Genomic DNA, 72,089 nt, shown 5'->3' with positions numbered 1-72,089 from the left:
TGTGTGGTGCAGACATTGGTCAAATCCTTCCCTTGTCAAGTGTATTTACGTTCATTGATGACTCGTTTTAGGTTCCTCCAAGTGTAGTATAAGACTTGCTCACGTGCCTTCTTAAATCTTCACGTATAGTTTATGATATTCTCCTTGTAGAATACAGTAATGTAGATAGGACTGGATTCACTTTGTTGTGTATTCTTCTCCAGTACAGTATGTCGCTACTTTCTTCAACAGCCTCCTGTGTGTAAAGTCTTACTGAAGTCCATATACCCAGTATCGTATTCACTGGTAAAAAACACATGTGCTGAGAATAGAATTTTAGTCTGGAAAAAAGTGCTGTGCTTTATTTGAGCACTAACAGACTCTCAAGACCTATTTTCCTCGCAGAAGAATACTGTTATATACACAGCACTTTCTACATCACTGATTCCTCACTGCTACCCAGTTAGCTGGTAAATAAAACACATGTGGAACTCTTCCGTTTCTTTATTATGAAGACATTTCGCCAGCCAGCGGCTTTTTTTTTTTTAATTCCGAGCAGAAATTATGCACTGGAGATAGTGGTAGATGAATAAATTCCTGAGCCCTGATAGATCTTCAGTTCCTTAACCTTGATCAAGAGAGGAAGGTGATCGCCACGTCTACTCTCACAGTAAAAACCAGACAGTTTTCTTTGGCTGTGGATTAAAGTTTATAAACACAACAAGTGCAAAATGAATAAGTAAATAGATGCACACGAGAGAAAATAAACAACAATGTCAGGGGTCCCTTTTAAGTGTGAGGCCAGGGCCACATGGCCCTCCTGTCCCCCCCCCACTCCCTGTGAGTGGCCCTGAGTCTAACCTGAATCTATTGTTGAAATAACATAAGAAAAGAGTTAAATAATGGATTCAAAAGAGATAGGAATGCAGTTAAAACCCGAGTGGCTCTGTCACTCACTGATAACACGAGCAGAGATAAGCATGTTTACGGAGTAACTTGCAATGTAAACAGACTGACTGATGCTATAAACGCCAGGCTTAGGATTGGTTACAAGTACTTCTGGCAGTTTGGCAGAAACACAGATGATGATCAAACTAAATGCAAAGTATGTGGCCAAGCCTTAAGGTCACACACACACACCTCCAAGGAGAGGTATGATAAAGCTCATGGAGCAGGGAGAGTGACCCAGTAGCGGCCAGTGAAGAAGCAGGGCCAGGAGCTGTGACATGACCCCTGCAAACCACAACTAGGTGAGTACACACACACACACACACACTGTGGAGTAACCAAAGCTACTTCACAGCCACATAAGAAAAAGACGAGTGTAAAGGAATACGTGATAAGACTGAGGAAGAGGGAAGTAACGCTGACGGAGAATGAGAGAGAGAAGTATGTAAAGTATTTGGTGTAAGATTAAGAGAAGTCCGCACACAAGAAAGTGGAGAACTACAGGAAGGTACTGTAGTCAGAACAGATAAGAACATAAGAAAGAAGTAGCACTGTAGCAGGACTACGAATGTCGGCCTACCTTTCTTGTGGCCCACATGAGTGTGAACCGCTACACCTGAACCAGGTGTCGTGAACCACTATACCTGAACCAGGTGTTGTGAACCACTATACCTGAACCAGGTGTTGTGAACCACTATACCTGAACCAGGTGTTGTGAACCACTACATCTGAAAAAGGTGTTGTGAACCACTACACCTGAACCAGGTGTTGTGAACCACTATACCTGAACCAGGTGTCATGAACCACTACATCTGAAAAAGGTGTTGTGAACCACTACACCTGAACCAGGTGTTGTGAACCACTATACCTGAACCAGGTGTCATGAACCACTACATCTGAACCAGGTGTTGTGAACCACTACACCTGAACCAGGTGTTGTGAACCACTACACCTGAACCAGGTGTTGTGAACCACTATACCTGAACCAGGTGTCATGAACCACTACATCTGAACCAGGTGTCGTGATCCACTACACCTGAACCAGGTGTCGTGAACCACTACACCTGAACCAGGTGTCGTGAGCCACTATACCTGAACCAGGTGTCATGAACCACTACATCTGAACCAGGTGTCGTGAACCACTATACCTGAACCAGGTGTCATGAACCACTACATCTGAACCAGGTGTCGTGAACCACTACATCTGAACCAGGTGTCGTGAACCACTACATCTGAACCAGGTGTCGTGAACCACTACACCTGAACCAGGTGTCGTGAACCACTACATCTGAACCAGGTGTCGTGAACCACTACACCTGAACCAGGTGTCGTGAACCACTACACCTGAACCAGGTGTCGTGAACCACTATACCTGAACCAGGTGTCATGAACCACTACACCTGAACCAGGTGTCGTGAACCACTACATCTGAACCAGGTGTCGTGAACCACTACACCTGAACCAGGTGTCGTGAACCACTACATCCGAACCAGGTGTCGTGAACCACTACACCTGAACCAGGTGTCGTGAACCACTACATCTGAACCAGGTGTCGTGAACCACTACACCTGAACCAGGTGTCGTGAACCACTACATCTGAACCAGGTGTCGTGAACCACTACATCTGAACCAGGTGTCGTGAACCATTACATCTGAACCAGGTGTCGTGAACCACTACACCTGAACCAGGTATCGTGAACTACTACACCTGAACCAGGTGTCGGGAACCACTATACCTGAACCAGGTGTCATGAACCACTATATCTGAACCAGGTGTCGTGAACCACTACACCTGAACCAGGTGTCCTGAACCACTATACCTGAACCAGGTGTCATGAACCACTACACCTGAACCAGGTGTCGTGAACCACTACGTCTGAACCAGGTGTCCTGAACCACTACACCTGAACCAGGTGTCGTGAACCACTACACCTGAACCAGGTGTCGTGAACCACTATACCTGAACCAGGTGTCATGAACCACTACATCTGAACCAGGTGTCGTGAACCACTACATCTGAACCAGGTGTCGTGAACCACTACACCTGAACCAGGTGTCGTGAACCACTACACCTGAACCAGGTGTCGTGAACCACTACACCTGAACCAGGTGTCGTGAACCACTACACCTGAACCAGGTGTCGTGAACCACTATACCTGAACCAGGTGTCGTGAACCACTACACCTGAACCACGATACATTTAGTCAACTATAGTGAGGTAAGTAATACTCCCTTCAGGATTCTCCTGGGACTCCCTCTCTACCTCCATCGGGACTCTCCTGGGACCCTCCCTCCTATGGGACTTAACTGGGACTCCCTCCCTAATGGTTATAATCATAGCCATATATTTTAAAGTGGTGGACTGATAATCCAGTGGAAGGCCTCGGTCATATGACCAAAAGCTCCAGCTGCTGGTCACATGACTAAGACCCGCGTTAGGAAACACTTGCCCTGTTTCCTGACAAACCTTACCTACCTACCTACCTGGAGGGTATTTCGGGGGTCAACGACCCCGCGGCCCGGTCCTTAACCTAACCTCACTTCTTCCCTCCTTCAGTATTAGTAATAAAATGATTGTGTTCTCCAGGGTGCGTATATAAGACAATTTAATTGATAGTAACTCGAATACCGTGTTTTGTTCACACACACACACACACACACACACACACACACACACACACACACACACACACACACACACACACACACACACACACACACACACGACCCGACGTGCCCCGAAACGAGGTGCTAATAACCCGACTGGGCACGCATTACTTCTTCATTAGCGACGTCGGTCCCACTAATGATAAAGCCCAGAGTGGGGACCGACTCCCGTCTCTCTCTCTCTCAGGACCAGACGATTACAAGAGTCACAGACCACCTAGGCCTGCCCAGCCTACCAGCCCACCTACGGAGGAGGAGGGGGAGGGGAAGACAACACGACAGGAGGGGTATATTTACGACCACAACCACCCCTGGTTCAGTTACCACCAAACCTGCCATATTGAATCTTGAAGAGAATTACTCCCAGGGGATTGATCTATATTCTCGTATAATTGGAACTGCTCTCCCCTTCCTCGGATCAAACTAGATTACCTCTCGTTCCCCCCTTAAGAGATATTTGACCCCTACGTAGGAGATTGCGTACATACAGCTTCATTAAGTATTGACTTGATAAAGCTCTACACAGAGCGAAAAATTACCTGATAAAACCTTAGAGTGAAACTCGATTCAAACATCGAAACACAATTTCGTGAAGCTTCACACAGAACAAAACCTGTGCAACCTGTGTGTCTGTCTTCACGCCCAAGCTGTTTGTGTGTGTGTCAGTGTAAGTTTATTCAGGTATACACAAATACAGTTACATAGATTATCATACATAGCAGCTTATGTGTAGAGAACCTGGGATAACCCAAAAAAGTCAGTCAGTGACTAATTCCCATTGGGGTCCTTTAGTGAGCCCAAGGAGTAGGGTGGAGGGTCGATCCTCCGTGTGGGAATCCTGGCTTGGTCTCATAAGTAAGTGTATTTAGGTACAGGTGCACATAGGTACAGTTATTATGCGTAGTAACTAAGATGTGTGTAAATTACCTAAGATAACCCCAAAAAGGTCAGACGCAGTGACTTATTTCTACTGGTGTCTGCCACTAGTCAGCTCGTAGTGGCAGTGATGCTGTCAGTGGGATGTCAGCTTTTTTAGTGATTATCCAAGGATATTTTTCTGTAGGATGTCTTCTATTCTATTTTCAGTTTTCCTTGTAATATGTGGGTGGTGAGGGTGGGCGGGTGGGTGGGCTGATCGAGGCGACAGCTACGGTTATTGTGGTCGCCTGTGGTTTCGAACCTCTGAACCTGTGTGAAGGAGGAATGTGTAGCAGGTACAAGCCTGTGGGTAGCAGGTGGTGGTAGTAGTGGTGGTAGTAGTGGTGGTAGGGTTCACAACGGAGAGACTTGAGGAGTTGAACTTGATGGTAATAAAGAACTGAAGATTCTTAAAGGAATTGATAATAGGGTGGACGGGGGGAAGGGCGCCCAGGATGTTTAGGGGAAGGGAAACGGGTACACGTAAATTATTACACTTTTAATCCAAACTCCTGCTACAGTTCCCTTTTATGGGAAAAGTAGGGTAAATCTTTTTTTTTCAGATAGAATATATGCATATTTTAGCTAAAAATTTAGGTTCGTCAGGAAATGTTTGAAACCGAACTGAATCGTCGAAATATTTAATTAAAAGTTACAGTGATGTTAGGAAGGATTTGTTGGGTCTCAGAGTTGTCAGGGAGCGGAATGATCCGTACATAGATTTACGAATATGTATGACAGGGCTCACGAAACTGGAAGGGAATCCATTGGCGGCCATTTTAAGAGGCAGATGAGATGAGATTCGACCTTTGCAAGCATAAATAGGTGAGTACACAGTATTTACCTACAAGAAGTCTTTGATAAACTGATAAATGGAGAGATAATGGCGACGTAACAGAGATGGGAAACCAGGAGAGATGAAGAATATAGACTGTGTGGTCAGATATTGAAGCTGTCAGACAGAAGGATGCTGGAGCTGCAATAATATGCTACTCTGGCAATCATCCAGCCTCTGGTGATGTTTTGCTCAGTGTTTGCCAATGTTAACAGTAAGCGAAACGTTGTCACTTGCTTCAAGTACGTAGATAAGGAAATACTTAAAAAAAAAAAATTTGCACAATACGTTAAAAAAAAAAGTAGCGTTAATTAAAACAACAAACACGTGTGTATAAGACCAAAAAAAAAAAACAGTCCAGTCTGAAAAATGGATCATCGAGTTTGAAAAAAATTGCAAAGAATGATAAAAAATGCGAACAATGTCGTTGTTTGCTGGTTTTAAAAGATGAGATATATACAAATGGGATATAAAGAGGATACGAGAGTTGAGAAAATGATAGATTTTTTCTTAGCGCCGTCAACGAGGTGAACAAGAAGACGAGGTTGTAAATTATAGCAGAGGCTCCACCCAAAGGATTTTTTGGAGAGTAGAATAGCGGAGTGAAGAAATATATACATATGAAAGTGGTAGGTAGGTGCTATAACCATCAGAAATTTATATGGTAAATTAGAGAGTGAGGAGGGTACATGACTATTATATTTCTGCTGCTGGAACTATAAACACTGAAGATGCCACATCAGTACCTATTTTTAGCTGCTGCAGCTACAGATAGGTAAAAGAGAAATAGATAATTAACCAGCCAGGCTGACCGTTGGGCCGTACACAGGGGTTGAGAGGGAGAGAGTGAGAGAGGGAGAGAGAGGGAGAGATAGAGGTCCAAGCGTGACTAATCAAGAAGTCAGGCAAGACAAGATGGACAGCGTAAGTCTGGACGCCATGCCCAAGATACCCTTCCCTCTCCACCCCTCACGCTGCCATCCATCAACCCCCTCCCCTTCAACGCCCCCTTCCTCTCCTTCTCATTAACCCCCCTTTCAGCAGGGGTCGGCTGGCTGGCGCTAAGCGCAGGTGACTAGCGAGTGTTTTTTGTTTTAGCGAAATTGGGCACATCCGCAATGTGTCACTGCTCTGTTTTGCGTGATAGTGTCAAGGTGGGAACACCAGCCAGTGTATGACAGGTCTAGTGTGTTGTGGTGGTAGTAGTGATGGTGGTGAGAGCATAGTGCTAGTGATGGTGGTGGTGGTGGTGGTAGTATGGTGCTAAAGGTGGTGATGCTAGTGGTAGGAATATGGTGCTAGTGGTGGTGATGCTGGTGGTAGGAGTATGGTGCTAGTGGTGGTGATGCTGGTGGTAGGAGTATGGTGCTAGTGGTGATGCTGGTGGTAGGAATATGGTGCTAGTGGTGGTAGGAGTATGGTGCTAGTGGTGGTGATGCTGGTGGTAGGAGTATGGTGCTAGTAGTGGAGATGCTAGTGGTAGGAGTATGGTGCTAGTGGTGGTGATGCTGGTGGTAGGATTATGGTGCTAGTGGTGGTGATGCTGGTGGTAGGAGTATGGTGCTAGTGGTGGTGATGCTGGTGGTAGGAGTATGGTGCTAGTGGTGGTGATGCTGGTGGTAGGAGTATGGTGCTAGTAGTGGAGATGCTGGTGGTAGGAGCATGGTGCTAGTGGTGGTGATGCTGGTGGTAGGAGTATGGTGCTAGTGGTGGTGATGCTGGTGGTAGGAGTATGGTGCTAGTAGTGGAGATGCTAGTGGTAGGAGTATGGTGCTAGTAGTGGTGATGCTGGTGGTAGGAGCATGGTGCTAGTGGTGGTGATGCTGGTGGTAGGAGTATGGTGCTAATAGTGATGCTGGTGGTTGGATTATGGTGCTAGTGGTGGTGATGCTGGTGGTAAAAGTATGGTGCTAGTGGTGGTGATGCTGGTGGTAGCAGTATGGTGCTAGTGGTGATGCTGGTGGTAGGAGTATGGTGCTAGTGGTGGTGATGCTGGTGGTAGGAGTATGGTGCTAGACGTGGAGATGCTAGTGGTAGGAGTAAGGTGCTAGTAGTGGTGATGCTGGTGGTAGGAGCATGGTGCTCGTGGTATGAGTATGGTGCTAGTGGTGATGCTGGTGGTTGGAGTATGGTGCTAGTGGTGGTGATGCTGGTGGTAGGAGTATGGTGCTAGTAGTGATGCTGGTGGTAGGAGCATGGTGCTAGTGGTGGTGATGCTGGTGGTAGGAGTATGGTGCTAGTGGTGATGCTGGTGGTAGGAGTATGGTGCTAGTGGTGGTGATGCTGGTGGTAGGAGTATGGTGCTAGTGGTGGTGATGCTGGTAGTAGGAGTATGGTGCTAGTAGTGGAGATGCTAGTGGTAGGAGTATGGTGCTAGTGGTGGTGATGCTGGTGGTAGGAGTATGGTGCTAGTAGTGGTGATGCTGGTGGTAAGAGTATGATGCTAGTGGTACAGACAGGTATATTCACCATCACTCACACACATTTCAAATTGTTAGAGCCAAGTCTTCAGATTATTATCTATAGGTAGCAGGTTGGTAGACAACAACCACCCAGGGAGGTACTACCGTCCTGTGGTAGCAGGTTGGTAGACAACAACCACCCAGGGAGGTACTACCGTCCTGTGGTAGTAGGTTGGTAGACAGCAACCACCCAGGGAGGTACTACCGTCCTGTGGTAGTAGGTTGGTAGACAGCAACCACCCAGGGAGGTACTACCGTCCTGTGGTAGTAGGTTGGTAGACAGCAACCACCCAGGAAGGTACTACCGTCCTGTGGTAGCAGGTTGGTAGACAGCAACCACCCAGGGAGGTACTACCGTCCTGTGGTAGTAGGTTGGTAGACAGCAACCACCCAGGGAGGTACTACCGTCCTGTGGTAGTAGGTTGGTAGACAGCAACCACCCAGGGAGGTACTACCGTCCTGTGGTAGTAGGTTGGTAGACAGCAACCACCCAGGGAGGTACTACCGTCCTGTGGTAGCAGGTTGGTAGACAGCAACCACCCAGGGAGGTACTACCGTCCTGTGGTAGTAGGTTGGTAGACAGCAACCGCCCAGGGAGGTACTACTGTCCTGTGGTAGTAGGCTGGTAGACATCAACCACCCAGGAAGGTACTACCGTCCTGTGGTAGTAGGTTGGTAGACATCAACCACCCAGGGAGGTACTACCGTCCTGTTATAGTAGGTTGGTAGACAGCAACCGCCCAGGGAGGTACTACTGTCTTGTGGTAGTAGGCTGGTAGACATCAACCACCCAGGAAGGTACTACCCTCCTGTGGTAGTAGGTTGGTAGACATCAACCACCCAAGGAGGTACTACCGTCCTGTTATAGTAGGTTGGTAGACAGCAACCGCCCAGGGAGGTACTACTGTCCTGTGGTAGTAGGCTGGTAGACATCAACCACCCAGGAAGGTACTACCGTCCTGTGGTAGTAGGTTGGTAGACATCAACTACCCAGGGAGGTACTACCGTCCTGTGGTAGCAGGTTAGTAGACAGCAACCGCCCAGGGAGGTACTACTGTCCTGTGGTAGTAGGCTGGTAGACATCAACCACCCAGGAAGGTACTACCGTCCTGTGGTAGCAGGTTGGTAGACAGCAACCACCCAGGGAGGTACTACCGTCCTGTGGTAGTAGGTTGGTAGACAGCAACCACCCAGGAAGGTACTACCGTCCTGTGGTAGTAGGTTGGTAGACAGCAACCACCCAGGGAGGTACTACCGTCCTGTGGTAGTAGGTTGGTAGACAGCAACCACCCAGGGAGGTACTACCGTCCTGTGGTAGTAGGTTAGTAGACAGCAACCGCCCAGGGAGATACTACTGTCCTGTGGTAGTAGGCTGGTAGACATCAACCGCCCAGGAAGGTACTACCCTCCTGTGGTAGTAGGTTGGTAGACATCAACCACCCAGGGAGGTACTACCGTCCTGTTATAGTAGGTTGGTAGACAGCAACCGCCCAGGGAGGTACTACTGTCCTGTGGTAATAGGCTGGTAGACATCAACCACCCAGTGAGGTACTACCGTCCTGTGGTAGTAGGTTGGTACACAGCAACCACCCAGTGAGGTACTACCGTCCTGTGGTAGCAGGTTGGTAGACAGCAACCACCCAGGGAGGTACTACCGTCCTGTGGTAGGTTAGTAGACAGCAACCACCCAGGGAGGTACTACCGTCCTGTGGTAGTAGGTTGGTTGACAGCAACCACCCAGGGAGGTACTACCGTCCTGTGGTAGTAGGTTGGTAGACAGCAACCACCCAGGGAGGTACTACCGTCCTGTGGTAGTAGGTTGGTAGACAGCAACCGCCCAGGGAGGTACTACTGTCCTGTGGTAGCAGGTTGGTAGACAGCAACCACCCAGGGAGGTACTACCGTCCTGTGGTAGCAGGTTGGTAGACAGCAACCACCCAGGGAGGTACTACCGTCCTGTGGTAGGAGGTTAGTAGACAGCAACCGCCCAGGGAGGTACTACTGTCTTGTGGTAGTAGGCTGGTAGACATCAACCACCAAGGAAGGTACTACCCTCCTGTGGTAGTAGGTTGGTAGACATCAACCACCCAAGGAGGTACTACCGTCCTGTTATAGTAGGTTGGTAGACAGCAACCGCCCAGGGAGGTACTACTGTCCTGTGGTAGTAGGCTGGTAGACATCAACCACCCAGGAAGGTACTACCCTCCTGTGGTAGTAGGTTGGTAGACATCAACTACCCAGGGAGGTACTACCGTCCTGTGGTAGCAGGTTAGTAGACAGCAACCGCCCAGGGAGGTACTACTGTCCTGTTGTAGTAGGCTGGTAGACATCAACCACCCAGGAAGGTACTACCGTCCTGTGGTAGCAGGTTGGTAGACAGCAACCACCCAGGGAGGTACTACCGTCCTGTGGTAGTAGGTTGGTAGACAGCAACCACCCAGGAAGGTACTACCGTCCTGTGGTAGTAGGTTGGTAGACAGCAACCACCCAGGGAGGTACTACCGTCCTGTGGTAGTAGGTTGGTAGACAGCAACCACCCAGGGAGGTACTACCGTCCTGTGGTAGTAGGTTAGTAGACAGCAACCGCCCAGGGAGATACTACTGTCCTGTGGTAGTAGGCTGGTAGACATCAACCGCCCAGGAAGGTACTACCCTCCTGTGGTAGTAGGTTGGTAGACATCAACCACCCAGGGAGGTACTACCGTCCTGTTATAGTAGGTTGGTAGACAGCAACCGCCCAGGGAGGTACTACTGTCCTGTGGTAATAGGCTGGTAGACATCAACCACCCAGTGAGGTACTACCGTCCTGTGGTAGTAGGTTGGTACACAGCAACCACCCAGTGAGGTACTACCGTCCTGTGGTAGCAGGTTGGTAGACAGCAACCACCCAGGGAGGTACTACCGTCCTGTGGTAGGTTAGTAGACAGCAACCACCCAGGGAGGTACTACCGTCCTGTGGTAGTAGGTTGGTTGACAGCAACCACCCAGGGAGGTACTACCGTCCTGTGGTAGTAGGTTGGTAGACAACAACCACCCAGGGAGGTACTACCGTCCTGTGGTAGTAGGTTGGTAGACAGCAACCACCCAGGGAGGTACTACCGTCCTTTGGTAGCAGGTTGGTAGACAGCAACCACCCAGGGAGGTACTACCGTCCTGTGGTAGTAGGTTGGTAGACAGCAACCACCCAGGGAGGTACTACCGTCCTGTGGTAGTAGGTTGGTAGACAGCAACCACCCAGGAAGGTACTACCGTCCTGTGGTAGCAGGTTGGTAGACAGCAACCACCCAGGGAGGTACTACCGTCCTGTGGTAGTAGGTTGGTAGACAGCAACCACCCAGGGAGGTACTACCGTCCTGTGGTAGTAGGTTGGTAGACAGCAACCACCCAGGGAGGTACTACCGTCCTGTGGTAGCAGGTTGGTAGACAGCAACCACCCAGGGAGGTACTACCGTCCTGTGGTAGTAGGTTGGTAGACAGCAACCACCCAGGGAGGTACTACCGTCCTGTGGTAGCAGGTTGGTAGACAGCAACCACCCAGGGAGGTACTACCGTCCTGTGGTAGTAGGTTGGTAGACAGCAACCGCCCAGGGAGGTACTACTGTCCTGTGGTAGTAGGCTGGTAGACATCAACCACCCAGGAAGGTACTACCGTCCTGTGGTAGTAGGTTGGTGACATCAACCACCCAGGGAGGTACTACCGTCCTGTTATAGTAGGTTGGTAGACAGCAACCGCCCAGGGAGGTACTACTGTCTTGTGGTAGTAGGCTGGTAGACATCAACCACCAAGGAAGGTACTACCCTCCTGTGGTAGTAGGTTGGTAGACATCAACCACCCAAGGAGGTACTACCGTCCTGTTATAGTAGGTTGGTAGACAGCAACCGCCCAGGGAGGTACTACTGTCCTGTGGTAGTAGGCTGGTAGACATCAACCACCCAGGAAGGTACTACCCTCCTGTGGTAGTAGGTTGGTAGACATCAACTACCCAGGGAGGTACTACCGTCCTGTGGTAGCAGGTTAGTAGACAGCAACCGCCCAGGGAGGTACTACTGTCCTGTTGTAGTAGGCTGGTAGACATCAACCACCCAGGAAGGTACTACCGTCCTGTGGTAGCAGGTTGGTAGACAGCAACCACCCAGGGAGGTACTACCGTCCTGTGGTAGTAGGTTGGTAGACAGCAACCACCCAGGAAGGTACTACCGTCCTGTGGTAGTAGGTTGGTAGACAGCAACCACCCAGGGAGGTACTACCGTCCTGTGGTAGTAGGTTGGTAGACAGCAACCACCCAGGGAGGTACTACCGTCCTGTGGTAGTAGGTTAGTAGACAGCAACCGCCCAGGGAGATACTACTGTCCTGTGGTAGTAGGCTGGTAGACATCAACTGCCCAGGAAGGTACTACCCTCCTGTGGTAGTAGGTTGGTAGACATCAACCACCCAGGGAGGTACTACCGTCCTGTTATAGTAGGTTGGTAGACAGCAACCGCCCAGGGAGGTACTACTGTCCTGTGGTAATAGGCTGGTAGACATCAACCACCCAGTGAGGTACTACCGTCCTGTGGTAGTAGGTTGGTACACAGCAACCACCCAGTGAGCTACTACCGTCCTGTGGTAGCAGGTTGGTAGACAGCAACCACCCAGGGAGGTACTACCGTCCTGTGGTAGGTTAGTAGACAGCAACCACCCAGGGAGGTACTACCGTCCTGTGGTAGTAGGTTGGTTGACAGCAACCACCCAGGGAGGTACTACCGTCCTGTGGTAGTAGGTTGGTAGACAGCAACCACCCAGGGAGGTACTACCGTCCTGTGATAGTAGGTTGGTAGACAGCAACCGCCCAGGGAGGTACTACTGTCCTGTGGTAGCAGGTTGGTAGACAGCAACCACCCAGGGAGGTACTACCGTCCTGTGGTAGCAGGTTGGTAGACAGCAACCACCCAGGGAGGTACTACCGTCCTGTGGTAGGAGGTTAGTAGACAGCAACCGCCCAGGGAGGTACTACTGTCTTGTGGTAGTAGGCTGGTAGACATCAACCACCAAGGAAGGTACTACCCTCCTGTGGTAGTAGGTTGGTAGACATCAACCACCCAAGGAGGTACTAAAGTCCTGTTATAGTAGGTTGGTAGACAGCAACCGCCCAGGGAGGTACTACTGTCCTGTGGTAGTAGGCTGGTAGACATCAACCACCCAGGAAGGTACTACCCTCCTGTGGTAGTAGGTTGGTAGACATCAACTACCCAGGGAGGTACTACCGTCCTGTGGTAGCAGGTTAGTAGACAGCAACCGCCCAGGGAGGTACTACTGTCCTGTTGTAGTAGGCTGGTAGACATCAACCACCCAGGAAGGTACTACCGTCCTGTGGTAGCAGGTTGGTAGACAGCAACCACCCAGGGAGGTACTACCGTCCTGTGGTAGTAGGTTGGTAGACAGCAACCACCCAGGAAGGTACTACCGTCCTGTGGTAGTAGGTTGGTAGACAGCAACCACCCAGGGAGGTACTACCGTCCTGTGGTAGTAGGTTGGTAGACAGCAACCACCCAGGGAGGTACTACCGTCCTGTGGTAGTAGGTTAGTAGACAGCAACCGCCCAGGGAGATACTACTGTCCTGTGGTAGTAGGCTGGTAAACATCAACCGCCCAGGAAGGTACTACCCTCCTGTGGTAGTAGGTTGGTAGACATCAACCACCCAGGGAGGTACTACCGTCCTGTTATAGTAGGTTGGTAGACAGCAACCGCCCAGGGAGGTACTACTGTCCTGTGGTAATAGGCTGGTAGACATCAACCACCCAGTGAGGTACTACCGTCCTGTGGTAGTAGGTTGGTACACAGCAACCACCCAGTGAGGTACTACCGTCCTGTGGTAGCAGGTTGGTAGACAGCAACCACCCAGGGAGGTACTACCGTCCTGTGGTAGGTTAGTAGACAGCAACCACCCAGGGAGGTACTACCGTCCTGTGGTAGTAGGTTGGTTGACAGCAACCACCCAGGGAGGTACTACCGTCCTGTGGTAGTAGGTTGGTAGACAACAACCACCCAGGGAGGTACTACCGTCCTGTGGTAGTAGGTTGGTAGACAGCAACCACCCAGGGAGGTACTACCGTCCTTTGGTAGCAGGTTGGTAGACAGCAACCACCCAGGGAGGTACTACCGTCCTGTGGTAGTAGGTTGGTAGACAGCAACCACCCAGGGAGGTACTACCGTCCTGTGGTAGTAGGTTGGTAGACAGCAACCGCCCAGGGAGGTACTACTGTCCTGTGGTAGCAGGTTGGTAGACAGCAACCACCCAGGGAGGTACTACCGTCCTGTGGTAGGAGGTTAGTAGACAGCAACCGCCCAGGGAGGTACTACCGTCCTGTGGTAGGTTAGTAGACAGCAACCACCCAGGGAGGTACTACCGTCCTGTGGTAGTAGGTTGGTTGACAGCAACCACCCAGGGAGGTACTACCGTCCTGTGGTAGTAGGTTGGTAGACAACAACCACCCAGGGAGGTACTACCGTCCTGTGGTAGTAGGTTGGTAGACAGCAACCACCCAGGGAGGTACTACCGTCCTGTGGTAGCAGGTTGGTAGACAGCAACCACCCAGGGAGGTACTACCGTCCTGTGGTAGTAGGTTGGTAGACAGCAACCACCCAGGGAGGTACTACCGTCCTGTGGTAGTAGGTTGGTAGACAGCAACCGCCCAGGGAGGTACTACTGTCCTGTGGTAGCAGGTTGGTAGACAGCAACCACCCAGGGAGGTACTACCGTCCTGTGGTAGCAGGTTGGTAGACAGCAACCACCCAGGGAGGTACTACCGTCCTGTGGTAGTAGGTTAGTAGACAGCAACCGCCCAGGGAGGTACTACTGTCCTGTGGTAGTAGGCTGGTAGACATCAACCACCCAGGGAGGTACTACCGTCCTGTGGTAGCAGGTTGGTAGACAGCAACCACCCAGGGAGGTACTACCGTCCTGTGGTAGTAGGTTGGTAGACAGCAACCACCCAGGGAGGTACTACCGTCCTGTGGTAGTAGGTTGGTAGACAGCAACCACCCAGGGAGGTACTACCGTCCTGTGGTAGCAGGTTGGTAGACAGCAACCACCCAGGGAGGTACTACCGTCCTGTGGTAGTAGGTTGGTAGACAGCAACCGCCCAGGGAGGTACTACTGTCCTGTGGTAGTAGGCTGGTAGACATCAACCACCCAGGGAGGTACTACCGTCCTGTGGTAGTAGGTTGGTAGACATCAACCACCCAGGGAGGTACTACCGTCCTGTGGTAGTAGGTTGGTAGACAACAACCGCCAAGGGAGGTACTACCGTTTTGTAGTAGTAGGTTGGTAGACATCAACCACCCAGGGAGGTACTACCCTCCTGTGGTAGTAGGTTGGTAGACATCAACCACCCAGGGAGGTACTACCGTCCTGTTATAGTAGGTTGGTATACAGCAACCACCCAGGAAGGTACTACTGTCCTGTGGTAGTAGGTTGGTAGACATCAAATACCCAGGGAGGTACTACCGTCCTGTGGTAGTAGGTTGGTAGACATCAACTACCCAGGGAGGTACTACTGTCCTTTGGTAGTAGGCTGGTAGACATCAACCACCCAGGAAGGTACTACCGTCCTGTGGTAGCAGGTTGGTAGACAGCAACCACCCAGGGAGGTACTACCGTCCTGTGGTAGTAGGTTGGTAGACAGCAACCACCCAGGAAGGTACTACTGTCCTGTGGTAGTAGGTTGGTAGACAGCAACCACCCAGGGAGGTACTACCGTCCTGTGGTAGTAGGTTGGTAGACAGCAACCACCCAGGGAGGTACTACCGTCCTGTGGTAGTAGGTTAGTAGACAGCAACCGCCCAGGGAGGTACTACTGTCCTGTGGTAGTAGGCTGGTAGACATCAACCGCCCAGGAAGGTACTACCCTCCTGTGGTAGTAGGTTGGTAGACATCAACCACCCTGGGAGGTACTACCGTCCTGTTATAGTAGGTTGGTAGACAGCAACCGCCCAGGGAGGTACTACTGTCCTGTGGTAATAGGCTGGTAGACATCAACCACCCAAGAAGGTACTACCCTCCTGTGGTAGTAGGTTGGTAGACATCAACCACCCAGGGAGTTACTACCGTCCTGTGGTAGTAGGTTAGTAGACATCAACCACCCAGGAAGGTACTACCGTCCTGTGGTAGCAGGTTGGTACACAGCAACCACCCAGTGAGGTACTACCGTCCTGTGGTAGCAGGTTGGTAGACAGCAACCACCCAGGGAGGTACTACCGTCCTGTGGTAGGTTAGTAGACAGCAGCCACCCAGGGAGGTACTACCGTCCTGTGGTAGTAGGCTGGTAGACATCAACCACCCAGGAAGGTACTACCGTCCTGTGGTAGTAGGTTGGAAGACAGCAACCACCCAGGGAGGTACTACCGTCCTGTGGTAGCAGGTTGGTAGACAGCAACCACCCAGGGAGGTAGTACCGTCCTGTGGTAGTAGGTTGGAAGACAGCAACCACCCAGGGAGGTACTACCGTCCTGTGGTAGTAGGTTGGAAGACAGCAACCACCCAGGGAGGTACTACCGTCCTGTGGTAGCAGGTTGGTAGACAGCAACCACCCAGGGAGGTAGTACCGTCCTGTGGTAGTAGGTTGGAAGACAGCAACCACCCAGGGAGGTACTACCGTCCTGTGGTAGTAGGTTGGAAGACAGCAACCACCCAGGGAGGTACTACCGTCCTGTGGTAGTAGGTTGGTAGACATCAACCACCCAGGGAGGTACTACCGTCCTGCCAAGTGAGTGTATAACGGAAACCTGTGATTGTAGGATTACTGGTGTCTTTTTTCTGTCTCATAAACATGCAAGATTTCAGGTATGTCTTGCTACTTCTACTTACACTTACGTCACATTACACATGCATGTACAAGCGTATATATATATATTTCGTTGTATATTCACCGTGACTTGTGTATTCAGTTCATTCTGAGCGGAAAGAAGTGTTTGAGTGCTGTATGACTCCTATGGAAGTTCTACACTCGTATGTGTTATACATAAGCAATATATATTGATACCGAGAACTGGGATTGCTATGCTGGAACCACTGGCAACATGCGCCGCTGGAACCACTGGCAACCTGCAGCGCTGGAACCACTGGCAACCTGCAGCGCTGGAACCACTGGCAACATGCAGCACTGGAACCACTGACAACCTGCAGCGCTGGAACCACTGGCAACATACAGCGCTGGAACCACTGGCAACCTGCAGCGCTGGAACCACTGACAACATGCAGCGCTGGAACCACTAGCAACCTTCAGCGCTGGAACCACTGGCAACATGCAGCGCTGGAACCACTGGCAACCTGCAGCGCTGAAACCACTGACAACATGCAGCGCTGGAACTACTGACAACATGCAGCGCTGGAACCACCGACAACATGCAGCGCTGGAACCACTGGCAACATGCAGCGCTGGAACCACTGGCAACATGCAGCACTGGAACCACTGACAACATGCAGCGCTGGAACCACTGGCAACATGCACCACTGGAACCACTGGCAACCTGCAGCGCTGGAACCACTGGCAACCTGCAGCGCGCGAGAAGAACACAAATTTATATATCACAGCCACGAATTCAGTCACTGAAGTCCGTGGTTCAGTTCCCGGTTCGGCTGGAAACATTGGGTGCGTATTTCCTTAAGATACCTGCTGACCCTGTTCACCTAGTAGCAAGTGGAGACCTGCGTGTTAGCCGACTGGTGTGGGTCTCATCCTGGGGGACAGAGTTAACCTAATTTCTCTGAAATTCTCTGCATAACAAGGGACTTTGTATATGTCACTGATGTCAGCTATGTCAGTTTAAGTTTTAACATGTGCCTTTAGAAATAAAGATTATTATTATTATTATAAGATTAAAAGTGTGACCGGGAGAAGCTGTAGCATTAGATACATCCTTAGTGGTGACAGCTGCTGGATAATTTACGTTCTCCTGACAACATTTCCCTTAATTTACAGCGTCGCCCTGTGACACACCACCATGTTCTCTCCTCGACGTCCCGTTGGTCGGCCAGATAGTTCACCCGTCGCTTCCGTAAAGATGAGAGAAATACGACTATTATATTACCGGGAAGACGACGGTTTTGAGTTTTGTACTTGGCAAATATTATGGGAAGTGTACAGATATGGTCAAACCGGAACGGATTTTGAGTCATGAGGGGGTTAGCGAAGAATGTTATTGATATATATAGGCGAGTGGAAGTGGCAGTGTATGCGCATATTAGGACAAAGTGTGGCTAGAGGATAATTTTATGTGTGATACAGAGGGAGAAATCAAACTGCCATGAATGCTACATGGTATGAGGTGTAGTGCAGCCATGAGTGCAAGATGGCGCTCGATCACCGTGTAAATGAGACACACACACAATGCGGGTTTTGACATTTCTCTGTTAAGACGTCTCGTCAGCTAGTTACTTTATCAAGTGATAATGTCCCTGGTGGGCGAAACGTCTTCGCAATAAAATGTTGAACAGACACTGTGTAGAATATTTATACACGCCTGGCCCCTTTTGTGTTCTTGTCTTGTAAGGCACTCACTTTAAGGCACTCACTCAACTCTCCCTCTGATGTCCTTAATGCAAGAAACAAAAATTTTAGCGTTGAGAAACAGTGATAGTCCTACACATTTTGCCTTCTGCAAATTTCCTATTCAGCTAAAATGCTATATATGAATTTTAGCTAAAAATTGATGTCAGAAAATAGGTCAAAGTGCTCTGACACGTCGAAATATACAATGAAATCACTCGTGGCGGAGGGGCGCTACGAGTACACTAAGAAACGACACGGTAAGTGTCAGGGGCCCAAGACTGTTCAACTGCCTCTCAGCATAAATAAGGGGGGATTACAAATAGACCCCTGGCTGTCTTCAAGAAGGCACTTGACAGGCACCTAAAGTCAGTTCCTGACCAGCAGGGCTGTGGTTCGTACGTCTGTTTGCGCGGCCAACAGTAACAGCCTGGTTGATCAGGTTCTGATCCAATACGAGGCCTGGTCACAGAGCGGGCCGCGGGGGCGTTGATCCCCGAAACCCTCTCCATGTGTGTGTATATATATATATATATATATATATATATATATATATAATATATATGTGTGTGTGTGTGTGTGTGTGTGTGTATATACACACGTTAGGTTCAGAATGATTTTTGCAAAATTACTGCGTACACAAATTTTCGCTTGCCTTATTCGGCAAGAAGAGCGTTGCTGTTTAAGCCAAATTCGCAAGTTTTACCTATTCGGCACGACATTTACAAGCTAAGAGCTACTACCTATCTCCGCTCATTTCAAATCTCTCTCTCTCTCTCTCTCTCTCTCTCTCTCTCTCTCTCTCTCTCTCTCTCTCTCTCTCTCTCTCTCTCTCTCTCTCTCTCTCGTGCCACCAACGAGGGGAATCTTAGCTAAATATACGTCCATTTATTGGTCGTAAAGTGGACTTACTTCCCCGCAACAGGTGAACGGGGAGGGAGTGGGTTAAGGGGGAGGAGAGAGGGGGAAGAGTGGGGAAAGGGTGTGGAGGGGAAGAAGAGTGGGGAAGGCAGGGGGAAGCGATTTTGGATGATCTGGGATGGTAACAAATTGGGAATGAATTGGGGAATATTCTCTCTCTCTCTCTCTCTCTCTCTCTCTCTCTCTCTTTATCTCTCTCTCTCTCTCTCTCTCTCTCTCTCTCTCTCTTTCTCTCTTTCTCTCTCTCTCTCTCTCTCTCTTTCTCTCTTCCTTTCTCGTGACAACACCTGCTCCTACATACACATGTGTCTGTGTTGTGGAGAGACGCACTTGTCCTTACTCAACACTTGTAACAGCAACATCTGTATAAGTGTTTGTTCACATATATATAAAACCCACCTGTGCACAGGATAGATATGGGGTGCACGGTCATTATGTACACTCTCTGTGCACTGCATGAGTCTAGGGTGCACAGCAGTGCGTCTGTAGCCCACCACAAAGGAATTTCCACAGTAGTAGTAATAGTAGTAGTAGTAATAGTTACAACAGTAGGAGCAACACTGCACAGTACACAACGCCACATAACACAGCAAATAACACTACATATCACACACACCACGTAACTCAGTAACACCGTATAGCACACAGTCACGCTTTATAATACAGTAACACCTCACAACATACAATAACAACACACAACACACGGTTATATTACACAACACATAAAAACTATTATCCAGAGGGCTGAGAAGGGGCTGTTGAGAAGGTTCGGACATGTAGAGAGAATGGTACGATACCGTACGAAATAGAATGACTTCGAGAGTGTATAAATCTGTAGTGGAGGGAAGGCGAGGTTGGGGTCGGACTAGGAAAGGTTGGAGGGAAGGGGTAAAGGAGTTTTTTTGTGCTAGGGGCTTGGACTTTCAGCAAGCATGCGTGAGCGTGTTAGGAGCAAATGGAGACACTTTTTAGGACTTGACGTGCTGTTGGAGTGTGAGCAAGATAACATGAAGGGAATCAGGGAAACCGGCAGGCCAGACTTGGGTCCTGGAGATGGGAAGTACAGTGTCTGCACTCTGAAGGAGGGGTGTTAATGTTGCAGTTTTATAACTGTAGTGTAAGGGTGCCTCTGACAAGACAGTGATGGAATGAATGATGAAAGTTTTTTTTTCTGGGCCACCCTATCTTGTTGAGAAACGGCCGATGTGTTAACAATAAAACACGATAACACCACAACACACAATAATTCCACATAAACAATAACACCACATAACACACACCCTGCGACTCTTGTCAGTGCTACAACAGCTGTTGTTCTGTAAGGCTATTCCTGCAAGCGTGCCCCGTGAGTGAATGTGATTTTGCCAAATTCTTCCCTTCAGTTCATGATTACTACTGAAATTCATGATGGATGTTACACATAGGAAGTGTGCAAGTATTGTAGCTCTTAGAAAACATGTGATTTGAGTATCAGATTGTCGAAAATTTGAGGCTAGCAAAGCCAACTGTTGGACGGATTCTGGAGAGCTGACGACACAGGTGATTGTGGATTGCTGTACTCACCTAGCTGTGGTTGCAGGGGTCGATTCACAGCTCCTGGCCCCGCCTCTTCACTGGTCGATAATTGGTCATTCTTCCTGCTCCATGAGCTTTATCATACCTCTTCTTAAAGCTGTGTATGGATCCTGCCTCTATTACATCACTTCCCAGACTATTCCACTTCCTGACTACTCTGTGACTGAAGAAATATTTCATAACATCCCTGTGATTCATCTGAGTCTTCAGCTTCCAACTGTGACCCCTTGTTTCTGTGTCCCATGTCTGGAACATCCTGTCTTTGTCCACCTTGTCGATTCACCTCAGTATTTTATATGTCGTTATCATATCTCCCCTATCTTTCCTATCTTCCAGTGTCTTCAGGTCGATTTCCCATAACCTCTCTGTGCAGGACATACCCTTTAGCTCCGGGACTAATATTGTTGCAAACCTTTGCACTTTCTCTAGTTTCCTTACATGCCTGGCTAGGTGTGGATTCCAAACTGGTGCCGCATACTCCAATATGGGCCTAACGCAGTGTACCGGGTCCTGAACGATTCCTTATTAGGATATCGGAATGCTGTTCTGAGGTTTGCTAGGCGCCCATATGCTGCAGCAGTTATTTGGTTGATGTGCATCTCAGGAGATGTGCCTGGTGTTATACTCACACCAAGATCCTTTTCCTTGAGTTAGGTTTGTAGTCTCTGGCCCCCTAGACTGTACTCCATCTTTGATCTTCTTTGCCCTTCCCCAATCTTCATGACTTTGCACTTGGTGGGGTTGAACTCCAGGAGTCAATTGCTGGACCATGTCTGCAACCTGTCCAGATCCCTGTGTACTTCTGCTTGGTCTTCGTCCGATTGAATTCTCATCAACTTCACATCTGCAAACAAGGATACTTCGGAGTCTGTTCACCAAGAGGAGGGTGTCAGCGTGCCTCGTTGTGCTCCCGGTTTTCTGGTGTTTTCACGGTCGCTCTTACGTGCTAGAACTTTAATTTGTGTCATCAATCCTATACGATATATCCCTCTAGCGCCTGGAACCAATCTTGGGCGGAAAACATTATATACTGAGTCAAAAAAGGAGAATTAGTGTGCACTACCTAGCAGAGTTTACTGCCAGAGGGGAATCATAGGCCTGTGTCCCGTTTGAAAAAAATAATAATAATTGAACTTTGTGTCAGAGGAAAGAAAGTCTCCCTGATAACATTGAGTATACATAGTGTATAGTGTATACTACAGTGGCTCCCTAGTATATTGATGATAAAGGCTAAAGTGTCATTTGAAAACAGGTGAATTTGTAAATGAAGTGATAAGCCTATAGAGGCAGGTGCCAGAAGTCGCCAGAAACTTACCACAGGTCAGCTGTTTTTAATAATCTTCCTGGCCTGCTAGTGTACTCGCATATAATCTAGTGATACCAGTGAATAGCAGAATACAGTGTTGTAGTAGCAACTAACCAGTATTATAATGGTACTTAGTGGAGTGGAGTGACTTTCATTAGTTTCTTTTCTTGAAATACGAGACGTTACTGTGAATTTCATATAACCTGTAGTTACCAACGGTCGCAATATACACAACGAGAAGCAATTATTACTACAGAAAAAGCGCCCTTCCTCCAAAATTTGCACCAGTCAACTATAGTGATAATATAGCATTTATTGTGGTGGAGACGGAAAAAAAAATAGAAAAGCTAGATACAGCGATTGATAAACAAGGAGGTGACCGTTCGTCATTGTAGGAGTGCCAGCAGTCACCGGCTCTTCAACACGCAAGTTATACTTTTGTATCAATCAAATCACATATTACTCGGGTAGATAATTTCCAGTAGATCCTTCTTGTGTTAGCTCAAATCACCGACCAGTATGGTTTAAATAAGTGACCCACTGATCAGATCAGATAGACTGGTCCGAACCCTTGACTGGTCCGAACCCTTGACTGGTCCGAACCCTTGACTGGTCCGAACCCTGGACTGGTTTCAAACGGTTTCGTTGTGCACCACCTAGCAGGTTATTAATAGAATATTCAAGAGGTTGCTAGTAGAATTGCAGTAAATCAACCATTCAAATCATTATGAAGCTGTGTGTAGTCTGTGGTCAGTCAAACAAACGGGCTTCCACATGCATAAATTGTCATTTCTGTGGAAATTGGTGTCACGCCCCTTGTGCAGATATCCAAGAACTAGCTACAAGCAGTATTAAAACAGGGAAGTGTTTTTGGGTATGCCCAAATGAGATAAATCTGTGGACTAAAATCACAAGGGTATTAAAAGAGGTCAACATCAAAGCTGCTTTCATAGAAAACCTGGAAGCTTTCTACAACAGATGGGAACATAAAAAGTCCGGGCTGAATGGTACTGCCCTTGATACTGGCCATGTAGTCAGAAACTGTAAGGCTGGAGATGATATCCTGGTAGTCAGTAAATGGGGGGCTGATAGTGCTGTCCTGGGAGACAGTAATGGGGAAGCTGGAGGTGCTGTCCTGGGAGACAGTAATGGTGAAGCTGGAGGTGCTGTCCTGGGAGACAGTAATGGTGAAGCTGGAGATGCTGTCCTGGGAGACAGTAATGGGGAAGCTGGAGATGCTGTCCTGGGAGACAGTAATGGTGAAGCTGGAGATTTTGTCCAGGTAGTCGGGAATTATACGCAGGAAGGAATACATATAAATGACCTCATAGGGGACAGGAGCCATAGTAGGGAAACAAGTGTAGTCAAAGATAAGATAAAACCAATATTGCAAACTAGAAATACCGCAGGAAATAGCAAACAAGAGGACTCCACTAGCAATAGTGAGGATATATTACCAAAAACAACTGGTGGGAGCTCCATTGTTGGTGCTAGGGAGGATAGAAGTAAGACAGGGAAACATGCACCAACAGGGAATACAGTCACGGAAACCCAAGGCAAACGGAAACCAAGCCTGTTCACATACTATGCACTCGGTATCTGCTGGCATGGGAAATCTGGAAAAACAGATGGGACGTGCAACTATGACCACCCTAGGAAATGCCATGCCCATATGACAACAGGAAAATGCAAACTCCCTTCCTGTAAGCTTTTTCACCCTGAACTGTGTACCTCTTCAGTACAGGAAAGACTGTGCTATAACTTAAATTGCCAGGCATACCATCTAAAGGGGACAAAAAGATACAAAACATCCAGGCCATGGGAAAACCTGGGTAGCCACAGCCACTCAAGAGGGAGAGGTTTTTTAGTGCCAGGAAGAAAAAAAAACTGGCAGGAAATGGCAGAAATCGTACACCAAATCCAGTCATTCCTGGAGTGGAACCACAGTCGATGGCCTCCACTCCAAACCAACAGATACAGATACTAATGCCGGAAAAAAAATCCCCCCCCAGTACCAACAATACCACCAGTCCGATAACATTCTTCTTTGCAAATATACAGGGTCTAAAGCCAGCAACAAACAACAAAATACCTTTCATCCGTGGACTGCTTGCAGAGGCAAAGGCAATGTTCGCGGCTTTCACTGAGACCCACATAAAGGACAACGAAATATGGATCCCAGGTTACAACCTATACAGATGTGACAGAGTGAACAGGCAAAAGGGGGGGGGGTTGGCCTGTACATTGCAGAGTCACTTGTTTGCACAGAACTGCTAAATGCCTCAAATGATGTAGTGGAAGTTTTAGCAGTAAAGGTCGAGAACCAAAACCTAGTCATTGTGATAGTCTACAAGCCTCCGGATGCAACATCCCAGCAATTCCAGGAACAGCTGTTAAAAATTGACCACTGTCTGGAAAACCTTCCAGCTCCTGCACCCAACATCTTGCTCCTGGGGGATTTCAACTTAAGGCACCTAAAATGGAGGAATATAGCAAATAATATTGTTGCAGTAATAACACCAGGAGGCAGCTCTGATGAAAACTCACACTCACGCGAGCTTTTAAATCTCTGCACAAAATTCAATTTAAACCAGCAAATAATAGAGCCTACTAGACTGGAGAATACACTAGACCTCATCTTCACTAACAATGATGATCTGATAAGAAATATCACCATATCAAAAACAATATACTCAGATCACAACATAATTGAGGTTCAGTCATGTATGCGCGGAGCCCCAGACCGACATAATGAGTTTAGTCACGAGGGAGCATTCACCAAATTCAACTTCAATAACAAAAACATAAAGTGGGACCAAGTAAACCAAGTCCTAACCGATATAAGCTGGGAAGATATACTAAGCAACACAGACCCCAACTTATGCCTAGAACAGATTAACTCGGTGGCACTCGATGTATGCACAAGGCTTATTCCTCTAAGAAAAAGGAGGAGTAGATGTAAAACAGAAAGAGACAGGCGCTCCCTTTACAGGCGACGGAAAAGAATAACAGAGCGGCTAAAAGAGGTCAATATATCTGAAATGCGTAGGGAGACACTGGTCAGAGAAATAGCAAGCATCGAACTTAAGCTAAAAGAATCCTTTAGGAGTCAGGAATCGCGGGAAGAACTAAAAGCCATAAATGAAATCGAAAGAAACCCAAAGTATTTCTTCTCCTATGCCAAATCAAAATCGAGAACAACGTCCAGTATTGGGCCCCTACTTAAACAAGATGGGTCCTACACAGATGACAGCAAGGAAATGAGTGAGCTACTCAAGTCCCAATATGACTCAGTTTTTAGCAAGCCGCTAACCAGACTGAGAGTCGAAGATCAAAATGAATTTTTTATGAGAGAGCCACAAAATTTGATTAACACAAGCCTATCCGATGTTATCCTGACGCCAAATGACTTCGAACAGGCGATAAATGACATGCCCAGGCACTCTGCCCCAGGGCCAGACTCGTGGAACTCTGTGTTCATCAAGAACTGCAAGAAGCCCCTATCACGAGCCTTTTCCATCCTATGGAGAGGGAGCATGGACACGGGGGTCGTCCCTCAGTTACTAAAAACAACAGACATAGCCCCACTCCACAAAGGGGGCAGTAAAGCAACAGCAAAGAACTACAGACCAATAGCACTAACATCCCATATCATAAAAATCTTTGAAAGGGTCCTAAGAAGCAAGATCACCACCCATCTAGAAACCCATCAGTTACACAACCCAGGGCAACATGGGTTTAGAACAGGTCGCTCCTGTCTGTCTCAACTATTGGATCACTACGACAAGGTCCTAAATGCACTAGAAGACAAAAAGAATGCAGATGTAATATATACAGATTTTGCAAAAGCCTTCGACAAGTGTGACCATGGCGTAATAGCGCACAAAATGCGTGCTAAAGGAATAACAGGAAAAGTCGGTCGATGGATCTATAATTTCCTCACTAACAGAACACAAAGAGTAGTCGTCAACAGAGTAAAGTCCGAGGCAGCTACGGTGAAAAGCTCTGTTCCACAAGGCACAGTACTAGCTCCCATCTTGTTCCTCATCCTCATATCCGACATAGACAAGGATGTCAGCCACAGCACCGTGTCTTCCTTTGCAGATGACACCCGAATCTGCATGACAGTGTCTTCCATTGCAGACACTGCAAGGCTCCAGGCGGACATCAACCAAATCTTTCAGTGGGCTGCGGAAAACAATATGAAGTTCAACGATGAGAAATTTCAATTACTCAGATATGGTAAACATGAGGAAATTAAATCTTCATCAGAGTACAAAACAAATTCTGGCCACAAAATAGAGCGAAACACCAACGTCAAAGACCTGGGAGTGATTATGTCGGAGGATCTCACCTTCAAGGACCATAACATTGTATCAATCGCATCTGCTAGAAAAATGACAGGATGGATAATGAGAACCTTCAAAACTAGGGAGGCCAAGCCCATGATGACACTCTTCAGGTCACTTGTTCTATCTAGGCTGGAATATTGCTGCACTCTAACAGCACCTTTCAAGGCAGGTGAAATTGCCGACCTAGAAAATGTACAGAGAACTTTCACGGCGCGCATAACGGAGATAAAACACCTCAATTACTGGGAGCGCTTGAGGTTTCTAAACCTGTATTCCCTGGAACGCAGGCGGGAGAGATACATGATTATATACACCTGGAAAATCCTAGAGGGACTAGTACCGAACTTGCACACGAAAATCACTCACTACGAAAGCAAAAGACTTGGCAGACGATGCACCCTCCCCCCAATGAAAAGCAGGGGTGTCACTAGCACGTAAAGAGACCATACAATAAGTGTCAGGGGCCCGAGACTGTTCAACTGCCTCCCAGCACACATAAGGGGGATTACCAACAGACCCCTGTCAGTCTTCAAGCTGGCACTGGACAAGTACCTAAAGACAGTTCCTGATCAGCCGGGCTGTGGCTCGTACGTTGGTTTGCGTGCAGCCAGCAGCAACAGCCTGGTTGATCAGGGGCTGATCCACCAGGAGGCCTGGTCACAGACCGGGCCGCGGGGGCGTCGACCCTCGAAACTCTCTCCAGGTAAACTCCAGGTAAACATATACCAGAAACAGCACCAGTCCTAGGACTGATCCCTGTGGCACCCCGCTCGTTACAGGCGCCCACTCTGACACCTCACCACGTATCATGACTCGCTGTTGTCTTCCTGACAGGTATTCCCTGATCCATTGTAGTGCCTTCTCTGTTATCCCTGCTTGGTTCTCCAGCTTTTGCACAAATCTCTTGTGCTAAACTGTGTCAAACACCTTCTTACAGCCCAAGACAATGCAATCTACCAACCCCTCTCTCTCTCTCCTGTCTCTTGTACTCGCCTGATTCACCTAATTGTGGTTGCAGGGGTCGAGACTCAGCTCCTGGCCCCGCCTCCTCTTGTGATGAAGATGTGGAAGAAAACGCAAGACGGTGATATGGTTATCGTAAATATTGTGAAGGATCCCAAGAAAATCAGCAAAGATCTACAGAGAGATTTGACTTCAGTTTGCGTAAATGATGATTCTTCAACTGCTCGACAAAGTTTCCTTGAAGCTGCCAGAACTACCAGCCAGTAAAGAAGAGATTAACTGCTGTTGTGAAGAAAACACGGCTGCGATGGGCACTCGATCATAAGGGATAGGTGACAGATAAATGAATAAATGGAGTAAAATTATATTTTTAGATGAGCTGTATACCTGAATAAACTTACTTACTTACTTACCCGGTCAAAATATTATTAGGCTGGTAGTCCCTGGTCCAGCCAAACCAAAACAAGTCTTGCGGCTGCACCTCCTTCCTCGCCTCATTTCTGTCTGTTTTCATGTCATATTAAAATTTTTTTATCTGTTTACGGTTAGTACATGTCTCTGTTTAGCATATCTACCCAACTGGATAATTATTACCTTAAATATTTTAGTTTAGGGGGAATTGTGGGTGTGATTTTGTTCACGTCGATTTTCCAGAAGCAACTTCGACTCGTGGTTCTTATTTTGTTTTTATTGTAATTCTGTGAAGGGAGGTTTCTTGATGCTGGTGAGAAGCTCTTGATTTCAAAAAAGGTTTCTTTTAGGTATATAGGGATATGATTAGGGGAAAAGATAGGCCTATGTAAAACTGTCTTAGGTCATCTTAGGCTCAATGGAAATAAATCACTGACTTTTTTGGGGGTTATTCTAGGTAATTTACATATGTGTTACTATGTATGATAATTTATGTAATTGTATTTATGTTTACCTGTGCCTAAATTGCTTACTAGCTTATTGTCAGTGATAATCCAATGGAAATAAGTCACACTTTAAAATTTTAGGTTATCTTGGTGGGTAATTTACACATATATTACTATGTATGATAATTTATGTAACTATTTATGTGTACCTGTGCCTGAATAAACTTACTTTCATTTCTTTATGCGGTACAAATAATGTACTTGATTTCTTATACAGTTAACTACAATTATATGTACAGTAAGAAAGATAATGAACAAATGGTACGGTTACAAAAGTATGATTTATTATTTCTAACTAATACAATTTGTGATGCTTATTTCCTCTCTGTTTTTACACAGGAAGATTGTGGAAATCGGTAATTATATAGGTCAGGAGGAATGTAAGTTAAGGTCTTCAATAGATCACTATAAGTGGTCATCTTGCCAGATAATTGGAAAATGGCACACACTATCTATTTAGAAAATGGGAGATAGATACTTAGCTTCAATTTTAGTTTATTGAGGAACAGGTACACATAAGTACAGTTTTCATACATTAGTGTAAATTACCAAGGATAACCCAAAAAAAGTCAGTGACTTATTTCCAGTGGGTAAACTTATGGAATCAGTAATTACAGAGGGAATTCTAAGCCACCTTCAAAGATATAAATTGATCATTGGCATAGTTTTTTCAAAGGAACATTCTTGCCTTTAAAATTTACTCACTTTTTTCCAAAGATTTTTGAGGTGGTGGATAATAATATTGAATGTGATATTGTGTATAGGTACTTCAGTAAGGCTTTTGATAGAGTTTTCCACAGGTAACTGCTGAAGAAAGTGGTGGCATATGAATTAGGAGGGAAAATTATCTCTTGGATCGAGGCATGGTTGACCAGTAGACAGTTAAAAATTTGCATGCACAACTGAATGTCACCCATCTCTGTACAAACATTGTATCATGCTGAAATAAATTATTATTATATTATTATTATTATTACAGCCTCTCCTCACTTAACGACGGGGTTCCATTCCTAAGACCATGTCGGTAAATGAATTGTCACTAAGTGAGGAGCATACTATAATGGTAGTGAATTTGTGTCAAATATCTTTGATATTGTTTTAATGTCGCCTTTGCACCATTTATAACATTTCTGGTACATATGCGTATTTTTAAATGTTTATACAGCTGTGTACTGTGTATTGTAATGAACAGAATAGAGGAAATCAGCTCTAATATACATTATTTAGGTATGCATACTGGTCAAAGAGCCCGTCATTAGTCCGAAGCATTGGTAAGTGAGTACATTGCTAAGTAAGGAGAGGCTGTATTATTACAGTGAATATTGAGGGAGACCTGTATTATTATTATTATTATTATTATTATTAGCTCAACAAACTGGCTGTATCCCACTGAGGCAGGGTGGCTCAAAAGGAAAAACTAAAGTTTCTTCTCTTAAATTTAGGAATGTATACAGAAGAAGGGGTTACTAGCCCCTTGCTCTTGGCATGTTAGTTACCTCTTACGACACTTATGACTTACAGAGGAAGAATTCTGGTCCACTTCCCCATGGAGAATTATTATTATTATTATTTAAGTGGAGACTTGTTATGAGTGGTGTTCCACTGGAGTCAGTATTGGGCCCCGTGTTGTTCACAGTCTACATAAATGACATAGATGGGGGAATAAATAGCAACTTAAACAAGTTTGCTGATGATGTTGAAGTAGGTCATGAAATAAATTCTGTTGAGGAGCGTAGAGTGTTACAGGATGATCTGGATTGGAGAGTGGCAGATGCAGTTTAATGTAGACAAGTGTAAGGATTAATCATGCAAAAACAAAACAGAAAATAACCATGGGACTTATAATAAACTAAATAATGTAGATCTCATTCAATCAGTATTTGAAAAACATTTTTTTTTTAGTTAGCAGTAATCTAAAACCAAGATATCAGTGTATAAGCATTTACTTTATTGACTTCACATCAAGAAGTATAAATAATAGGAATCCTCAGGTTATACATCAACTTTATGTACCCTTGGTAAGGCCTCATTTAGATTATGCTGCTCAGTTCTCATCTCTGTATTACAGAATAGACATGAATACACTGAAACACATGCAGCAAAGAATGATCCCCATATGAGTAATCTTTCCTCTGAATTTTTGCTCTGGAAAAGCATAGATTTAAGGAAGAGATGATTGAGGTGTACAGATGGAAAACAGGAATAAACATAAGGGATATATATAATGCACTGAAAATATCTAACCAAGACTGGACTTGCAGCAATAGATTCACCTTAGAAAAGCTACAGGAAAGTGTTTGTTGGTATCATTAAAGAGAAAATTTTGAGTAGCTTTTACTAAAAATAAATTGGCAGGTCCATGAATGGGTGTGAGCTGCATCTGCTTAGTATGGGTCAATATAACTAATACGTACAGTGTTCTGCCATTCTTATGTTTTTATAAGAATAGTGGAGCACTGCAGTAGTCTACTGCCCATTTTGTTCAGGCCCTACTCACAACCACTCATAACATAAGAGATGCAAAATTAAATACATGTATGCTGTTCAGATAGTAGCTAGATTAAGTCAGATCAAGCTGGGTTAGATGTTTCTCAGCATTTAGAGTATACCTCTGCATTCTTAGAAATTCACCTGCAGTACATACTGCTTCAGTCTGTATTTGTTAGATCATTTATTATCTTGATGCTTCTGTGTTACTATTAATATTCTCAGGTAGAAATTTCACTTAAATTTCAATGATTAACTCAACTCTTGAACTTCATTTAATATTTATCACTTTATTTTTTTGGATGTATAATATTATACTGTAAACTGAGACAAATTGATAAAGTTGTAGGCATACTGGTAATATTAGTCCTAACTTTAGACTGCCAAAAAATGCTATGTTTAACTAGGGGCTTTACCTAGTAAGATATATACTGTTTACATACTATTATAACACTAATGTATCTTCTTGAGAAATAAGGTTATTTGGTCATACCCAAAACTCCAACATTCCAGGATGTTCCTTTCCTTTTGAAATTAAATTTTCAAGGAGGAATTGAATAAATTTATACATGTATTGATATTATTTTTTAGGAAACAAGATGGGGGACTATTATGATGCATCGTACGAAATCCAGTGTCCATCGTGCAGATGCACAAAATATCGTAATCCACAGATGAAATTAATGGTCAATGTATGTGGCCACCCACTGTGTGATTCATGTGTTCAGATGTACTTTATAAAAGGTAAGAAACTGATTTTGGTCTATTATAATTTCTGTTTTTTTGGGGTATTTTTCTGTATTGTGCAGTATTTTTTTTTTTTACACAGTCTTTACAGGCTTCTTATTTATTCTATATTTTTTGCTTAATCACTGGTACATTTAATTGTAAGCAAGCAAGGGAAAAAAATACAAATGCAGTTAGGTAAAGGTAAAGAAAATAGAATGAGAATGGAACATGGTGATGACCCTGCAGGGAAGGGAAGAGTGATTGCAGGAGTCAGTGAAAGTTGATGGGAGAGAGAAACAGAAACAGGTCAAGGGAAAAAGTGATGGGAGAGAGAAAGGGAAAGAAAGCCAGAGAATCGGTAAGGGGAAAAGGTAATGAGATAATCAGGTTCTGGTGAAGTCATGACTGTTAACAGTGTTGTCTGTGAGTGGAGAAAAGGTCAGTGACGAATTTACACCAAAAAAAAAAATATTATAAGTCAGTACAATGTAAGCATCTGTAGTGGGATTTTGATAGTACAGTGGTACCTTGACTTACAAGTTTAATTTGTCCTGTGACCGAGCTCGTAACTCAATTTGCTCTTATATCAAATCAATTTTCCTCATTGAAATTATGTAATTGAAATGCCATTAATCCATTCCAGTGGAATTCCTGGCTCTCAGGAGGCAGGAGAAAATACTTCAGTATAACGGTAATATCAACTCTCTGGCTTATTTATCTATCACAATTGATCTACTATGACATAATAAACAATATAAATAACATAGGAACATGATATATACATGTACTCTAGAATGAATAAAATACGTATGTCATTATGTGACGAATGGTGGCAGCCACTACCAAGGTTAAAATAATTATCGCTCTTACCATATCTTCTCATTCTTGCCCTTTTGAGGTCTTATTATAAGAGAAAACTGTGTGTTTGTGAGGCTAACTGCACTAGATCACTAGTTTCATAAGGAGAACACTGAAACAAAAGTGATTTTCTCATGTTTTTCCATGATTTCATGCTTTAATTCAATGGACATCATCCTCCTCCTCCTCTTCTCAGCACTGTCCTTTGCACTTAATTTCGTAGGACCCATGGTTAGAAAAAAAGAAATTTGGCAAAATAACTGCACAAAAAGCACAAAACACTGGGATGCTGGGCAGATGCTGTGGTGTTTGCTGCGCCAACTAGTGACAGAGTATCTGAAGCTCACTTGTAACTCGGATTTTGGCTCACAACTCAAAGCAAAAAATCAACCGAGCGACAGCTCATAACTCAGAAAACTCATAAGTTGGGGTACTCGTAAGTCAATGTACCGCTGTATTTTTTCTTCCTTTAGGCTCCCTATTTCAGTTTAAAATAATTATAAGCCATCTACTGCAGAATTTTTGTTGGCCCTGTAGTAGTGATTACATTCCAGGAGAATGGTATTCTTAAAATATTTTTCATGTAAAATTATGGCCACATTTGTATGGTTGAATTATTTTTTAGTAATATTTTGTTAATGAGTTTTAAGGTTTTTGTATTCTGTATTAATTGGAGTATTTTAATTACAAAATGTTTGTTAAGAATAAGTTACATGTATTATCTTATGGTATTATCTCCAGGACTTGACTTCTGGAAGTGAGAAGTACAGTGCCTATACCCTGAAGGAGGGATGGGGATATTGCAGTCTGCAGGGGCATCTGAACTGTAGTATCTGCATGCCTCTGACAAGACAGCGATGGTGAAAGTGTTTCTTCTTTTTCAGGTCTCCTAGCCTCAGTGGGAGACAGCCATTGTGCTAAAAAAAAAGAAACACACATGTAGGCCTGAGAGGTTTTAATCAATATTTTCTTGATTGCAGAATCTGGTCAGTGTCCTGAATGTGATATGGTACTTAAACGGTCGAAATTTCGAGTCCAGTTATTTGAAGATCCATTAGTAGAGAAAGAGATTGATATACGCAGAAAGGTATGTGTGTGGAGCAGTACTATAATTAAAGAAGGCAAAATGTAGGTTATAGAGACACACAACTCGTATAATTTATTCAGCAACATATTCCCACTTCCAGTTACATTATGTTTGTTTTCTAGATCGTGTGCTACATTAGTGAGATGTTTATTAGCAGCTCATAAGTATTACATTTTGTGTTTTGACAGGAATGTCACAAAAATATAACTTTAAGAAAATGTAACTCTAGAACAGACTGTTTGGCTGGATGCCTCTGTTTTGGAGTCCATAAAACCTAACTCATTCCAGAGAGTTTTAGGTATTTGAAAGATGAGCTTAAAAATCACATCCTGGTAGATCTTGGAATTAAAATCAATTCAAGTTGGCTGTCTTGTGATATTTAATTTTCTTTTGTAGTTAAAGCCAGTTATTGTATGTTATAAGCCTTTCGGAGAAACTTCTCTTTCATTCACTATACCAATATTTTCACTGGGTGCAGTAAATAGCTCTGGGTGTTTAATACATTCAATTAAGATGGTCTTCTTCATGCAGTGTTGCTACATGCTTGTACATGTTACCTGCAGGTTGATGCTAGTACAGTTTACTAGTGTTTAGCTTGTACTCATAAATTTGCTAAGAGAGCCGCTTGGTATCTTTGCTCTTCAGTGTATTTTGTAGTTGCAAATCGTAACATATTATTTTATGTACAGTTGTAGGGACACTCTCAGTATTAATGGGTGATTTTTCCTGGAGTACCCAGCTTTAGTTTTTTGTTACATAGTTAGGATCTTGTTAAAATAGTTGTGACCACACTAAAATAGTTGTTCCCACATTAAAATGGCTGTTCCCACACTAAAATAGTTGTGGCCACATTACAAGAGCATGACCCCTAATACAGTAGTAAGACCAGAGGCCCCACAGCGTAATAGTGAGGCCAGAAGCAACTGTAGCTTCTTTATTAACATTTCAGGTCATTAAGATATATAACATGAATGAAGAGGACTTCCCCACAGTAGAAGAGTGGAACAAGTACCTGGAAGAGATAGAAGAAATAGTTTACAACATCACTAATGACATCAACCGTCCGGAGATGGAGAAGAAAATGGAAAACTATGAGAAGATGCATAAGAATGACATTAGGAAGAACTATATTAAAAAGTAAGATGCACAAGAATAATATTAGAACTTTATTAAAAAGTAAAATGCACAAGAATGATATTGTGAAGTAAGATCATAAATGGATTGATAAGCCTACTAGAAGGCTATATCTCATTTTTTTTCATGGGGAAATGCTATATGGCACTTGGGGAATAGGAGGCAATCAAATTTGATCCTTAATGTTGGTGAAAGCTCTTGATCACTGGATCAAGAGCCTTCACCAGCATCAAGAAGCCTTCCTTGGAGGAAGTAAGATGAATTTGTTGTGTGTGTGTTGTTACATACTCCTTGATGTTAATAATAATTATAATAGTGGGAGATGACCGACTTGTTGAAAAAAAAAAAAAAAAAAAAATTCTTAGAAGCTACATCTGTATTACAAAGCTTTCTTCTACAGAAAAACCCATAGATATACAATGCTTTTTCAGGCAAACTTAAGAGTACAGTGGAACCTCGTTTTTCGGCCGTAATCCGTTCCAGAAGGTCGGCCTAAATTCAAAGCAATATTTCCCGTAAGAATTAATGTAAAAACAATTAATCCTTTCCAGGCACCCAAAAATATTCCTAAAAAATACATTTTTTAAAGATTAATTATAGTTTTACATACACAAAACAATGAGAACTAAATAAAATAAATTAAGAACATTTAAATCACTATTACATGCCTTTATTGAAGACTCTTGTTGGCTTATGGGAGAAAGGGAGGGAGGATTATTGTTTGGAAGGGGAATTCCTCTCCATGAGGACTTTAGGTATCAAATCCCTCTCTCGAGCTACTTCCCTTCTTTATCTTTTAATGCCACTAGGACCAGCTTGACTGTCACTGGACCCCTGTTGCACAAAATAACTCTCCAGAGTGCTCTGTTTCTGGCATCTCTTTAAGATTTCCCTAAAATGGGACAAGGTTTTATCACTGAACGTGTTGCAGACATGGCTTGTTTTAGGTTGGTCAGGGTGATATTTCTCGACAAAAGTTTGCACTTCATTCCACTGCACAAATGTTCTTAATCACTGAAGAAGGCACATCCTTCCCTCTCACTTCCTCCTCCTCCTCTGAAGCAAGTTCCTCAGCTGTGGTCTGTTGCTGTTCCAGTTGAAGGTGGTACAGCTCTTCAGTGGTTAACTCTTCCCTGTAGTCCTCCACCAACTTTTCCACATCCAACCCTATGGACTTCCCTAGTGCCACAGTAGATTCTACAACAGGCAGAGGGTCGACAGGGTCAGTGTCAGCCTCAAACCCTTCAAAATCCTTCTTGAGGACACAGTCTGGCCACAGTTGTCTCCAAGAAGAGTTCAAAGTCCTGGAAGTCACTTCCTGCCAAGCCTTACCTATAAGGCTTGTTCAATGGAGGATATTGAAGTGATTCCTCCAGAATTCTCTTAGGGTCAGTTCAGTGTCCAAGGTCACTTCAAAGCACTTTTGAAACACTGCTTTTGTGTAGAGTTTTTGAAGTTAAAAATGACCTGCTGGTCCATGGGCTGGATGAGAGGAGTGGTCTTAGGAGGCAAGAACGTCTCTGTTATAAAATGGAAATCCCTAGACAATTGGTCTTCCAAGTTTGGAGGGTGAGCAGGAGCAATGCTGGTGAGGGGCTCTTGATCTAGGGAATTGGATCTGTGCTCCAGTTCCCTGAATTAAGCCTGAATACCTTCCACATCCTCCCCACAGGTGCTACATAATCCTACGGGTTTAGTGCTCCCCCTTGATTATAATAATAATAATGAGCAGGAGCATTGTCCTTTACCAGGAGGCACTTGAGTGGCAATTTATTTTCCAAGAGGTATTTTTTCAAACTCAGGCCAAACATTTCATGGACTCAGTCAATGAAAAGTTGCCTCGTGACCCATGCCTTATGATTAGCTTTCCACATCACACACAATTTACTCTTGATGACATTGTTTTTCTTGAAAACACTGGGATTTTTAGAGTGATACACCAGTTAAGGCTTCACTTTGAAATCCCCACTAACGTTAGCACAGAACAAGAGAGTTAGCCTCTCTTTCATAGGCTTGTGTCCTGGCAGTGCCTTTTCCTCCTCCATGATGTAGGTCCTCTTTGACATTTTCTTCCAAGAGAGGCCTGTTTCGTCACAATTGAACACTTGCTGGGGTTGGAATTCCTCAGTCTCTACTTACCCCTTGCATTCCTGCACAAATTTTTCAGCTGCATTTTAACTTGCAGCCTCACCATGCCTTACAACATCGTGTATGCCACTACACTTCTTAAATCTCTCAAACCAGCCTCTGTTGGCCTTAAATTCACTAACATCATCACTGGTACCAGGCACTTTCTTTACGAGATCCGCATGCCTTTTCACAAATGATCATCTCTGAAACACCATCTCCCGCTAACTGTTTTTCCCTGATCCACAACAAGAACTTCTCCACATCTTCATTTGTTTGTGATCTCTTTTTTGTTAACATGTTTACCCCTTTCGCCACATCAGCTTCCTTGATTTGTTCTTTCTTTGCCAGGATAGAAGTGATTGTTGATTAGTTTTTGCCATACATCCTGGCAAGTTTCAGCACCCGCAGACCACTCTTATATTTTTCTATTACTTCCTTCTTAAATTCCATCGTGTTTCTCACTTTCTTTACCAAAGGAAGTCTACTAGGAACTTTCTTGGAGCCCATGGTGACTTAGTTCACAGTCGCACTTAATAAAAACCACCGAAAATAATGGATTTTAACTAAATGTTTGGATGAATATACGGAGTGTATGCTCACTCACTGACAGACAAAAGGAGACTGACTCGCCTATGTGCGGTATCCTGGTGGGAGGTGAGCTGATGCATCTAATATGAACAATATACGAGGCAACGGCCGAAATATGGAGGAAAATTTCCGCCAAAAACATGGCCTAAATATGAATCAGCCAATAAACGCAGCTACCGAAAAACAAGGTTCTACTGTAAATCTAATAGAACGTAATTTTTTTAACACACTGGCAATCTCCCACTGAGACAGGGTGACTTTAAAAAGGAGAAACACTTCTTTTTACATTTGGTAATTTATACAGGAGAAAGGGTTACTAGTCCCTTCTTCCTGGGATTTTAATTGCCTCTGCAACACACTTGGTTTATGGAGGAAGGATTCTTTTTCCACTTCCCCACGAATATGAAAAGAAATAAGAACAAGAACTATTATGAAAACTCAGATGAGTGTGTATACATGCATGTGTAGTGTGACCTCAGTGTAAGAAGAAGTAGCACAATGTACCTGTTATCCTGCATATGGAATAAAATATTTTATTTTTTAACGCGAGTCATTTGAAATAGAAGAAATGAAAATTTTCTTCTTTTTATATTTGGTAATTTATATGGGAAGAGGAGTTACTAGCCCTTGCTCCCAGCATTTTAGTCACTTCTTCCGACATGCATGCCTTATGGAGGAAGAATTCTTCCCAGTTTCCCCTTGGAGTAAAAAAACCACAAATATGAATATGAAAGATAATATTTTTTTTTTTTTTAACACACTGGCCGATTCCCACCAAGGCAGGGTGGCCTGAAAAGAAAAACTTTCATCATCATTCATTCCATCACTGTCTTGCCAGAGGGGTGCTTTACACTACGGTTATGAAACTGCAACATTAACACCCCTCCTTCAGAGTGCAGACACTGTACTTCCTATCTCCAGGACTCAAGTTCGACCTTCCAGTTTCCCTGAATCCCTTCATAAATGTTACTTTGCTCACACTCCAACAGCACATCAATTATTAAAAACAATTTGTCTCTATTCACTCCTATCAAATACGCTCACGCATGCTTGCTGGAAGTTCAAGCCCCTCGCACACAAAACCACCTTTACCCCCTCCCTCCAACCCTTCCTAGGCCGACCCCTACCCCGCCTTCCCTCCACTACAGATTTATACACTCTCGAAGTCATTCTGTTTTGTTCCATTCTCTGCATATGTCCGAACCACCTCAACAACCCTTCCTCAGCCCTCTGGATAATAGTTTTGGTAATCCCACACCTTCTCCTAATTTCCAAACTACAAATTCTCTGCATTATATTCACACCACACATTGCCCTCAGACATGACATCTCCACTGCCTCCAGCCTCCTCCTCATTGCAACATTCATCACCCATGCTTCACACCCATACAGGAGTGTTGGTACAACTATACTCTCATACATTTATTTATTTATTTATTAATTTGAACATGATACAGAGAAGTACAAAGGAATACAGTTATTAAAGTGCAACATGCCAAAGCCCCTTGTATGCGGAGCATTATGGGCAGGCTTAAAATTAACTTAAGATTAACTAAGCAATGATATATTCAGTGGTAAAAACATTATTGTAAACAGATAACAATTTAGCACAAATGAGTATTACAAAGACAGGTCATATGGTCATTTACTGTGTTGCTGTGCATTCAGTAGAATGGAGTATTCTGTTAGGTAATGTAATTAAAAAATAACAAAGTTTGATTGGGTCACAGGTTAGACATATATGAGATACAATAATGAGAAACAATTTATGAGATACAATTATTCAGTATTTATTTAGTTGTGGGTGAGTAAGTGATTTTTGAGAAGAGACTTGAATTTATAAACAGACAGTGTTTCTTTTATATTCACAGGTAATGAATTCCAGATTTTAGGGCCTTTTATGTGCATTGAGTTTTTGCATAGCGTGAGATGGACACGAGGAACATCAAAGAGCGATCTGTGCCTTGTGTTATGGTCATGTGTTCTGTTGAGGTTGGTAAGGAGACATTTGAGGGGATGGTTTATATCAGAGTTAAGTGTTCTATGTATGTAGTAGGTGCAGTAATAAGTATGGATGTTTTGTATGGTGAGTAGGTTTAGAGTTTTGAATATTGGTGGAGTGTGCTGCCTGTAGTGGGAATTTGTTATCATTCTGACTGCAGCCTTTTGTTGGGTAATTAGTGGTCTGAGATGGTTTATTGTTGTTGAGCGCCATGCACAAATTCCATAGGTGAGATAGGGGTAAATAAGTGAGTGATATTGGGCCAGGAGGGCTGACTGTGGAGCATAGTACCGTATCTTCGATAGTATGCCTACGTTCTTGGAATTTTTTTTGGAAATTTGTTGTATATGTGTTTTAAATTTGAGTCTATTATCAAGGTGGATTCCTAAGAATTTTCCCTCTGTGAGTTTTGTGATAGGTGATCCGTTTATCATTATGTTAAGAGGGACATCTGTAGCTCTGTTACCAAACTGAATGAAGTAGGTTTTGTCAATGTTTAGAGTGAGTTTGTTAGTCCTCATCCAGGTAGATATTTTCTGTAATTCGGTATTTACAGTATTGGCTAGCGTGACTGGGCTCGGGTGAGAGAAGATGTATGTAGTGTCATCTGCAAATAGTGTGGGTTTGAGTAGTTGCGATGCATTTGGTAGGTCATTTATGTGTATTAGAAAGAGAAGAGGGCGTAGGACACTTCCCTCTGGGACACCAACTGTATTTGGCTGTGCGGAAGAGTTTGCCCCATTTGTGTACGCATATTGGCTTCTGTTGCTGAGGTATGACTTTAGGTAGTGCCCTCTTATACCATAGTGCGACAATTTTGTGTGGAGCAAGTCATGGTCAACTGTATCAAAAGCTTTACATAAGTCAATGAAGTTCCCCAGCGGGACTTCTTTTTTCTCTATTGCAGTGTATATATGTTCTAGCATGTGTATAATAGCATCATTAGTATTTTTATTAGGCCTGAACCCAAATTGACAGGGGTTGAGTATGTTGTGGGAGATGAGGTAGGAATAGATTCGCTTATGAATTAATTTTTTGAAAATTTGAGAGAGAGGGTGTAAGTTGGATATTGACCTATAGTTATTCAAGTCTGTCTGGTCTCCTTCTTTATGGATCGGGGTGACCCTTGCTATTTTGAGAACTGTAGGAAAGGTAGAGGATTCTATGGATTTGTTAAAGAGTGTTGCAGTGATTGGTGATAGCACTTTTGATGCTTTTTTGTATATAAAGGGTGGTAAGGTATTTAAATCTCCTGTCTTGTTTTTTAGTGTGTTGATAATAAAGGAGACTTCAGTAGGGTTAGTCGGAGCTAGGAACAGTGTATTCGGGTAGTTGCCAGTGAGGTAGTCATTGGGTGGAGTATCTGAGCTTGGGATTTTATTGGCAAGGTTTTTTCCTATAGTGGAGAAGAAATCATTGAGTCTGTTTGCTGTTTCAGTTGGTGGGAGTTGGGGTTCATCTGGTTTTGTTAATTCAATTTTGCTATTTTGTGATATCTTTTTTGTTCCTAGAATTTCTGATAGGGTTTTCCAGGTCTTTATTATATCACCTCGTAAGTTGGATAATCTGTTCTCATAATACAATTTTTTAGCCCTTCTTATCAGGCTGGTTAGGATTGACGAGTAACGTTTTGTTTGGTCTCTGGTTATGTGACCCATTCTGTACTGTTTTTCGTATAGGTGCTTTGTATTTATGGATTTGAGGATGCTGGGTGTTAGCCAGGGACTGTTCAGTCTCTTAGCTGTCATCTGTTTAGTTTTTTTAGGGCAGTGCTTGTTATAGAGGTATTGGGTCTTTTTTAGAAAATTATTAATACATTCATCAATATCTGTATAGATTTCTAGCTCAGTGTGCCAGTCAATGTTTGTCACTGCTGCTGTGAAGTTATTAATGGCTGCCTCATTGTGAAGTCTGAAAGTGACTTTAGTAGTGTCTTGGGGTAATTTGCCAATATTTGTTATAAGGAAGGTAGGGTAGTGGTCTGTGGTATTATCTGTGATTATGCCTGATTTTAAAGGGGATATGGTGTTGGTCCAGATGTGGTCTAGTAGGGAAACATTAGTCTCTGTAACTCTTGTAGGTTTTGTTATTGTTGGTAGCAACATGCAGTTACTTATAGTGTTTGTGAATTCAGTAACGTGTGGGTCCTGGTCTTGCAGGAGATTTATATTGAAGTCACCTGAGAGTAGTAAGTGATCTTTGTTCATGCGTGCATCAGTTATCATACTTCCTAGGTTTTCACTAAAACGGCTAATGTTTGACTGTGGTACTCTGTAGATGTTTATCACTGTGAGAGGTTTTTGTAGGTATTTGGATTTGAATTTAGCTATTATATATTCCCCATGCTCATCCCTTGTGCAAGTATTAGTGATACATTCTAGTTGGTCTGAGTAGTATATAGCTGTGCCACCCCCTTGTTGGTCTGGCCTACAGTTGTGTATGGCTGTGTAACCAGGAATGGCATCGACATCTGTAGTATCAGGCTTTAGCCAGGTTTCGGTGAGAGTAATGATGGATATACTGGCATGCAGGGAATTTAGTAATGCTATGTCATCGTAATGTTTGCTTAATGATCTGATATTGTAGTTAAAGACAGTTATGTTGTTGTTGGCTCTGAGAAGTGCCTTTGATTGTTCTTCTGTGTAGTAATTACAGTTACTGTTTGATTCATTTAAGTCATTCAATAAGAGGTTGGTATCAGGATCAGTGCTTGTTATCATAAGATTTATAGTGAATCTATAGTTAGAATTACATATAAGACAAAGTAAATATTCTAAAGCTATAAAATAGCACCTGAATTATTTTAACAAATGTAAAAAATTGAGGTAAGGTAGTTCTTTAAAGCTAAAATAAAGGAGACAATATAAAAGGGACTAAAAAAATTTGTGGTGAACAAATAAAGTGGTAATCAAATAAATGAGCTAGGGAATATAATGGCAAATTAGTGAACTTATTATACTTTAGCACCTGAGAATAGGACCTTAATTATTTTAAAAATTGTGAATATATAAACTAAGGTTGTTATATAAAGTTAAAATAAAGGAGAAAATATGTAAGGGACTAAATTAAATAATGGTAAACAAAATTAAATTGACAGATAGTCACTATGATATAATATTGATTTGGGAGTAAGATCTGATTTGTTATATATAATAAGTTGAGCAATTTATTGTACTATAAAAAGTAAAAAGTGAGATTAACAAGTTAAGAAAGCCTAGAGAACAAATGGATTTGTCAGTTAAAAATAGGAGAGGAGAGTTATTAAATGGAGAGTTAGAGGTATTGGGAAGATGGAGGGAATATTTCGAGGAATTGTTAAATGTTGATGAAGATAGGGAAGCTGTGATTTCGTGTATAGGGCAAGGAGGAATAACATCTTGTAGGAGTGAGGAAGAGCCAGTTGTGAGTGTGGGGGAAGTTCGTGAGGCAGTAGGTAAAATGAAAGGGGGTAAGGCAGCCGGGATTGATGGGATAAAGATAGAAATGTTAAAAGCAGGTGGGGATATAGTTTTGGAGTGGTTGGTGCAATTATTTAATAAATGTATGGAAGAGGGTAAGGTACCTAGGGATTGGCAGAGAGCATGCATAGTTCCTTTGTATAAAGGCAAAGGGGACAAAAGAGAGTGCAAAAATTATAGGGGGATAAGTCTGTTGAGTGTACCTGGTAAAGTGTATGGTAGAGTTATAATTGAAAGAATTAAGAGTAAGACGGAGAATAGGATAGCAGATGAACAAGGAGGCTTTAGGAAAGGTAGGGGGTGTGTGGACCAGGTGTTTACAGTGAAACATATAAGTGAACAGTATTTAGATAAGGCTAAAGAGGTCTTTGTGGCATTTATGGATTTGGAAAAGGCGTATGACAGGGTGGATAGGGGGGCAATGTGGCAGATGTTGCAAGTGTATGGTGTAGGAGGTAGGTTACTGAAAGCAGTGAAGAGTTTTTACGAGGATAGTGAGGCTCAAGTTAGAGTATGTAGGAAAGAGGGAAATTTTTTCCCAGTAAAAGTAGGCCTTAGACAAGGATGTGTGATGTCACCGTGGTTGTTTAATATATTTATAGATGGGGTTGTAAGAGAAGTAAATGCGAGGGTCTTGGCAAGAGGCGTGGAGTTAAAAGATAAAGAATCACACACAAAGTGGGAGTTGTCACAGCTGCTCTTTGCTGATGACACTGTGCTCTTGGGAGATTCTGAAGAGAAGCTGCAGAGATTGGTGGATGAATTTGGTAGGGTGTGCAAAAGAAGAAAATTAAAGGTGAATACAGGAAAGAGTAAGGTTATGAGGATAACAAAAAGATTAGGTGATGAAAGATTGAATATCAGATTGGAGGGAGAGAGTATGGAGGAGGTGAACGTATTCAGATATTTGGGAGTGGACGTGTCAGCGGATGGGTCTATGAAAGATGAGGTGAATCATAGAATTGATGAGGGAAAAAGAGTGAGTGGTGCACTTAGGAGTCTGTGGAGACAAAGAACTTTGTCCTTGGAGGCAAAGAGGGGAATGTATGAGAGTATAGTTTTACCAACGCTCTTATATGGGTGTGAAGCGTGGGTGATGAATGTTGCAGCGAGGAGAAGGCTGGAGGCAGTGGAGATGTCATGTCTGAGGGCAATGTGTGGTGTGAATATAATGCAGAGAATTCGTAGTTTGGAAGTTAGGAGGAGGTGCGGGATTACCAAAACTGTTGTCCAGAGGGCTGAGGAAGGGTTGTTGAGGTGGTTCGGACATGTAGAGAGAATGGAGCGAAACAGAATGACTTCAAGAGTGTATCAGTCTGTAGTGGAAGGAAGGCGGGGTAGGGGTCGGCCTAGGAAGGGTTGGAGGGAGGGGGTAAAGGAGGTTTTGTGTGCGAGGGGCTTGGACTTCCAGCAGGCATGCGTGAGCGTGTTTGATAGGAGTGAATGGAGACAAATGGTTTTTAATACTTGACGTGCTGTTGGAGTGTGAGCAAAGTAACATTTATGAAGGGATTCAGGGAAACCGGCAGGCCGGACTTGAGTCCTGGAGATGGGAAGTACAGTGCCTGCACTCTGAAGGAGGGGTGTTAATGTTGCAGTTTAAAAACTGTAGTGTAAAGCACCCTTCTGGCAAGACAGTGATGGAGTGAATGATGGTGAAAGTTTTTCTTTTTCGGGCCACCCTGCCTTGGTGGGAATCGGCCAGTGTGATAATAAAATAATAAATAAAAAGTAAAAATAATATGAGGTAGTTGGTAGTAGCAGCAAAAGATAGTTTTGGGCCTTGAACAATAATGTAATTGAAATATACACTAATTGCACACACAGTATAGTCACTAAGATATGAAAATAATCTGAGAGTAGGATTTGCCTTATAGCATAAAGTCTGAGCAATTAATATCACTATAAGATTATTATTTGAGGTAGTTGATACTAGCTAGTGAGGGGTGGTACAAGGAATTGCACAGTAGTGTAGTAGGAACATACACTAGTTTGTTATTTGCAGTTTGGGAGAAAAGGGAAAATTAGGTATGATTATAAGAGAATTTTAGCAGTGCTTAAGTAGGAAAGAAAAAGGTAATATAGATATTATTAAAGAGTAAGTATCCTATTAACAAATAATTTGTGAATTGGGAATCAGGGAAGATAACACAAATTGGGTCACACAAAGAGCTGTGTGGGACACCTGGGATAATGAGGTAGTAAATACTATCTAGGAGGTGATAGTACAGGGATTAGTTCAATAATGACATGATAACATACACTAACGTTGTAAGGATTTGGTCACTAATATCAGTCAGACTCTGTAATGTTTGCATCATGAAGGAAGTTTGCTAGTTCATTTTCATTTGTAATGTAGTACATGCGGCCTGCATTTGTTTTTCTTACTAGAATTTGTCCATCACGTACAAAGCACTGGTGAATTTATCATTATTCTCACGTTTTAGTTTTCTCACTCTGTACAGGAAGTTCTGTCATTTTCTTGTGAGACACTCATTTATGTATTATCTTTGCTTTCATGGACAAAGTTCTTTGTCTCCACAGACTCCTAATTACACCACTCACCCTTTTCCCCTCATTAATTCTATGATTCACCTCATCCTTCATAGACCCATCTGCTAACACGTCCACTCCTAAATATCGGAATACATTCACCTCCTCCACACTCTCTCCCTCCAATCTGATGTCTAATCTTTCGTCTCCTAATCTTTTTGTTATCCTCATCACCTTACTCTTTCCTATACGTATTCACTTTTAATTTTCTTCTTTTACATACCCTACCAAATTCATCCACCATCCTCTGCAACTTCTCTTCGGAATCTCCCAAAAGCACAGTGTCATCAGCAAAGAGCAACTGTGACAACTCCCACTTTGTGTTTGATTCCTTATATTTTAACTTCACAACTCCTGCCAAGACCCTCACATTCACTTCTCTTACAACCCATTTGTATTTCCAGGAGCAGAGCTGTGTTTGTGATGTCCAGTTTCCAATGTTTTTAGTTTAGTTTATCATTTTGTGAAGTTTGAAGGCACTGTTGAACAAATGCCTGTGGAAAGGGTGGTGGTCATTTGTTTGATCTGGGTAAAGGGAGAGCAGTTCTAATTCTTTTGATCAAGAGCATCAAGACACCTCACCCCTTTTGTGAAGGATGTGGCACTAGACTGGTGCCATGTGTAGTGCCACTCAGCCTGTTTATTCTGACCCACGGTATGTAGAATGCCGAGTGTCTTGATGCTGGCAAAGGGCTCTTGAGCCATGGCATTGAAGTTACCATTTCTTTCTTAGTTTCAAACCCATGTGGGTTTAATGCATCTCCAAGGATATAATGGTATTGATCTGAGTAGTACAGTGGAACCTTGGTACTCAAACAACTCCATACTCAAACGCTTTGTTCAGTAAAAAAATCACTTGGTAGCCAACCTTTTGCTCGACACTCGACCAAACAAACACGACTTGCCAGAACAGGTGCGTCAGTCTCCCCGCAGCTGTCGCTCAGTCCAAAACTCCACTGAACTTCACTGTAAACTATTTCATGTTTCTTAGCATTTTTGGGTGTTTTTTATATTTGTATAAATAAATCACCATGGGGCCTAAGAAGATTAGTGATAACAGCCAACCAAAAAGAAAATTGGTTAGTGTGTGTTTGCCCTGATGTAAACACTGCCTCTGCCTCTCCATATAATATGCCTTTTGTTATTAATTTCTGCATCTTTATTGTGCTTCTAGGTTGTCTATTGTGTTTCTGATATGAAGTTGGAATAAATGTGGTGGATAAACAACCTTTATTACTAATATTATCATAATTACACATTGTATTTGCACCACCACTAGTATCCAGTTATCAAGATGACTCTTCATATACTGAATCCTCCTCCTGCTGTCCCCCTCCCTCTCACCTATAGCTCCTCCCACTTCAGACCCCTCTTATATTACACTTGCTTTCCATTTTGAATTTTTATTCACACACAAAAATAGAAGATTTAGTGTTATGCAGACTACTGCATTATTGAAAAAATGGTATAAATAATAGCACATTGTGAAAGCATATTAGACCCACCAGTGATGCATGATGTGATTTGTTTACTCTTGAACATCAGCAAAAATCAAACAATTCTGCTACTTTGACCTCAATTTCAAGGTACTTTTAGTCTGTAAACCATTCAAAACCATCTCTATTTTTGTAATATATCTTTCATTCTGTCAAATAAGACCAAGAAAACGAGAATACAATTATAAATACCATACAAAAATACACTGCAGATTCGCTGTAAGTGTATTTTTTGGGGTCTGAAACAGATTAATCTAATTCACATTATTCCCTATGGGAAAAGTTCGTTCAATACTTGACCAGATCAGCACTTGAACAACCTTCTGGAACGAATTAAGTTCGAGTACCGAGGTTCCACTCTATATGCTTTGGGTTTGAATATTTAATTGGTGTAAGCTGTCTCTATTTATGTAATGGGGTTGAATGTGTGAATCCCTGAATGCTGTAGTAATAATGTACATATTTTGCTGATACATGTGTGTAGTGCTCTGCTATACAGTATTGTATTCCTGGTATTTTTAAAGGATTAGAAATGCAGTATTGTATTTCTAATCCTTTACTGTATAGTACTGTATTTCTGGTACTTTACTATACAGTACTGTATATCTAGTGCTTTGCTGTAGAGTACATTGGACCCCCGCCTTACGAACACATCGTGTTACGTTAAATCCGCCATATGAAGCACTTGAACGTAAAAATTTTGCCTCTCCTCACGATAAAAAACTCGCCTTACGTGATTCGTCCGAGACGCGTCCCACGTGTGGCCTCAGCGCCAGTGTTTACAAGCCAGCCAGTGCAGTCTCATCTACGCATACATTTGGTACATTTCACCTTATCCCAGTGTTTTTAGTGCTTGTAACTGCAAAATAAGTCACCATGAACCCCAAGAAAGCTTCTAGTGCCATCCCTGTGGTAAAAAGGGCGAGAATTAGTATGGAATTGAAAAAAGAGATTAAGGAAATGTGTGCAAAGTGGGTTGAACTGCAAACTTTTACGAATGAAAATCACCCTGACACAGCTACTGCAAGCCTGGAGTTTACCTGGAGAGAGTTCCGGGGGTCAACGCCCCCGCGGCCCGGTCTGTGACCAGGCCTCCTTAGGTCAGTGTCCTAGGATGCGACCCACACCAGTCGACTAACACCCAGGTACCCATTTTACTGATGGGGAACATAGACAACAGGTTGAAAGAAACACGTCCAATGTTTCTACTCTGGCTGGGAATCGAACCCAGGCCCTCACCGTGTGAAGCGAGAGCGTTAACCACCAGGTCACCAAGCCGTGTTGGCAACCTGTACAATGACAATGTTATGGCCCATTTTAGGAAAGTCTTAAAGGAACGGGAGGTACAGAGCTCTATGGACAGATTTGTTGTGCGACAGAGGTCCAGTGACTCTCAAGCTGGTCCTAGTGGCATTAAAAGAAGAAGGGAAGTAACCCCAGAAGAGGACTTGCTACCTCAAATCCTAATGGAAGGGGGATTCCCCTTCTAAACAATAACTTCCACACACCAGATCTTCAATAAAGGTAAGTGTCATGTATTCTAGTCTTAGTAGAGTAGTAATTGTGCATGTCTTCTTCAGTTTGTGTGTATTAAAATTAATTTTTCATGTAAAATTTTTTTTTTTTCATACTTTGGGGCGTCAGGAACGGATTAATTTGATTTCCATTATTTCTTATGGGGAAAATTAATTCGGCTAACGATGAGCTCTCAGGAACGGATTAATATCGTAAGGCGGGGTCCACTGTACTGTATTTTGTTCATTATCGTTGGTGTCAGCATCGTCATCAATCATTACCATATCATCTTTTCAATGGAGAAGGGTTGCATGCTAATCAAAAATTAAAATAGTACGTACAAGGCCCAAGGTGTATGTAGAAGGTTCTTTGAAGACTTGATTGTGTATGTGAAAATAACTAATGAAATATGCTTAGAGTTTAGGCAGTTACTGCAGTAAATTTATTCAATGTTTCAGGAGTCGAGAGCAGGAAGAGATAGATAGATATTTGGATGCGGAGATGATAAGGAGCATAGAGAGACAGAGATTACAAAGAGAAGAAATGGAGAAGTCAAAATTAAGCCGTGAACGGCAGAAGACGTCTCTTATAAAGGTACAGTAATTTCCTTGTGAGTGTAAAATACAGTGAACCCTTAGTTTACCAGGCCTTGATATAACAGACTTCTTGATATGATGGTCCAAATCCACTGGGTAAATTGTTCTTTTGTCTCCTTTGTTCTCAATGTTTATTGCAGTGTATCTGTAAATTGTGTATATATTGCTATGTTAGATACACAGTGGAGTACTTATGTGCTTTTATTGCTATGATTTAATGGACACTCGGACAATCCTCCCCGTTAGTCTGTTATATCAAAGGTTTTCTGTATGTAATAATTTTGATATAATCAGTTTATTTATTAACATTTTAAAATTTTAGATTACATTTCTGTCTTTTAGACTGTCATTTATAACAAATAATACCTCTGTTAATAACCTTTAAATGTAATTATTAACCTTAATTTTTTTTTTTACTTCAGTGATTACCCACCAGGTTAGGGTTACCTTAATTACCTTAATACACTATGTTAGATTATTTAACCCTTAAACTGTCAAAACGTAGATCTCCATAAGCAACAATGTAAAAAAAAAAACGTAGATCTACGTTTGGAGTGCTACGCTAGCAAACGTATAGTATCTACGATTGGACAGTTTAAGGGTTAAGTTAAAGTTGATGTTTATTTTATTTTTTATGTAAACTGCACTTAGTAAATTCTTCCAGGATCTGATGGCCTCTGAGGGAGATGCTTCTCTCATCGTTCAGTCTCATGCCGAGCGCCTCAAGGAAGAACAACAGCGAGAAAACCAGAAGAAGAAAGAGCTAGAAATAGCCATGGCCCAGGCCAATCTCAAAGAATTCTCATCAGGTGTTAAGATTGGGTTTGCAGGGCTGGGCAGGGTTAGTGTAGCCCCACATGGGAATGGTCTTTTCAGTTAACGAACTTTTTTCATTCAGTAGTAGTTCGGTAAGCATCACATTTCAGGTACAAACGCACTTACATAAATACACTTACATAATTGGTCGCATTTGGAGGTGATCGTTAAGCGGGGGTCCACTGTAGTTCGCACTCAGGAGAAGGAACTTGTGATGAAGTTTTGGTTCATCCTGAACCATTGTCGTGTCTCAACTTGACGGTGGTTCAGGATGGAATGAAATGTTGTCATAAGTTTCCTCTTCTAAGTGTGGATTATTTTGTGAATTTTTCTATCCATGATATTGTGATTTTTTATTCTCTGTAGAGTGGTATTTTGTTTGTCTTGAGAAATGAGAAAAAAAATTTCTTTACATGGGTCTTAGTCTTATGATGAATTCCCTCAGTGGGGATTTCGATCACTTGATCAAGGCCTTCTACTGGCTTACTGGTCCACTTTATAAGAAATTAAATATAAAATGTGATGCTTAAATTTTTTTAAAAACAAAGGAACACTTTCTGTGTATTCTAAATTTTTTTTTTTTTTTTTTTCAACAAGTCGGCCGTCTCCCACCGAGGCAGGGTGACCCAAAAAAGAAAGAAAATCCCCAAAAAGAAAATACTTTCATCATCATTCAACACTTTCACCACACTCGCACATTATCACTGTTTTTGCAGAGGTGCTCAGAATACAACAGTCTAAAAGCATACACATATAAAGATACACAATATATCCCTCCAAACTGCCAATATCCCAAACCCCTCCTTTAAAGTGCAGGCATTGTACTTCCCATTTCCAGGACTCAAGTCCGACTATATGAAAATATAATTCTAAAATTGTTATATAATAAAGTAAAGAAAGTGGCTCAAGTGGTAGTACCTTCAACTCAAATCAAAGGAATCCAGGTTTGAGCCTATCATGAGTGGAAAATTTTGGGCATGTTTTCTTACATCTGTTGCCCATGTTCACCTAGCAGCAAAGTTGGTACCTGGGTATTAGCCAACTTGTTGGTCACAGGTAAAGAGAATCAAGGGACCGCAGTGGTAGTAAGCCAGATATAGTAGTCTTCCTGAGTTATCTCGGATTACTAATCCTCTGAGTTAGTAATCTGAGAAAAATCGTTCTTAAGTCATTAAGCTTAGAGCGGGTTGTTTATGGAAAGTTTTAAGATGGTGGTAGTCAAGATAAATATTTTTCATCAAATCCTAGCAAGTTTTTAACATTATAACTGTATGAACTTTGTATAGAAAGGGGTTTAGTTATAGGTAATACATATTTTAAGAAAAAGAGGATAAATAAGTATACAAGATATGATGTAGGGCAAAATGACAGTAGTTTGTTGGATTATGTATTGGTAGATAAAAGACTGTTGAGTAGACTTCAGGATGTACATGTTTATAGAGGGGTCACAGATATATCAGATCACTTTCTAGTTGTAGCTACACTGAGAGTAAAAGGTAGATGGGATACAAGGAGAATAGAAGCATCAGGGAAGAGAGAGGTGAAGGTTTATAAACTAAAAGAGGAGGCAGTTAGGGAAAGATATAAACAGCTATTGGAGGATAGGTGGGCTAATGAGAGCATAGGCAATGGGGTCGAAGAGCTATGGGGTAGGTTTAAAAATGTAGTGTTAGAGTGTTCAGCAGAAGTTTGTGGTTACAGGAAAGTGGGTGCGGGAGGGAAGAGGAGCGATTGGTGGAATGATGATGTAAAGAGAGTAGTAAGGGAGAAAAAGTTAGCATATGAGAAGTTTTTACAAAGTAGAAGTGATGCAAGGAGGGAAGAGTATATGGAGAAAAAGAGAGAGGTTAAGAGAGTGGTGAAGCAATGTAAAAAGAGAGCAAATGAGAGAGTGGGTGAGATGTTATCAACAAATTTTGTTGAAAATAAGAAAAAGTTTTGGAGTGAGATTAACAAGTTAAGGAAGCCTAGAGAACAAATGGATTTGTCAGTTAAAAATAGGAGAGGAGAGTTATTAAATGGAGAGTTAGAGGTATTGGGAAGATGGAGGGAATATTTTGAGGAATTGTTAAATGTTGATGAAGATAGGGAAGCTGTGATTTCGTGTATAGGGCAAGGAGGAATAACATCTTGTAGGAGTGAGGAAGAGCCAGTTGTGAGTGTGGGGGAAGTTCGTGAGGCAGTAGGTAAAATGAAAGGGGGTAAGGCAGCCGGGATTGATGGGATAAAGATAGAAATGTTAAAAGCAGGTGGGGATATAGTTTTGGAGTGGTTGGTGCAATTATTTAATAAATGTATGGAAGAGGGTAAGGTACCTAGGGATTGGCAGAGAGCATGCATAGTTCCTTTGTATAAAGGCAAAGGGGACAAAAGAGAGTGCAAAAATTATAGGGGGATAAGTCTGTTGAGTATACCTGGTAAAGTGTATGGTAGAGTTATTATTGAAAGAATTAAAAGTAAGACTGAGAATAGGATAGCAGATGAACAAGGAGGCTTTAGGAAAGGTAGGGGGTGTGTGGACCAGGTGTTTACAGTGAAACATATAAGTGAACAGTATTTAGATAAGGCTAAAGAGGTCTTTGTGGCATTTATGGATTTGGAAAAGGCGTATGACAGGGTGGATAGGGGGGCAATGTGGCGGATGTTACAGGTGTATGGTGTAGGAGGTAGGTTACTGAAAGCAGTGAAGAGTTTTTATGAGGATAGTGAGGCTCAAGTTAGAGTACATAGGAAAGAGGGAAATTATTTCCCAGTAAAAGTAGGCCTTAGACAGGGATGTGTGATGTCACCGTGGTTGTTTAATATATTTATAGATGGGGTTGTAAGAGAAGTAAATGCGAGGGTCTTGACAAGAGGCGTGGAGTTAAAAGATAAGGAATCACACATAAAGTGGGAGTTGTCACAGTTGCTCTTTGCTGATGACACTGTGCTCTTGGGAGATTCTGAAGAGAAGTTGCAGAGATTGGTGGATGAATTTGGTAGGGTGTGCAAAAGAAGAAAATTAAAAGTGAATACAGGAAAGAGTAAGGTTATGAGGATAACAAAAATATTAGGTGATGAAAGATTGAATATCAGATTGGAGGGAGAGAGTATGGAGGAGGTGAATGTATTCAGATATTTGGGAGTGGACGTGTCAGCGGATGGGTCTATGAAGGATGAGGTGAATCATAGAATTGATGAGGGGAAAAGGGTGAGTGGTGCACTTAGGAGTCTGTGGAGACAAAGAACTTTGTCCTTGGAGGCAAAGAGGGGAATGTATGAGAGTATAGTTTTACCAACACTCTTATATGGGTGTGAAGCATGGGTGATGAATGTTGCAGTGAGGAGAAGGCTGGAGGCAGTAGAGATGTCATGTCTGAGGGCAATGTGTGGTGTGAATATAATGCAGAGAATTCGTAGTTTGGAAGTTAGGAGGAGGTGCGGGATTACCAAAACTGTTGTCCAGAGGGCTGAGGAAGGGTTGTTGAGGTGGTTCGGACATGTAGAGAGAATGGAGCAAAACAGAATGACTTCAAGAGTGTATCAGTCTGTAGTGGAAGGAAGGCGGGGTAGGGGTCAGCCTAGGAAAGGTTGGAGGGAGGGGGTAAAGGAGGTTTTGTGTGCGAGGGGCTTGGACTTCCAGCAGGCGTGCGTGAGCGTGTTTGATAGGAGTGAATGGAGACGAATGGTTTTTAATACTTGATGTGCAGTTGGAGTGTGAGCAAAGTAACATTTATGAAGGGGTTCAGGGAAACCGGCAGGCCGGACTTGAGTCCTGGAGATGGGAAGTACAGTGCCTGCACTCTGAAGGAGGGGTGTTAATGTTGCAGTTTAAAAACTGTAGTGTAAAGCACCCTTCTGGCAAGACAGTGATGGAGTGAATGATGGTGAAAGTTTTTCTTTTTCGGGCCACCCTGCCTTGGTGGGAATCGGCAAGTGTGATAATAAAAAAATAAATAAATAACTGTATGACCCTTGTTGGTTTAGCACTTAGGGTAATATTTTGTGAAGGGTTTCAGGAAAACCGGTTAGCCGGACTTGAGTCCTGGAAATGGGAAGTACAATGCCTGCACTTCAAAGGGGAGGGGTTTAAGATATTGGCAGATTGAGGGACATCTAAACTGTTGTATCTGAGCGCCTCTGCAAAGACATTGATTATGTATGAGGAGGTGAAAGTGTTGAATGATGATGAAAGTACAGTGGACCCCCGGTTAACAAACTTTTTTCATTCCAGTAGTATGTTCAGGTGCCAGTACTGACCGAATTTTTTCCCATAAGGAATATTGTGAAGTAGATTAGTCCATTTCAGACCCCCAAACATACACGTACAAACGCACTTACATAAATACACTTACATAATTGGACGCATTTGGAGGTGATCGTTAAGCGGGGGTCCACTGTATTTTCTTTTTGGGGCACCCTGCCTCAGTGGGAGACAACTGATGTGTTGAAAAAAAGAAAAATTAACCTCTTTTGTGGGTGTGAGGCATGGGTGGTGAATGTTGCAACAAGGAGAAGGCTGGAGGCAGTGGAGATGTCATGTGAATATAATGCAGAGAATCCATAGTTTGGAGATTAGGAGGAGGTGCAGGATTATGAAAACTGTTATTCAGAGGAACTGAGGAGCTGTTATTGAGATGGTTTGGACATGTAGAGAGGATGGAATGAAAGTGAATGACTTCGAGAGTGTATAAATCTGTAGTGGAGGGAAAGCGGGGTAGGGGTCAGCCTTAAAAAGGTTGGAGGGAGGTTGTGTGTGTGAGGGGCTTGGACTTCTAGCAAGCGTATGTGAGCATGTTAGATAGGAGCAAATGGTTTTTGGGACTTGATGTTCTGTTGGAGTGTAAGCAAGGTAAAATTTATGAAGGGATTCAGGGAAACTGGCAGGCCGGACTTGATTCCTAGAGATGGGAAGTACAGTGCCGGCACTCTTGAAGGAAGGGTGTTAATGTTGCAGTTTCATAACTGTAGTGTAAACATGCCTCTGGCAAGACAGTGATGGAGTGAATGATGAAAGTTTTTCTTTTTCGGGCCACCCTGCCTTGGTGGGAAAGAGCTGATGTGTTAATAAAATAATATTCTTTGTGCCCAAAATAATTATAATTACAATTAATGTAGATAAAGTTTTTCTTTAAAAGTACCTTTGATGGGTTTTGAGAATTTGTCTGCTCCACAACCCATCCCTGGGCTAGGACCAGGTGCCAGTTGGGGCACAGATAACTACGAACACCAACTAGACATTAGTTTTGCTCGAGTCGTCATAATGGCTGCTCTGTCATAATCTAATGAGAGATAAACTTTATCATTATATAACTGGTTTAAATTTTTATTTTAACCCTTTCAGGGTTGAGACCCCCAATCCTGAACTCATTCTCAGGGTCAAAAAAAAAAAAAAAAAAATGAAATAATAGAGAATCTTTTCCTGATGATAATGACACAAGTACAGTGGACCCCCGGTTAACGATATTTTTTCATTCCAGAAGTATGTTCAGGTGCCAGTACTGACCGAATTTGTTCCCATAAGGAATATCGTGAAGTAGATTAGTCCATTTCAGACCCCCAAACATACACGTACAAATGCACTTACATAATTGGTCGCATTTGGAGGTGATCGTTAAGCGGGGGTCCACTGTATATGAAATTTGATAGAAAACTTACAGAATTATGCTCTCGCAAAGTTAGCGGTTTCAATGATATTTACGCATCGGCAATTTCACTCACTTTTGCCCATTTCCAATGTTCCAGCTGACTATCATAGCTGTTTTGCTAGAACTCCATTTGTTCTATCAAATGAGTACAAGAAATTGCCCATTTACCAATTTCAACTACCAGATGAAGTGGTCAAAAATTGGCAATTTGGCCAATTTCACACAAATTTCAAAAGATGCCAATTTCAGAATAGGGTCCAGAATAAACAAGACATTCCTGGCACTAAAATTAAAATAACATTTTCTCCGTTCATTAGTCGCATCTCCAGGCCCCTCTTATATTGCTTTCCATTTTGAATTTTTATTCTCACAAAAAATAGAATATTTACTGTTATGCATACTACTGCATCGTTGTAAAAATGGTATCAGCGTACTTGTGAAATAATATAAGACTCGCCAGTTGACGTGTATTGGACGTGTGGTGTGATTTGTATACTCATGAACATTGGCAAAAATCAAACATTTCTGTTATTATGAGCTCAATTTCAAGGTACTTTTCATCATGAAACCAATCAGAATCATTTCTATTTCTGTAATATATCTTCCATTCTATCAAATGAGACCAAGAAAACAATCATAATTTTTTTTTTTTTTTTTTCCAACAAGTCGGTCGTCTCCCACTGCAAAGTCGCTGTTTTAAACCAAAAACATGGTCTGAGTTTTTTTTTTCTCTCTATGCACTGCGTGCTGCAGGATTTTTTTTTATACTGCGCACACTGACCATGCAGACCCATTCTTTCATATGTAGGCCTACCAGCTTTCTTCCGCTCAATTTGAAGGCACTAGAATTTACGCATCGAAGTACTGCACCGACCCTGAAAGGGTTAATGTAATTTTATTAGTATTGTTTTTGTAGAGCATGATTATTTGTATGTTTAATTTCATTACAGGAGAAACCATACAAGTATGAGCCTCCTAAGCTCTCAGCTTCCTTACCTGTGCCAACTTGGGAAGAACTGGAGAGTGGCGGGTATTTGAATCACGTGCGCAGGGCTTCTCCTCAGGCCATTGCTGGTGGTTACACTGAACATTATGCATGTCTCAGGGCTCTACAGGACTTCATGTCATCACACTTCTTAAGTTGAAGGCTTCAATAAAGCAGGTTTTTGCTCTGTTCACCTCTAGTTCAATGTGTAATTTAAAACATTTTATATTTTTAAGTAATGCGAGTTGTGACAGTGTCCGTCCAGTGTCTTGTACCCTAGCACCTTCACCGATACCACCTGTATAGTGTGAAGAAACTTGTTCATTTATTCCTTCGTAAACTAAAGTTGAAGCTGGGTGCAAAATAATGACCTTTTATGAAGTTTAAATGCAAATACTGACCAGCCAGTGTTTACTCAGTTTGATGGTTTGTAATGCTGCATTTGCTTTTTTTCTGATAGGTATATCTAAATGCTTTTCACATTTAATTGTTTTGTCGGTGGTTTTCATTGTCATGCAAAAAAAAAAAAATTGTGATATGAAGTTGCTTCATTAGAAAAGCATTTTGAGAAATGAATTCAGGTTACTTTTATTTCTAAGAATTAAGAGTACAATATTTACAAAGTAAAATTGTGCTTGGTATTTATTTTATTTATTATTTTTCTGTAATTATACAGATGTGCATTTAAGTTACTTTCCAGTGTTACCGGACTTCACACACCCAAAAAAAACATTCTCATGAAATAATTATATACTAGTTCATTTTGCATATTCTCTGAGTATCAGGTGAATGTGATGTAAAATCTTCATTCTGTGCTAACTAGAGTTGCATAACTCTTGGTTCACCTAGTACTGCTGTTAACAGTGTTTACTCCTCACCTCGACTAGTTGTCAGTGGTGAACCCTCAGATTACATAATACTGTATTAAGCAGCCAAAAGTTGCATAATTCCTGATACCATGCAACCTTCGTTGACTAGTAGGCCCATGCTATACATTTGCTTGTTTCTTGCCTGTGCTAGAAATCCAATGAGAATTTAGTATTAGTCTCAATTTTTTCCCAGATTGATTTGACATTTGTGAAGCCTCGTTTATTCTTGTTACTGCTCAAGGGAGGTGCTTTGATGCTGGTGAGCGGCTCTTGATTCAAGGAACTGATCTTGTCCTCCTAAGTGCCAGATGACCCCCACAGTTTAGTGCTTTCCCCTGATTAAAATAGTAAAAAGCTAGGCTTGTTCACAGCCATGGATATGGCTGATTCTTATTATATTTAGGGGAAGCACTAAATTTATAAAGGTCATACAGAACCTGGAAAAATGGGAGGCAATTAGGCTCAAGGATGGGAAGAACAGGTCCAGTTTCCAGCATCAAGAGTCCCTCACTGGTAGTAATGATCCTTGAGGATCATGGATATTGAGCTTCCTAGGCTGAGTTACACTATTAAGAATTTGGTGTTTTATGGCTCTGCTTAGGCTGTCTCCACTATAAATTTCTGTTGTCTCCCATGCTTAGTATTATACTGCAGGGTTGTTTGGTATACAATGAATGCATATAATTTGCCACAGCCATCTGCATGAGATACATGGAGTATGTGGTAAATATAGAGGTATGTGCAAAAACATTATTGACTCCTGCATATGAAATTCTTGTTTCTAATTTTGATTTAGTTAATTTAGGTTTTGTTGTGTCTGCCCTTGGTTTTTATTACTGTGCAACTGGCTGTCATGTGTTAATGTATTTACAGGAATTGGCAGACTTCCTTTGAAGTGGCACCACCAGGAGTCGAGTTATATTTGTTCATGACTTTAGTGACCATTGAGGAATATATAAACTTAGGATGGGTCATCATACTACAGTAAGCCCTCTTACTTTTTGATTGCATGGCCTTGGAAGAAATTTCTGAACTTGTTACTCTATTCCACCAACTTTCCAGTGTTTTGATTTGTCTAATGAATTTAAAGTTATTTGGCAAGTGTCATGGCATTTTTTTTTTTTATGTGCTCATTCCCCCCTAACTTTAGAACCTGGCTGTGTTACTGAGAAAGACATTCTGGAAGCTTTTCACCACAAGTAAAGTGAATAAAGCTACCTTACCTTGGCTTCATATATCAATCAATTGACCTGCTATAAAGACAATATAGAAATATAAAAACCAACATGTGGTGATCCATCCTAGATTTGTACACTCCTCAATGATCACCGAAACCCTGAACAAATGAAACTTGCCTTCTGGTGAAGAAGCAAAATACTGAACCTCACTGAGTATACAAGGGAGGTTTATCATACTCAGGAGTCTTGTATGATTATGTAACTGCCTTTGTTTATCAAGTACTGCATAAATCTTCCAGAAATGGCCGTTATACATAACTTGTAACCATTATAGTACATAAATATATATTTGTTTGCTTCTTGACTTCATATGCGAAGGTACCTATTAATTATATAGATTTAGCATTTAAAATGATAGTGTAAAAACAATTGTAAATCCTGCTATGTTCTTTGACACAGTTTTATATTCCTATAGTTATTATTCATGGTTATTTTTATATAGCCGGACTCGAGTCCTGGAAATGGGAAGTACAATGCCTGCACTCTAAAGAAGGAGTTCGGGGGGATATGTTGTGTATCTTTATACGTATATGCTTCTAAACTGTTGTGTTCTGAGCACCTCTGCAAAAACAGTGATTATGTGTGAGTGAAGTGAAAGTGTTGAAAGTATTTTCTTTTTGGGTCACCCTGCCTCGGTGGGAGATGGCCGACTTGTTAAAAAAAAAAAAATGATTCATGGGGTCATAAGATGCTGTAGAGTGGGAGATAATTAGGTTTGATCTGAAGATGATAGTTCCTATGCCTTGGATCAAGAGCTTCTCACTGGTATTAAGGTACTCAGTCTTGAAGAGCCTTCCACAAAGCTGTAGCACATTAGCTAGGGAATGAGCCCTTAATTCAAGGAATTGGAACCACTCTTCCCTGTCTCTCAAACCTGATTGGCTTTCATTCACCAGTCACTATGATCCCCTATGGTACATATAATAAAAATTGGCACATCAGCTTATACACTTTTGTAAAGTTTTACTGTATATAGAAGGCTAGCAGTGATATATTTAAACACCAACAAACACATGGTGGTGTTATATTTCAGTGGCTACCTATAGTATATTTGCAGCAATACTTTTAGACAAGTGGTACTGATCAAGACATTAAGGAAAAGTAGAACTGAAGACATATATTAATATTTTGATTTGTGTATACATGTCTTTTTACCTACACCATACCAGTAGTCTTGTCAGCTGCTGGTTGTGTCATAATGGCAGTGCCGCCACCACCACAGTTATATAAATGTACTGTATATCAAAGCCTCTTCATGCTTAGACACATTGACATTAAAAATGGAATGAATTATTCATTTAACAGCTGCAGGTTCCTTATTACCTTGGAACAGTGTGCTAATTGCATCTATATTGCTTGTGCTGGTGATGCTTTTTGCAAAGTACTAAACTATGTGGGTCCTTCAGTGCAAAATATTTTGTGAACTTCAGCTTAGTTACTGACCAATTTGATTTTGCCATTATTACTAAAAATTCCTGAAAGCATAGAATATTTACCTTTGATGTAGGATTTTTTCTTTTAAACAATTGGCCCCATGATCCCACTTCCTGTCTCCCCTTTGCAAATCAGATTTTACTGCAAAAGAATGGGTAGTGCAAGCTTGTAAACTATACCTATCTGGTTGACAGGACCTGAGTTGCTTAGTAGTACAATATGCTCTCATGGTTCACCAATGGCAACTAGTTTAGAAATGGTAAACTAGGTAGAGTGGGGAGCCTGGATTTTAGCACTAAACAGCCCTACTGTTTGACAGGCAGTGCTTATTTTAAGATCCATTTTTTCGTACTTTATAAGGTAAGTATTCTTTGACATTGACAAAATATGTATTAGAAAGTTTTGTGAAACTCCAACCACCAATTTTCAAAACTTGTGCAGCTCATTTTACGGTACAGTGATATAAAGTTTAGTTGACTTAAATTGGCAATATTGATGATTCCATGTACTTGAAAAGGTATCTTTACATAGAGGTTAAACAATTTTTTACAAATATATTTGACTTGCTGTTCAGTAAGAAAATTTTCTAATATTATAATGATATAAATGACAATATAGGAAATATTTGTGCATTATATTTTTCAATGTGAAAAAATGAGTCTTACTTCCATGTACAGAATAAAAGAAATAATTACAAAAATTTCTCTCATTCTGCATGAAATAGCTGCACTTGTACAAGAAGAGTCAGAATTCAACTGATGTGACTGTAGGCACCTCCCATATATATGTAAGAGTACTCACAAAAATGAGAAGTTCTCAGATCTCTGAGTTGCTTGAGAAACTCAAAGATTCCCTAAGAAACAGTTTTTCTTTACTTAAACCAAAGGTATATGCAGTCTCTAATTCTAAAACTGTAAAATAGTCTATCTGAGCAGCATTTTCCAAAACCTAATGAAGATAACACTTTACAATACTGTATAAGTTTGTATTGCATGTAGTATGTACAGAATTATTGTTTTTCAATTTTAGTTATTATTTAAAAGATATGCATATGATTTATACATGAATTTTTCTTTTTACATTAACATTTTCTCACCAATATAGTGATTACAAAGTGTTGGTATCAGTCATGACATTAATATAATCTGGTTAATGTCTTTTTACTCTTCCACTGTATATATATAATATATTTTTTATAGGCAGTGAATAAGTCTGTTTACGGCTTAAAAGAGTAAATACAGTGGACCCCCGCCTTACGATGGCATCGCGTTACGTTAAATCCGCCATACGATACATTTGAAAGCAAAAATTTTGCCTCGCCTCACGCGATTCGTCTGGGACGTGTCCCATGTGTGGCCTCAGCACAAGTGTTTACAAGCCAGCCAGTGCGGTCGCATACATTCGGTACATTTCACCTTATCCCAGTGTTTTTTGTGCTTGTAACTGCAAAATAAGTCACCATGGGCCCCAATAAAGCTTCTAGTGCCAACCCTGTGGTAAAAAGGGTGAGAATTAGTATGGAAATAAAGAAAGATTTTGAAGGGTTTGGGGCTAACCCTGAGAAGCCTATGCCAGTTGTGCCTACTTCAAAGATTAAGGAAATGTGTGGAAAGTGGGTTGAACTGCAAACCTTTATAGATGAAAATCACCCTAACACAGCTATTGCAAGCCATGCTGGTGACTATTACAGTGACAACGTTGTGGCCCATTTTAGGCAAATCTTAATGGAACGGGAATTACAGAGGTCCAGTGACTCTCAAGCTGGTCCTAGTAGCATTAAAAGAAGAAGGGAAGTAACCCCGGAAAAGGACTTGATACCTCAAGTCCTAGTGGAGGGGGATTCCCCTTCTAAACAATAACTTTCACACACTCCCATCCCATCAATCATCACCAGATCTTCAATAAAGGTAAGTGTTACGTATTCTATTCTTAGTGGAGTATTAATTGTGCAAGTCTTCTTAAGTTTGTGTGTATTAAAATTAATATTTCATGTGGTAATTTTTTTTTTTTTTTCAAACTTTTGGGTGTCTTGCACGGATTAATTTGATTTCTTATTGGGAAAATTAATTCGCCTTACGATGAGCTCTCAGGAATGGATTAATATTGTAAGGCGGGGGTCCACTGTATACTAATATAGAAGTTTCTTGTATACCCTAATGCAAATTTAACATGAATTGTGAATGTGAAGAACTGTACCCAGTGGACATGAAGATCAATAGGAGAGTTGTATTTTCAGCCAGGATGGCATCAGCAAATTTAAGACATTTAAAAAGATTTGCTCTTTCTTATACTACAGGAGGCCCCCCCCCCCTCTCCACATTTTCATTAGCTTTCAATTGAGCCATGGTCATTAAATCAGCATTTTGCAATATTGTACCTATTTACTACTAATCCTTTAGTATGGGGACATATTAGGTCATAGAATATCACATTGTGTTATGACAGACGAGCCCACACTTATTTCTAATGCTGCCAGCACCATAACTTGTGATGTTCCAAATCTTAATGTCACACTTATGACCTTACCACTTTGGAACGAACTGATGACTCTACTTAACACTGATATGTAATAATATTGATAGAAAATATTCAGACAAATCATTTTAAATATTTATTTTATCAAATTCACTAATGCTTTATGTATGTATAGGGAACTTGCATTTGTTTGGTCAAGAATCATAGATTTAATGTTTGCGGTTTTTAAGGTTGAATTCTTTTCTCGAGTTTTACCAAATGCAGTCGTGCTCATGCATGTGTATAAAAAGTTCACACGTGTGGTAGAGGCTGGTCAAGACCCATAGATTTATTGTGGCTGTATTATAGTATAAATATATTTTTTTACTGTATGTTTGGAGATTGTCTTATTCGTAGAGATTGGTTAAGAATTAAATAATTACAATGGTTGGTTCTGTGATAAAAGCCTAGCTGTTCCCATGTAGTAGACATGTTCAGTGGGTGAGGCTCAACTCCTATGTAACATGTTGGATGCCCAAGCCCTTCGCACAATTATGCTTGCTACTACTATTCCACCCTTTTATTCTCTTCCTACTGAATCCCTCCCCATCCAGCTGCTGCTCATGTACTCTTTTGTAGCTGTCTTGTTTTAAGTAACTGATAATGTTTACAAGCATCCCTTATTGTATACTACATGTTCCAGGTCCTAGGCATCTGCTCTAAGTAAGCTTTTCACAAGCCAATCACACACACACAACAGAAAAAGGACATTTAATTATAGCAAATTCACTTAGAGAAGGTAACTTATATTTCTAAGTGAAAAGAGCAGGACTGAATATTATTAATTATAACTTAGGAATGTACCTTTATCATAACACTTAAGATTGTTAGAAATTTTTTTTTTTTTTTTTTTTTTCAACAAGTCGGCCGTCTCCCACCGAGGCAGGGTGACCCAAAAAAGAAAGAAAATCCCCAAAAAGAAAATACTTTCATCATCATTCAACACTTTCACCACACTCGCACATTATCACTGTTTTTGCAGAGGTGCTCAGAATACAACAGTCTAGAAGCATACACATATAAAGATACACAACATATCCCTCCAAACTGCCAATATCCCAAACCCCTCCTTTAAAGTGCAGGCATTGTACTTCCCATTTCCAGGACTCAAGTCCGACTATATGAAAATAACCGGTTTCCCTGAATCCCTTCACTAAATATTACCCTGCTCACACTCCAACAGATCGTCAGGTCCCAAGTACCATTCGTCTCCATTCACTCCTATCTAACACGCTCACGCACGCTTGCTGGAAATCCAAGCCCCTTACCCACAAAACCTCCTTTACCCCCTCTCTCCAACCCTTTCGAGGACGACCCCTACCCCGCCTTCCTTCCCCTATAGATTTATATGCTTTCCATGTCATTCTACTGTGATCCATTCTCTCTAAATGACCAAACCACCTCAACAACCCCTCTTCTGCCCTCTGACTAATACTTTTATTAACTCCACACCTTCTCCTAATTTCCACACTCCGAATTTTTTGCATAATATTTACACCACACATTGCCCTTAGACAGGACATCTCCGCTGCCTCCAACCGTCTCCTTGCTGCTGCATTTACCACCCAAGCTTCACACCCATATAAGAGTGTTGGTACTACTATACTTTCATACATTCCCTTCTTTGCCTCCATAGATAACGTTTTTTGACTCCACATATACCTCAACGCACCACTCACCTTTTTTCCCTCATCAATTCTATGATTAACCTCATCCTTCATAAATCCATCCGCCGACACGTCAACTCCCAAGTATCTGAAAACATTCACTTCTTCCATACTCCTCCTCCCCAATTTGATATCCAATTTTTCTTTATCTAAATCATTTGACACCCTCATCACCTTACTCTTTTCTATGTTCACTTTCAACTTTCTACCTTTACACACATTCCCAAACTCATCCACTAACCTTTGCAATTTTTCTTTAGAATCTCCCATAAGCACAGTATCATCAGCAAAAAGTAACTGTGTCAATTCCCATTTTGAATTTGATTCCCCATAATTTAATCCCACCCCTCTCCCAAACACCCTAGCATTTACTTCCTTTACAACCCCATCTATAAATATATTAAACAACCATGGTGACATTACACATCCCTGTCTAAGACCTACTTTTACCGGGAAGTAGTCTCCCTCTCTTCTACACACCCTAACCTGAGCCTCACTATCCTCATAAAAACTCTTTACAGCATTTAATAACTTACCACCTATTCCATATACTTGCAACATCTGCCACATTGCTCCTCTATCCACTCTATCATATGCCTTTTCTAAATCCATAAATGCAATAAAAACCTCCCTATCTTTATCTAAATACTGTTCACATATATGCTTCAATGTAAACACCTGATCTACACATCCCCTACCCACTCTAAAACCTCCTTGCTCATCCGCAATCCTACATTCTGTCTTACCTCTAATTCTTTCAATTATAACCCTACCGTACACTTTTCCTGGTATACTCAGTAAGCTTATTCCTCTGTAATTTTTACAGTCTCTTTTGTCCCCTTTCCCTTTATATAAAGGGACTATACATGCTCTCTGCCAATCCCTAGGTACCTTCCCCTCTTTCATACATTTATTAAACAAAAGTACCAACCACTCCAACACTATATCCCCCCCTGCTTTTAACATTTCTGTCATGATCCCATCAGTTCCAGCTGCTTTACCCCCTTTCATTTTACGTAATGCCTCACGTACCTCCCCCACACTTACATTCTGCTCTTCTTCACTCCTAAAAGATGGTATACCTCCCTGACCAGTGCATGAAATTACTGCCTCTGTTTCTTCCTTAACATTTAAAAGTTCCTCAAAATATTCTCGCCATCTACCCAATACCTCCATCTCCCCATCTACTAACTCCCCTACTCTGTTTTTAACTGACAAATCCATATTTTCCCTAGGCTTTCTTAACTTGTTTAACTCGCTCCAAAATTTTTTCTTATTTTCATTAAAATTTCTTGACAGTGCCTCTCCCACTCTATCATCTGCTCTCCTTTTGCACTCTCTCACCACTCTCTTTACCTTTCTTTTACTCTCCATATACTCTGCTCTTCTTATAACACTTCTGCTTTGTAAAAACCTCTCATAAGCTACCTTTTTCTCTTTTATCACACCCTTTACTTCATCATTCCACCAATCACTCCTCTTTCCTCCTGCCCCCACCCTCCTATAACCACAAACTTCTGCCCCACATTCTAATACTGCATTTTTAAAACTATTCCAACCCTCTTCAACCCCCCCACTACTCATCTTTGCACTAGCCCACCTTTCTGCCAATAGTCGCTTATATCTCACCCGAACTTCCTCCTCCCTTAGTTTATACACTTTCACCTCCCTCTTACTTGTTGTTGCCACCTTCCTCTTTTCCCATCTACCTCTTTCTAACTGTAGCTACAACTAAATAATGATCCGATATATCAGTTGCCCCTCTATAAACATGTACATCCTGGAGCCTACCCATCAACCTTTTATCCACCAATACATAATCTAATAAACTACTTTCATTACGTGCTACATCATACCTTGTATATTTATTTATCCTCTTCTTCATAAAATATGTATTACTTATTACCAAATTTCTTTCTACACATAGCTCAATTAAAGGCTCCCCATTTACATTTACCCCTGGCACCCCAAATTTACCTACTACTCCCTCCATAACATTTTTACCCACTTTAGCATTAAAATCCCCAACCACCATTACTCTCACACTTGATTCAAAACTCCCCACGCATTCACTCAACATTTCCCAAAATCTCTCTCTCTCCTCTACACTTCTCTCTTCTCCAGGTGCATACACGCTTATTATAACCCACTTTTCACATCCAATCTTTATTTTGCTCCACATAATCCTTGAATTAATACATTTATAGTCCCTCTTTTCCTGCCATAGCTTATCCTTCAACATTATTGCTACTCCTTCTTTAGCTCTAACTCTATTTGAAACCCCTGACCTAATCCCATTTATTCCTCTCCACTGAAACTCTCCCACCCCCTTCAGCTTTGTTTCACTTAAAGCCAGGACATCCAGCTTTTTCTCATTCATAACATCCACAATCATCTCTTTCTTATCATCTGCACAACATCCACGCACATTCAGACTTCCCACTTTGACAATTTTCTTCTTCTTATTCTTTTTAGTAATCTTTACAGGAAAAGGGGTTACTAGCCCATTGTTCCCGGCATTTTAGTTGACTTTTACAACACGCATGGCTTACGGAGGAAAGATTCTTATTCCACTTCCCCATGGATATAAAAGGAAAATTAATAAGACCAAGAACTATTAAGATAAAATCAAAGAAAACTCAGATGAGTGTGTATAAATAAATGTGTACATGTATGTGTAGTGTGACCTAAGTGTAAGTAGAAGTAGCAAGACATGCCTGTAATCTTGCATATTTATGAGACAGACAAAAGACATCAGCAATCCTACCATCATGTAAAACAATCACAGGCTTCATTTTACACTCACTTGGTAGGACGGTAGTACCTCCCTGGGTGGTTGCTGTCTACCAACCTACTACCTAGAAATACATTAGAAATACATTAACTTATACTGGGGCCCTACTGCAGTAATCATCCATTTTATAAGTATAATCTGTAAAATAAAAACATTAAGGGTGCAATAAAACTTTGGATAACTTTTACTCTTAATTTATTTTTCTGTTACAAATACCTCTACTAAAACAAGTATAAAAATATATTTTAAATGAATAAGCACACAGATTTAGCTTCAGGAGTCATGTGAGAGACCAGACGCCTAGGGGGGACTTTGCGAGTTAATTTATTTATCATATTTATTTTCATAAGTGTCATTCTCTTGTCTGTTACCTCTTAATTGGATTAAAGCCAATTATCTCTCATTCCGCAGGAGCTCCATGATCATTAGATTTAAGCCTTGCCTATGTATATAACCTATTTTCTTCTGCTTTAATACTGTGCAATTTATCCCATAATAATGAAAGGCTTATAATGTGGGGAATTTGACGACCTCCCCTTCATTGAATCACACCCAATTACAGGTCGACCATCACTAATTTAACATAACCGGGACCTGTAGGGTGCTGGATTAATGATTTTGCAGATTACAGAGTGGTGAGGTTAGAATACATGTAAACCGATCGGGGATATTTACACATTGGCGATTTTGCCCCATTCCGTTGTGCCACTCTACCAAACTCATATCTGTTTTGCTAGTATTCCTTCTATTCTGTCGATTGAGTACAAGAAACTGCCCATTTACCTATATCAGCTACCGAATGAAGTGCCAGAAATCATTAATTTGTCTAATTTCAAGAGATACCAGTTTCAAAATTGAGTCCAGAAATTCCTAGCACTAAAATAACACTTTCTCTGTTCATTAGTCACATCTCCAGACCACTCTTATATTACACTTACTTTCCATTTTGAATTTTTATTCACACCAAAAAAAATAGAAGATTTACTGTTAGACTACTGCATTATTGTATAAATACTGTCTACCCATTTGCGACTATGTATTAGACCAACCAGTTGGAAATGTATTAGATGGCGACGTCATTCTTTTGCTTTTGAACATTTCCACTACTTTGAGCTCAATTTCAAGATACTTTCCATCGTGAAACCAACGAACTCTATAATGTATTTTCCATCCTATCAAACGAGACCAAAAAAAACGAGAATACAACCATAGAAACCATATGAAAATACACTGCAAAATCACTTTTACACCAAAAACAAGGTCACAGTGTTTTCTCATTATGCACCGTGTGCTGCAGGATTTTTTTATATAGTGCACACTTACCACACAGACATTTGTAATAATGTTGGTAGAATTACTGACTATGTAATGTAAAAGGACCCAAGTGCAACTAATGTGACTTTTATTGTGGCAACGTTTCACTCTCCAGGAGCTTTGTCAAGCTGTTACAAACAGTGCATGGACACAGAGGGTATGTATAGGCTCAGAGTGAGGTGCAATACTAGTGATATAAGTTCTACTACTACCACTAGTATTGCACCTCACTCTGAGCCTATAAATACCCTCTGTGTCCATGTACTGTTTGTAACGGCTTGACAAAGCTCCTGGAGAGCGAAACGTTGCCACAATAAAAATGTCACATTAGTTGCACTTGGGTCCTTTTACTTTACAGACCTATTCTTTCATATGTAGTCCCAAATTTACTAGTCACAGCTTATTTGAGTGAGCTGAGCTCATGGGGACTGACAGTGGCTTCAAAGCCACCTTATCTTTTATGGACAATATAAGGTGTATGTGCTTTACAGAAAGAGAAGCATTTCTTTTATTCGTTGGAACCATTTCTAAAAGTAAACAGGTTATAACAATAAATGGAGAAAAAGAAATTGGAATTGCTTATGTGGCAAGTAGCGCCACCCGACAGTAGCGGCAGGTTTGTGTGGCAACCCTGGAAATTCAAAATTAGTGCCAGATTACTGATGGCCAACCTATACCTCCCAGTCCCCAGGTGCTGGATGACCCCTATGAGTTTTGCACTTCCCATAAATTTAACTTTTCTGTTATTCCTTCATTACCTAATTTTGTTCACTGCACTCACTGTTCATGAATAGAACAAATTCTGATCTAGTAATATACTCATCACTTCTTTTTTTTCTTTATATATACAGTCCAGGTTTCCTCCTCATTTTATGAGTGTTAGCTTTGTGTGAATTCACTATATGAACCCATTTCTCTCTCATTTTATGTGTGTGATGTATATAAACTGCATCAATAACAGTTTACAAAGTGTATTGAAGATTCTTATTGTGTAGCCCTGGAAGGCATCTGCATAAAATGAGGGACACTTGTTTCTTGTAACTTTCAAAAGTTTTATTTCTCACTTCAAGCTGAAACTTGCAATATCCATTCACCACAGAGGCTTATACTTTATTTACCTACTTGTGTTTCCTGGGGTAGTCATAGATCCTCCCATCACATGGCAACTTTTATTGACTGGCTATACAAATTCTTCACCTCCAGGGTCCAGTCACATCTACTCTCAAAACTGTGTATGGTATCACTTTTGCTAGTATGCATTCTTTAGAATGTAAAAGTATTCCCTATGGCTGTGTGAGAGCTTCTGCATATATAAACCTGTTGCTTGGTTTGATACAATAGTGATCTCTTGTATTCAGGAAATGTAAGCATCACTCTGAAACAAAATACATCATATATAAATTTATGTGTCTTACTTGCCATTGCTCTTCCCCTCTCTAGAGGGTTGAAATTTTTATTTTATGTATTTAAACTGCCCTGCCCTTCCTTAGATCTAGACTGATTACTTTCCATTCCCAAAGTTCTGTATGGCCTTGTAGATTTAGTGCTTACCCACAAATGTCAGCAAAAATGTTATTTCACACTTTCTACATATGCCATCCTTTCTAGGAAGGTCCTCTGACATTTATTGAGGGATTCGTGATTAGAAGAATTAGAGCTGCCCACCCCTTCCTCTGATCAGACCTGATAACTTTTCATTCTCCAATAAATAAAAAAAGTTTTTATTAACACATTCCCCACCAAGGCAGGGTGGTCCAAAAAAGAAAAACAATCATCACTTCCTCCATTACTATCTTGCCAGAGGTATGCTGACACTACAGTTAAAAAACTGCAATCTAACTATATATCCCCCCTTCAGGGGGGGCAGGCACTGTACCTCCCACCTCCAGGAGTTTAGTCCAGCTAACTGGTTTCCTTGAATCCTATCATAAATATTACTTTGCTTGTACTCCAACAGCACATCAAGTCATAAAAACCATTTGCCTCCACTCTCTCCTATCTAACATGCTGATGCACACCTGCTGGAAGTCTAAGCCCCTCACACACAAAACCTCCTTTACTCCCTTCCTAGGACAGCCCTTTCCACAGATTTATACACACTCCAGCACTGTATGACCCTTGTAGGTTTAGCACTTCTGTTTTATTATAATAATAATACACACTCCAAGCCACACTATTTTGCTCCGTCTCTAAATGTTCGAACCACCTCAACAATCCCTCTGAATATAATAATATACATTGCCTGACTTTACGGAAAGAGTAGGGGGTGTCCCAATGCCAGGGAAGGGCAGTGGAGCAACCCTCCCATTGATTAAATTTGAATGCCACCCCCCCCCTCCTCCACCATCCCCATTACTCAAGGCACTCTGAGACTGAGAAAGTTCTAGCATTTCTGTACAAACCATTTTCCAGCTACAACACTACTTGTTAAAATAATAAATTAGCGATTCACAAATATGTACGAGAGTGTATTATAAGTTTATATCTTTACATGTAAAAGTACACCAGACCCTGAACTAGTGTGACTGAGCTGTTTTATGTTAAATTTGATTCATATTGACTTAAGGCTGTTTTGTGTATGATTTGTATAGTTAGCCTGAAGGCTAGTGTTAGGTTGATATAACTGACTCGTGGGTGTTCCACACTACTTGTATAGATGACTCATGGCTGTTTGTATCATGTGTATAGGTAGCCCAGGCATGTATTCTTGGGTTGTTTTGAATTAATGACTGATTTACAAACCCCTCTAATTCTTTCCACACTCAAATGGCAAACTTACCTCTCATAATATTTATTTCTGAATTTAACTTGTTAATGTTGAATTCTTCTGCATGTCCTTTTTGCCTTCCACATATCTTCATCTGCATAGCATCCTTCCTTCTATTTCACATATCTTCCTCTGCACATACTTCCTTCTATTCCACATGTGCTTGATATATTGTTTCCTCCACATGGCCTCTCTCCCTACACATCTTTCTCTTCTATACATTTTCTTTTCGTCCTCTATATACCGCATTTCCTCCATGTGATGCAACTCATCTCCCATTGCTGTATTCATAGCTGCAGTATATACATTTGTATTCACATTCCACAGAGTTTGTTGTGTTTTACTCAAACAATTGGCCAGCTGAAAATATAAAGGCATTTTTAGCTTACCTTACAAATGAAATATTGACTATTATATGAGCCAAAGGATAATATTAAGAGGAACAGTACCTTCAATATGCAAGGTTTGATGGAGAGTGATTCCCCCTCTCTCTCAGAGAGAATAAATCAAGTGATAAATACGAAGAAACTTAAATATATATACAGAGGAAGAAGTGGAAGAGTTCCCAAGAAAATTAAATTCTGTACATTATTATTATTATAATCAAGGGGGAAGCGCTAAACCCGGAGGATTATACAGCGCCTGGGGGGGGGGATGTGGAAGGCATTCAGGCTTAATTCGGGGAACTGAAGCACAGATCCAATTCCCTAAATCAAGAGCCCCTCACCAACATCAAGGAACCTTCCTTGAGGGGGTATAAATTCTGTACAACAAAAGCAACTGGTAAAAGGCAAAACATAGCCACAATAAAATGTCTTATTAGTTGCACTTGTGTCCTTTTACCTAACATATCAGTAATTCTACATTCTTACAAGAGCAATTGGACCAGCCAGGATGTCACCTGGACCAGTGAACTTATTCCACCTTTTGCTGAGGATTGAACAGCAAGTCAATTGTAAAACCGATTTTAATATATATGGTGCAAAAATAGAAATTGACAAGTGTGGAATTACAGTACATGCTTCACTGGCTGCTGAGGTACCACACTAGATCCAAGGA

At 42.0% G+C, this 72,089-nt stretch overlaps 2 protein-coding genes across 5 annotated transcripts in view; one reads left to right on the top strand and one right to left on the bottom strand.

The window, feature by feature from the left end:
- Positions 1-27,900: 27,900 nt before the first annotated feature.
- On the top strand, positions 27,901-63,964 carry Mat1 (CDK-activating kinase assembly factor). Its single transcript, XM_070095622.1, has 7 exons — positions 27,901-27,999; positions 31,451-31,603; positions 33,427-33,533; positions 34,483-34,670; positions 48,868-49,003; positions 49,670-49,846; positions 56,399-63,964. The coding sequence occupies exons 2-7, from the start codon at positions 31,459-31,461 to the stop codon at positions 56,591-56,593; spliced, it is 948 nt and encodes a 315-aa protein (XP_069951723.1). The 5' UTR covers positions 27,901-27,999; positions 31,451-31,458; the 3' UTR covers positions 56,594-63,964.
- Positions 63,965-69,218: 5,254 nt separating this feature from the next.
- Positions 69,219-72,089, bottom strand: part of LOC138854181 (nephrin-like) — a 110,197-nt gene continuing 107,326 nt past the window's right edge. For 3 of the 4 annotated variants that reach the window (XM_070095805.1, XM_070095803.1, XM_070095804.1), the window contains exons 17-18: positions 71,043-71,390; positions 69,220-69,638 (exon numbers count right to left, since the gene is read on the bottom strand). The gene's annotated coding sequence lies outside the window, so the exon portion shown is untranslated. Of the gene's footprint in view, positions 69,639-71,042; positions 71,391-72,089 lie in introns of all 4 variants that reach the window. The other variant, XM_070095806.1, reaches the window with a different exon arrangement.

The sequence above is a fragment of the Cherax quadricarinatus genome, chromosome 51 (genome assembly GCF_038502225.1).
Source record: "Cherax quadricarinatus isolate ZL_2023a chromosome 51, ASM3850222v1, whole genome shotgun sequence".
Classification (NCBI taxonomy): domain Eukaryota; kingdom Metazoa; phylum Arthropoda; class Malacostraca; order Decapoda; family Parastacidae; genus Cherax; species Cherax quadricarinatus.
The sequence above is the reverse complement of the archived record's forward strand: the minus strand, read 5'-3'. Positions and strand labels throughout refer to the sequence as shown.

What these genes read in the sequence shown, in the direction of transcription:
- Mat1 (XM_070095622.1), top strand. Translation starts at nt 31,459, where the DNA reads ATGGGGGACTATTATGATGCATCGTACGAAATCCAGTGTCCATCGTGC. An exon ending in AGAAGACGTCTCTTATAAAG is followed by an intron (nt 49,004 to 49,669) that starts GTACAGTAATTT and finishes AAATTCTTCCAG; the next exon opens with GATCTGATGGCCTCTGAGGG. An exon ending in GGTTTGCAGGGCTGGGCAGG is followed by an intron (nt 49,847 to 56,398) that starts GTTAGTGTAGCC and finishes ATTTCATTACAG; the next exon opens with GAGAAACCATACAAGTATGA.